The 71,499-nt window shown below is 43.9% G+C and overlaps 2 protein-coding genes and 2 pseudogenes across 3 annotated transcripts; 1 reads left to right on the top strand and 3 right to left on the bottom strand.

Moving 5' to 3' along the window:
- Positions 1 to 7,167: 7,167 nt before the first annotated feature.
- LOC127185919 (ornithine decarboxylase-like) lies at positions 7,168 to 8,799 on the bottom strand (annotated as a pseudogene).
- Positions 8,800 to 20,724: 11,925 nt separating this feature from the next.
- On the top strand, positions 20,725 to 24,368 carry C1galt1c1 (C1GALT1 specific chaperone 1). Its single transcript, XM_051142554.1, has 2 exons — positions 20,725 to 20,892; positions 23,379 to 24,368. The coding sequence occupies exon 2, from the start codon at positions 23,384 to 23,386 to the stop codon at positions 24,332 to 24,334; it is 951 nt and encodes a 316-aa protein (XP_050998511.1). The 5' UTR covers positions 20,725 to 20,892; positions 23,379 to 23,383; the 3' UTR covers positions 24,335 to 24,368.
- A 4,300-nt stretch (positions 24,369 to 28,668) lies between these two features.
- Positions 28,669 to 28,987, bottom strand: LOC127185418 (60S ribosomal protein L37-like; annotated as a pseudogene).
- Positions 28,988 to 34,859: 5,872 nt separating this feature from the next.
- Positions 34,860 to 47,301, bottom strand: Mcts1 (MCTS1 re-initiation and release factor). Of its 2 annotated transcripts, XM_051142558.1 has the most exons (7): positions 47,186 to 47,301; positions 46,512 to 46,557; positions 45,660 to 45,812; positions 45,059 to 45,156; positions 42,741 to 42,874; positions 36,829 to 36,896; positions 34,860 to 35,087 (listed from the first exon to the last, which is right to left on the bottom strand). In XM_051142558.1, exons 2-7 carry the CDS (start codon positions 46,523 to 46,525, stop codon positions 35,006 to 35,008), a joined length of 549 nt encoding a protein of 182 aa, XP_050998515.1. In that variant the 5' UTR covers positions 46,526 to 46,557; positions 47,186 to 47,301; the 3' UTR covers positions 34,860 to 35,005. The 2 variants fall into 2 exon arrangements, with proteins under 2 accessions (XP_050998515.1, XP_050998514.1); XM_051142557.1 differs by lacking the exons at positions 45,660 to 45,812; positions 46,512 to 46,557 and having other exon boundaries at positions 34,861 to 35,087.
- Between the last annotated feature and the right edge of the window lie 24,198 nt (positions 47,302 to 71,499).

The following is a 71,499-nucleotide window of genomic DNA, read 5'->3' as shown; positions in this document are numbered from 1 at the left end:
TTGCCTGCCATGCTCACTCATGTCCTCATCACCACTTTTGTACCCACTTAGCCTTTCTACTGGGGAGTCACGCTACTGCTTGAATTTCCCATCATCCCTTTTGCTACTTGTGACAGTTAATCGTCATTGTCAACTTAACTGGATCTGTAATCAGGCAAAACCTCTAAGCAGGTCTGGGAGGACAGTTCCAGGAGGGGTCAACTGTAAGCAGAAACACCTCCCTCAGAGTGGGCAGCACCTTCCTACAGTGGCCCAGATATAAAGAGGTCCCAGAAAACAAAACAATACAAAGCAAAACAAAACAAAACAGTGCAGCGGATTTGTCAACCTTCACTTCTCACTGGAGAGTTTGTCTGTCCCACAAATGCTACTGCCATCCCTTGATGCCATCGGAACCCAGCTTCTTCTGCCTTCTGCTGTGGACTGATGACCAAGTGCCTCCTCAAACTCTCAGTACCACACTGGGATGCTGAGGTACCCAGCCTCATGGACTAAGCATGCTATTTGGTTCTCCACCTTACCACCATTCAGATGGCCACTGATGGACTACCCAATCTATATCGTGTAAGCTAGACTGATAAATCCTCCTTTTAACACATATCCATTTTATTGGGTTTTTTTTTTTTGAGAACTCTAATACATCCCAGCTATGACCTTAAGTCTGTGTTTGCTCCTATTACCGTCCATACTGGCCTGAAGACAACCACACTGAACCTCTAAATGATATAACTCCTCTTGCTAGTACATTCCTCATGATGTGATGAACAGTATGTCCCCATAATCTTTCCATGCAACAAAATCCTCTACTGAGTACTGGACATCACATGGCTGCTGAAACGTGTCCACTTCCCTGTCCTTCTAGTTCACTGTCAGCCATAGCAGTTCAAGCAAACACATCTTTGCAGCTTCTGGGATCCATCTTACCAGTGTGCTTACACATCTCCCAGGTCCTTACTAGGGTGTTAGACTCTATAACTCAGGATAATGTTTATATTTTATACATTACATATGCTTATACTATTTATAATGTTTATTTTATTTTCAAGTTTTAATTCTATCCACCCTCCACCATTGGCTCCACAGTATTTAACTGCTTGCCCATGCCTAGTTCCCAGGTTTTAATGATACTTGTGGGCAAGAAGCTGCAGTTTTCTATTCTTGGTCTTAAAAGAATGGGTTTGGCTGGGCGGTGGTGGCACACATCTTTAATCCCAGCACTCAGGAGGCAGAGGCAGGTGGATCACTGTGAGTTCGAGGCCAGCCTGGTCTACAAAGTGAGGCCAAGGCAGCCAAGGCTACACAGAAAGACTCAGCCTCAAAAGAGCAAAACGAGAGAGAGAGAGGAGGGGGGAGGCAGTTTGATAGCTCTTTAGAAGGGGGCCAGGATCATCTCCACAAGCTCAGTATGAGCTCAGGATTTTCCAGGCCTTGAAGTCCATAACCTATGGTTCGTGGGACTATTCTTTCCCAAGATTCCTGACCTTGGAAGGCAGCCTGCCTCCTTACTCTCATGATTACATCTATGTATGCTCCTTGACTTGTTTGTTTGCTTGCTTTTTTCTTTTTTTTTTTTTTTCTTCCTTCCTTCCTTTCTTTTTTAGTTTAGTTTTGGGGTTCTTGTTGTTGTTGTTGTTCTGTTTTTTGTTGTTGTTGGGGTTTTTTGGTTTGGTTTGGTTTGGGGTTTTTTTTTTTCTTTCTTTCTTTCTTTTTGGTTTTTCAAGACAGGGTTTCTCTGTGTAGCCTTGGCCATCCTGGACTAGCTTTATAGACCAGGCAGGACTCATAGCAATCTGCCTGCCTCTGCCTCCCAAGTGCTGGGATTAAAGGTGTGCACCACCTTGCCCAGCTTGTTTTGTTTTGTTTTGTTTTGTTTTGTTTTGTTTTTCGAGACAGAGTTTCTCTGTTTAATATAGCCCTGGCTGTCCTGGGATTCTCTTTGTAGAACAGGTTGGCCTTGACCTGTCTCTGCCTCCCGAGTGCTAAGATTAAAGGTTGTGCCACCATGCCCGGCTGTTCCTTGACTTTCTTATAAATACAGCTGTTAGTCAGGTGTGGTGGTGCACGCCTTCAATCCCAGCACTCGGAAGGCAGAGGCAGGCGGATCACTGTGAGTTTAAGGCCAGCCTGGTCGACAAAGCAAGTCCAGGACAGCCAAGGATACACAGAGAGACCCTGTCTTGAAAAACTAAAATAAAAAAAGCCGGGTGTGGTGGTGTTCACCTTTAATCCCAGCACTTGGGAGGCAGAGGCAGGTGGATCTCTCTGAGTTAAAGGCCAGCCTGGTCTACAATGTGAGTCCAGGACAGCCAAGGCTACAACTCTGTCTCAAACAAACAAACAAAGAACAGTTATGGAACCCAGCACAAGCTGATACATCTGCAGTACAACTCCCACACCTATGGCTCAGAGGTCACTGTGGAAGAGGGAGTAAAAAGATTCTAAGAGCCAGAAGATCAGGGAGTTTGCTGTGAGATTTTATCCAAAGCCACACACTTTGTAGCTTTAAAGTCTCACCAGTATGAGCCAGACATGGTGGCACATGCCTGTAGTCCCAGCACTCGGGGAGGCAAAGGCAAGCGAAGCTCTGTGATTTCAAGGCCAGCTTGGTCTACAGTGTAAGTTCCAGGACAGCCAGGGCTACACAAAGAATCCCTGTCTCCACGAAAACCTCCCATAAACATGAGAAGAATGAAGATAACACCAAACGATATGCTAACATGGACAGGGGAACGGCCTCCACTCTACACAAATAACTATAGGCAACTAAGGAATGCTGAGAGTGGGGGAAAGTCTTATACTGGGAAGAACACACTAATTAGTTATCCAATATCAAATGGTCAGCCCTGAAAACATACATACAAGTAACATTATACAGACTGAGCAGGTTGTATTTATGCATTTATGAATGTGTCTATATGTGTATGCAACAATAATTAATGAAATGGAGCTATAAATTTGAGAGCAATCAAGGAAATGCATATTGGAGGGCTTGGAGAGAGAAAGGGATAGAGGAAAATAATATATTGTATTATAATCTCAAAATCCAAAAGAAATAATTTTTAAAACAAGGGCATTCTATATGGGCCAGGATAGCCTCAAATTGCCAGTCTTCCTGTTTTAGCCTCCTAGATGCTGGGATTACAGGCGATTGCCGCCACACTCAGATATAATCATCCTGTTTCCCAGAAGTCAAAGTATTTTATACGCTACCAAGAAGGTTATATGACTTTCATTCTCAATTTGAAATTGTCACCTCATGGGCTGGAGAGATGGCTCAGGGGTTAAGAGCACTGTCTGTTCTTTCAGAGGTCCTGAGTTCAATTCCCAGCAACCACATGGTGGCTCACAACCATCTATAATGTGATGGTGCCCTCTTCTGGCCTGCAGGTGTACATGCACATAGAGCACTCATATACATAAAATACATAAATAAAATCTTTTTTAAAAAAGAAATTGTCAGCCTACCACCTTCAAGTTTGTCTTACCTGTTTTCATAGGATCAGTCAAACAATAATACTCACCAGGGTTGGTAATGTGTCTCAGTGGCAGAGTGCTAGCTAGTACATGTGGGGAGGGCTGATGGTTCTATCCCAAACACTCCAGAAGAAAAATAAGGCCCAGGATTTCCCTAGCTCTCCCTCCAACCTGCCCAATCTTTCCCTTTGCCACGAGAAAGCTTATGCTATTACTACGCTTTGAACGCATCCTCCCAATATAGTGCAAGGTTATATAAGCTATGGATTGTATAAAAACCCTTCAGTTTTCCCCAGCATGGTTCCTGATGGTCTGGCTGGGACACAAGAAGTTGCCCATCCAAAAAGCAGGACATGTTGAATACCATCAGATGCCATGACCCAGAGAGTGCTGGGGCGAATGAGCTCTAAAGTACAGGTGACCATCTACTACTATCCTCCCCAAAAAAATTTTTTTTGTTTAAAAATAAGTGGCACCAGCCAGGCGTGGTGGCCCACACCTTTAATCCCATCACTTGGGAGGCAAGTGAGTTTGAGGCCAGCCTGGTCTACAGAGAGTTCCAGGACAGCCAGAGCTACAGAGAATCTCTGCCTCAGAAAAATAAAATTAATTAAAAAGTAAAAGAGAGGCTTGGGAGATGGTTCAGAGTTTAAGAGCACTGTCTGCCCACCACCATCTATAATGAGATCTGGTGCCCTCTTCTGGCCTTCAGGCAGTATACTGTATACAAAATAAAATAAATCTTTTTTTTTTTTTTTTTTTGGTTTTTCGAGACAGGATTTCTCTGTGTAACCTTGGCTGTCCTGGACTCACTTTATAGACCAGGCTGGCCTTGTACTCACAGTGATCCACCTGCCTCTGCCTCCCCAAGTGCTGGGATTAAAGGTGTGCGCCACCACACCAGGCTCTCTACATATTTTAAAGACTGGTTTATTTTGTAGGTTTTCTAAATTCACAGAATCAACTAGCCTGGGTACACAGGGCCTCACAGAAGCTGAAACACCAACCAGAGAGTATGCATGGGATGGACCTACGCCCTCTGCACCTATATAACAGTTGTATAGCTTGGTCCTCATATGGGACTCTTAATAGCAGGACTGGCTCCGGCTCTGTTGCCTGCCTTTGGGACCCTTTCCTCCTACTGGACCACTGCATCTAGCCTTAATAAAAGAGGAGGTGCCTGGTCTTACTGCAGCTTGATATGCTATGACTAGTAGATATCCATGGGTGGCCTGTCCTTTTCTGAAGAGAAATGAAGGAGGGAGAGAAGAGGGGAGGGTGACTTGGAGGAGAAGAGGGAGGAGAAACTGTGGTTGGGATGTAAAAATATTTTTTTAAGGTTGATTTATTTTACCTGTGTGCATATGCTCCTGGATCTGTACATCATGCAGTACCGAGATAGGCTAGAAGAGGGCACTACATCCCCTGGAACTGGAGTTAACAACAGTTGTCAACTGCTGAACACGAGTGCTGGAAATTGAACCGAGGTCTTCTGAAAAAGCAGCAAGTGATCTTAAGCTCTGAGGCATTTCTCCAGCTCTGTTCTCTGCATTTTGACAGACTGACACTGTTTTTACAGGGTCACTCTGTACATGCGTGGCCGGTCCCATTATGCAGAACAAGTCAGCCTTGAACTTGTGATGTTCCTGAATCAGCCCATCAAGTGCCAAGCTGGCACCACCATGCCTGGCTTTCCATTGATTTTTTTTTTCAGTACTATAGATCAAAGCATGGCCTATATACAAGCCAAACAAGCGCTCCACCAATTAAGCTGCATCCTGTGAGTTCGAGGCCAGCGTGGTCTACAAAGCAAGTCCCGGACAGCCAGGGCTACACAGAGAGACCCTGTCTTGAGGTGGGGTGGGGTGGGGTGGGGCAGTGGAGACATAGAAGAGAAATGGCTTTGTGAAAGCTTTTCATGATACTGCTTAGTTTGTCATGTTTCGGTGAGAATCACAAGGTACTTCTCCAAGAGGTGAGTAGACTGCGGTTGAAGATTGGCTGTGTGACCTAGGAGGAGCTATGCAAGGTCACTGGAGTACCAAGGAAAGAGTCACTCCCCTATCCTCACAGCTTAAATGTCTGATCCACCAGTGTTACATCGGTATCTAGTATACCCCTAGCACCCTCAACAGCATTTGCCACATTGTAGTTGCTCAGTAAATGTTTTATGAATGAATGAATGAATGGACACATATAATGCGATTGCCTGTGAAGCAAGAACTGTCTCCCGCTCCTCTCTTCACTCACTCCAAGTGAAAGCTGTGTCTTCTTTCCTGGTTCTTCCACTTCCGTGATTTACCCATCTCTATCACGACTAAAATCAGCTTCAACAGCCAGGCGGTGGTGGCGCACGCCTCCGCTCTTCTTTCCTTACCCTGTTCCAACCCACCATCCCTGTTGGTCCCCCTAGTACTACAGAACTCATTATTGCTCTCGCTAATGCCACTATCCAGACCCTTAAAAGTACTAACTCCTCCACTTACCCAGAATGCTAGATCAGGGATTTCTCCCCGGTCAGGGCTTGAACAAAAATAGTCAGGGACGCCCAACCCCTGTCCAGACCACCCCCAAACTAGATCGAACGGGATTGGGTTATCATACTTCTTTTTTATAAGGGCCGTTGCTCCCCCTGCACTCCAGGCTGATAAGATTACTTGGAAAAATGACTCCCCTGTCTGGATCGACCAATGGCCCCTCCCCACCAAAAAACTCACCGCGGCCATGCAGTTGGTGCAGGAACAGCTGTCCGCAGGCCATATTGAACCCTCTACGTCTCCTTGGAACACCCCCATTTTTTTCATCCAAAAAAGGGGGGTAAATGGCGTCTACTACAAGACCTTAGAGAAATAAATAAAACTATGGTTCCCATGGGAGCCCTTCAGCCAGGACTCCCCTCCCCTGTCGCCATTCCCAAGGGATTTTCAAAAATTGTTATTGAGCTTAAAGACTGGCTTCTTTTGCATCCCTTTACATTCCGGAGGATTGCAAGCGCTTTGCCTTTAGCCTACCCATTGTTAACTGTGTAGGACCCCTCCCCCTCGCTTCCAGTGGAAGGTACTTCCCCAAGGTATGGCCAATAGCCCTACTCTTTTGCCAAAAGTATGTGCCCAGCCATAGATCCTTTCGCCTTGAACATCCTGATCTCTACCTTATCCACTACATGGATGACATCCTTTTGGCGGGAACAGATGGTGAGGAGCTCCTGCGAGTTGCGTCCTCCCTAGTACCCAGACTCCAAGAGTTTGGGCTCCATATTGCGCTAGAAAAAGTTCAACTTCAGCCCCCTCATTTGTTTTTGGGGATACGAGTTACATTCTCATAAGATCCTCACTCAAAAAATGGAACTTAGAAGAGATTCTTTACACACCTTAAACTTAAACTTAATGGCAAATACTTTGTGAAGGCATTCTCGATTCAGGAGCAGATTCCACTGTTTTATCTCAGGCCTCCTGGCCTTCCTCCTGGCCGTGCCAGCCCTCCCTAACCCACCTCCAGGGCATAGGCGTATCCACCAACACCCTCCAAAGTTCCCAGATTCTGACATGGGAGCATCCTGATGGCAATACGGGCTGTATCCAGCCATTCATCGTCCCTGGCCTGCCTGTTAACCTTTGGGGACGAGATATATTAACCCAGATGGGGGTTTACCTTTTCAGCCCCTCTCCTACTGTGACACAACAAATGCTAGCATAATTAAGTTAAATGGTGCCCCCAAATCCCTTAATTCAAGCTAAACTTGCAGGTAAGAGCTACAAGAATGGCATCTACACATTGATACTAGCAGAAGCACAGGCTGCTGGGTGACGGTCCATCCCACTCTCTGGGCACAAGACATGGGCAGAGTACCAACATCCTGCTCCTCCACTTCCGGCGGGAAGCCATGGCTCTGGATCTGCTTCATGAGTTGCCACATTGGCCGTGACATTACGTAGTAGATGGTCGGCCTCTGGAACCCATTGAAAGTAGAAGCAGCAGCAACGGTGTATGCACCCATGTTCTCAAAGAGCATCCAGTCACCCACATGCATCTCAGGCAGGTTACAGCGCTCCACGATCCGGTCAAGACCATCACACGTTGGTCCCCAGATGCTGGATGAGTAATACTTCTCATCTGGCTTGGGTCTTTTCTACAGCAGGAGCTTCACATGTGCATGATCATAAAGAATGCAGTTAAATGATCCATATACTCCATCATTCACATAATACATGAAGGTTTGCTCACTTGACTCGTCTTCATCGTCAGAGCCAATCTGCTCCTTCCATACAGTTTTCTTGGCAATGATATTGACTGTAAGCGTGAAAGCTGAAGTGACATAGTATCTGCCTGGCTCGGCTATGATTTTCACTCCAGAGTCTGCTGGGAAGTACTTGTCCAGAGCTGGGTTGATTACACTGGTGATCTCTTCAAATTTAAGCTTCGTATCCTCAGATCCAGGAAAGCCACCACCAATATCAAGCAGATACATGCTGAAGCCAACTTCTGTTCCCATGTCAAAGACACAGCGGGCATCCGACACAGCCTGCACGAACTGCCCAGATGGAAGCTGACACCGACGACATTAATATTTAGCTCTTTCGCCCGTTCCAAGAGAAGCCTGCTAGTTTTGAGTGTGGCACCAAACTTAACACTGAGGCGACAAACTGCTTTGGAATCGTCAGTGGCAATCCGCAAAACCAACTTTGCCTTTGGATGCGCTCTGGCGACTTTCATCAACTCAATTTCACTGTCAAAAGTCATCATCTGGACTCCATTACTGGCAGCATACTTGATTTGAGACACTTGTTTACAAGGGTTTGCATAGATAATCTTCTCTGGAGGCACCCCAAGCCCCTGCACCAACTGTATTTCAGTCTTGCTTGCACAGTCAAATCCTGTCCCAATGGCGGCCAGGGTGTTCACTATGGCTCTGCTGTCATTACACTTGACTGCATAAAAGGGAGTGACACGAGGAAGAGCTTTTCGCCATCTTAGATGCTTCTTTAGAATATCTCCAAGGTCCGCAACATAAAAAGCATCCTTATCATCAGAGGAAGAAACTTCATTAATTTTCTTGTCCAGGATGTCCTTGGCAGTAAAGCCTTCATTGAGGATATGGCAGTCAGACTCTTCCTTAGTAAAGCTGTTCATGGTTGTTGATGTGCCTACAGAATCCTAGAGATGGAATTAAGTTATTGTCAGCTCCTCACGAGGCAAGTTATCCAGGAACTCTGAACAGGTTCTCACAGTCCGCTGGCGCCGCTGACCGGCCCCATGGAGACGCCGCCGCCAAACCCCGAGGAGCGCCCGGCCGCCCTCCGCCGCCCCGTCAGCCGCCTCGTCGAGCCCGCCGCAGACGCCTGCCCGAGGTGGCGCCGAGCTGCTGGCTGAGGCAGGCCGATTGTTGTGAGTTCAAGGCCAGCCTGGTCTACAAAGCGAGTCCAGGATAGTCAAGGCTACACAGAGAAACCCTGTCTCGAAAAACCAAAAACAAACAAACAAACAAAATCAGCTTCAACAAGAGACCTCGGAAGGTATTTCTCTGTGGTCTTTCTCTCTTCCTGGATGAATGCTCTTGATATCTGCCAGAACTGGTCTCTAAGAAAACTGGCCTGGCTTTTAGATTCTTGGGTCGCTGACCTTTCTGCTAGAGCTACGATATGGTTCTCAGCCCTAATTGCACGGTAAAATGGTCTTTAAAAAAAAAACAAAAAAAAAAACTCTTCCTCTAGACAACGTTCCCAGAATCTCTACATCTCTACTTTAGTTACTTTGTTGTGGGACCAGAATGTAGATAATGTTTTCCTAAGGCCCCAGGTGGTATTAATGTACATCTAGGGCTCGGAACCACAGCGCTGAGTCCAGCCTTGCAGGCCGCAACAAGTGCCTTTGATGCACCTACTCCTAAGACCTTAAACAGCTTTCACAGGGAACGAAATGTTTCCTTCCACAGAAGAGGCTAAAATGAAAGTATCCCTAAGAGAGGAATTAGAGCTGCCCAAAGACAGAAGTGTTTGATCACTCGGCCCCTTAGTCAGATGATCTGGCTTGTAGCACAGACTGCCATCTATCAGCTATGAGATATATATATATATGTTTTTTTTTTGAGACAGAGACAGCCTTGGCTGTCCTGGACTCGCTTTGTAGACCAGGCTGGCCTCGAACTCACAAAGATCCGCCTGCCTCTGCCTCCCGAGTGCTGGGATTCAAGGCATGCGGCACCACACCCGGCTTCAACCATGAGATCTCTTAGACAACAGATTTCTCTAGCAGGTGAAATCGCCTATTGGTATGTCTGCTACGAAGCAGATCCCCAATATATGTGCGTTGACTCTCAATGTGAACCTCTGGGCTTCATCTGAAAACTGAGGGCAGTACAGCTGCCTACCTACCTCTTAAGATAGCTGTGACACCAAAAATAGAGGCACTTTGGTGCTGAACAAATGGGAACTGTAAACATTGCTTTCCTTGCGTGGAAATGGTCAATGCAGGTCCCACGTTTGAAAACCTTTTCTAGGAACTTCTGTGCCTCCGGTCTTATAAAGAGTTCTGAGCCAGCCTGGTCTACAAAGCAAGTCCAGGACAGCCAAGGCTACACGGAGAAACCCTGTCTCAAAAAAAAATCCCCTTAAATAACTGCACTGGTCACTTGACCAGAGTTCTAGACTGCTCATGTTCCCCTCACTTGATGCATTTAAATCAGAGTTCACAGCTGAGGAATTCTGATCCAGCTTCCGCAGGTCACCCTCAGTCCACGGCTCCACAGTCTACTTCCGTTTTTGGTTTCCTAACATCTCCGTTTTCACTTGCAAATTATGCTTGGGCTGCACTGAGCAAAACCAAAAGAAACAGTCTCAATTCCACCTCACCACAGTAGCTCCTTTATTGTCCCTGTGTTACTTTTTTTTTTTAACTTCAACACTGGGGGGAAATGCAATTAAATGGCAACAGTAAAGACTAATAGCCACAAGATGGCAGAGTTTACCATTTCATTTCCTTCTTGAGTCTTGTCTTTTATTCACTTGCTCATTCAAGAAGTATCTTTGGCCAGCACTCAGGAGGCAGAGGCAGGCGGATCGCTGTGAGTTCGAGGCCAGCCTGGTCTACAAAGTGAGTCCAGGATGGCCAAAGCTACACAGAGAAACCCTGTGTCGAAAAACCAAAAAAAAAAAAGTATCTTTGGCAGGGCATTGTGGCACACGCCTTTAATCCCCGCACTCAGGAAGCAGAGGCAGGCGGATCATTGTGAGTTTGAGACCAGCCTGGTCTACAAAGTGAGTCCAGGACAGCCAAGGCTACACAGAGAAACCCTGTCTCAAAAAACAAAACAAAAAAACAAGTATCTTTGAGAGGCTGGAGAGATGGCTCGGAGCTTAAGAGCACTGGCTGCTCTCCCAGAGGTCCTGAGTTCAATTCCCAGCAACCACATGGTGGTTCACAACCATATGTAATGAGATCTGGTGCCCTATTCTGGTGTAAATGCAGACAAAACACTGTATACTTAATAAATAAATCTTTTAAAAAAAGAAGAAGAAGAAGAAGTATCTTTGAGTGAAGAATAGTGGTACATTCTTGCAGTCCTAGCACGCAGAACTCAAGAGACTGAGGCAGGATGACCCTGAGCTCAATGACAGCATGGGCTGCATATAGAGACCTTGTCTCAAAAACATATATACTCTTGGAGTGTCTGGGGCCCTCCCAGAAATCAAGAAAAATACAAAAAAAAAACCATGCATACGTGTGTTCTAGGTCTTGATGATCTGGCAGTGGCAGAGCAGGGGAGCGGGGAGGTCTGTGAAGAAGGAAAGGCAAAGCTGAGGATGCTCAACTGAAAAAAAAATTAAGCTGAGCGCCAGTGGCGCACTCCTTTAATCCCAGCACTCAAGAGAGGCAGGGGCAGGTGGACCTCTGTGAGTTCGAGGCCAGCCTGGTCTACAAAGTGAGTCCAGGACAGCCAAGGCTACACAGAGAGACCCTGTCTTGGGAAAAAAAAAAAACAAGTCAGTGTAGGAGATAACTGTAGAGAGGAGGTTGGTTCCAGAAACCTCCGTAGACATCAAAATTTATTCAGACTTCTAAGTGGCATTCCAAATAAACTATAAACTACACCAGACAACTTCCTGTGTATTTTAAATAATCTGTAGGCTATTTATACAACTTAATGCCAGGCCCTGGGAGACAGCCCTATCAGTAAAGTGCTTGTCAAGGGGACTTAAATTTTGCCAGGTGGGTGGTGGCTCATGCCTTTAATCCCAGCACTCTGGAGGCAGAGGCAGGTGGATCTCTTGTGAATTTGAGGCCAGCCTGGTCTACAAAGTGAGTCCGGGATGGCCAAGGCCAAGGCTACACAGAGAAACCCTGTTTCAAAAAACTAAAAAAAAAAAAAAAAGGACTTAAATTCAATTATTAGAAACTATGAGAAAATGCCAGGCATGGTGGCTTAGGCTAGGTAGTCTAGATTACTAATTGGTGAACTACAGGTCAAAGATACTCTCTCTCTCTCTCTCTCTCTCTCTCTCTCTCTCTCTCTCTCTCTCTCTCCCTCCCTCAAACACACACACACACACACACACAGCCCAAAGCTCTGGCTTTCACACACCAACACATATGCATGTACCTGCTCACACATGAACAACTACACACAAAAAAATTAACACAATTCAAAATCTATAAAAATAAAATGTAGAATTCATGGATATGGGAGTTTACTAAACTGGCAGGGTATGATTCACAGGCCAGGTGAGTGGCTATGTGAGTTTACAATTGGCCAGATGTAGAGAAAAGGTTAAGGACTGAGATGTAACTTAAAGATAAGATAGATGGAGGAGGAAAAAAAACCTCAGCCGGGTGTGGTGGTGCACACCCGTAATCCCAGTACTTGGGAGGTGGAAGCAAGCAAATCGCTGTGAGTTTGAGGCCAGCCTGGTCTACAAAGCGAGTCCAGCACAGCCAAGGCTACACAGAGAGACCCTGTCTCAAAAAACAAAAACAAAACAAACACAAACAAAACTAAGATAGACGGAGAAAGAATAAATTACAGCCAAAGTAAACAGTATAGACCATTCTATTGAACTGAAAACACGTAAGGAACGTGCCCAGGTCTAATATGCCTAATAGGTTATGGAGAAAGACTTACACACAAGTATGAAGGCTATCAGCTACAGAAACAAGAAAAGCAGCGGCATCATTCAGCAGATCTCTGTGAGTTCGAGCCCAACCTGGTCTACAAAGTGAGTCCAGGACAGTGAAGACTACACTGAGAAACCCTGTCTCAAAAACAAAACAAAAATCTGGTCATGCTGGCATATGCCTTTAATCCCAGCACTTGGGAGGCAGAGGCAGGCAGATCCCTGTGAGTTCGAGGCAGCCTGGTCTACAGAGCAAGTTCTAGGACAGCTAGAGCTATTACACAGAGAAAGCCTGTCTCAGAAAAAAAGAAGAAGGAGGAGGAGGAGGAAGAGGAGGAGGAGACGACGACGACCAGGAGCACTAATGCCTAGGGACAAGAAGAGAAATCCCAGTTCAAGTAGACTGAACGTGCCTTTCTTCCAAACTCAGGCCCTCAACATATTAGAGGACCCCTACTTATATTGGTGAGGACTATTCTCTTTATAGTCCACCTACTCTAATGCCCCCAGAAACCCGAGACTAGTGTTTTACCCATTAGCTGGACATTCATTATCTAGACATTTCTTAGCACAGAAAAAGTGATGCATGAAATTAACCATCATGCTTCCTTTGTGCTAAACCCTACACTGAAACCAACATAATGACACATGCATATTATCCCAGCACTCCGGAAGCCAAAGCAGAAGGACCAGGAGTTGGAGGTCAGCCTAGGCTATACAGGGATACCATGGCTACCTTGGGTTAAATACTGAGACATTATTATTATTATTATTATTATTATTATTATTATTATTATTATTATTATTATTATTATTATTATTATTATTATCATTATTATTGTTGTTGTTGTTGTTGTTGCTGTTATTAATGGTCAGCAAGATAAAGATGATGTACAGCTTTGTAAGTAAGACAGTCTAGCTGGACATGGTGGCGCATGCCTTTAATCCCAGCACTCGGGAGGCAGAGGCAGGCTGTTCGCTGTGAGTTCGAGGCCAGCCTGGTCTACAAAGCGAGTCCAGGTCAGCCAAGGCTACACAGAGACACTCTGTCGAGAAAAAAAAAAAACAGAAAAAAAAAGAAAAACAAAACAAAGAGACCAGCAGCCAAACATAAGGTGGAGCACAGGGAATCTCGCAGAAGACTGGGAGGAAGGATTGTAGGAGCCAGAGAGGTCAGGTACATCAGAAGAACACGGCTGGGCCCAGACAATCAATTAAGCAGGGCTCATAGGGGTTGACAGAGACAACCAAGGAGCCTGCATGGGACTGACCTAGGTAGTCTGCACATATATTACAGTTGTATAGCTTAGTCCTCATACAGGACTGCTAACAGTGGGAGCAGTGGCTGTCTCTGACTCTATTGCCTGCCTTTGGGATCCTTTCCTCATATTGGGTTGCCTCATCTAGTTTCAATAGTAGAGGATGCCCTATTACTTTTGCTAGTAATCAGGCAGCAATGTAGCCATCTCAGAGGTCCTGATGACCGTGAGAACACAGGCAACTTCAAAGCCACCCCAGAAACACGTCATCGCCAGCCGGCAGGATTTAAGTCCCCTAAACCACGTATCCACATTCTGCGCATGCGCTGGGTTGTCTTAGCCAGTGAATTTCTCCTATCCCTCCCCCTTCCCTCATGAGACAGTTTTTGGGTTTCTTATTTTGTTTTGTTTTGTTTCATTTTTTTTTTCAAGACAGGGTCTCTCTGTGTAGCCTTGGCTGCCCTGGACTCACTTTGTAGACCAGGCTGACCTCGAACTCACAGCGATCGGCCTGCCTCTCCTCCCGAGTGCTGGGACTAAGTGCCCCAACACACCCGACATGAGACAGTTTTTTTATAACCTCCCCCCCCCAATAAAACCTCTCACGTAGATCTGCCGCGTGGTGTGATTTCTGATGTCGCCATTCAGCTCCGCGACGTAAATCCTAATAACTTGCAACTTGCTATGTCATGGCTGGTTGATATCCACGGGATATCAACCTTTTCTGATGTGAAACAGGAAGAGGGAAGGAGGAAGACTGGTAAGAGATGACGGCGGGGGGGCGAGGTGAAGCTAAATTGCCATGTAAAGTTAATATAATGAAATAACAAAAAGATGCTTTGCTTAGCCAGGCGGTGGTAGTATATCTTTAATCTCAAACACTCTGGAGGCAGAGGCGGGCAGATCTCTTGAGTTTGAGACCAGCCTGGAGGTCTACAGAGCTAGTTCCAGGATAGACAAGACTGTTAAGAGAGTGAAACCTTGTCTCATCTTGAGGAAGGGGCGGGGGAGGGGGCTGGGGGGGGGGGGAGGGAGGTGCTTCACCTCCGAGTTCCATCCCTAGTACCAAAAAGAAGGAAGACGAAACTTGGTAACTAGACACAATTACAAATCATTCAAAAGGGACAAAGAGCCAGGAACTATTTCAGGTAAAGGGAACAGCAGGAAAAAAAAATGGCTCCAAGATAAGGAAGGAGGAGCCTGGCCTATCAGGAAACTGAAAGGCCACTGTAACTAGAGGTGACACTGATTTAAAGCCAGGTCTACACGCTTCACAGCGCCCTGGGGCACTATGCAAACTGGCACTTATTAATCAAAACACCTTTGTACTTACGCCATTATTTTTCAAGGTCCCTCCATTCTAGTCTAGCCGGAGTCTCAAAGGAAAACAAGAAACAACGACCCAGGATGCAGCCCAGCAGTAGTGCACTTACTTACCATCTACAAGGTCCTGGGCTTTAACGAACACCACAGGAAAGAGAGACAGAGTGAGAAAAAGCTAGAGCTTAAGTGGCGCAAATGAATGGGTGTCTCAGAATGATGGAATTATTGAGACTTTCAAGGCTGCAGTATCTAAAAACAATGGAAGTTTATTTTTATCTTTACTCTTCCCTGAAGTGCTGGGCAAGCAACTCAGGATCTCACGCTGATTGGACAACTGCTCTCATCTTAAGCTATACCCCCCCCCCCCAGATAAGTTTGCTGATTGTTTGTTTGTTTGTTTGTTGGTTTTTGAGACAAGGTTTCTCTGTGTAGCCTTGCCTATCCTGGACTCCCTTTGTATACTAAGCTGGCCTCGAACTCACAGAGATCCGTCTGCCTGGGCTTCCAGAGTACTGGGATTAAAGGTGTGTGTCACCATACTGGAGAGATGGCTCAGCTGTTAAAGGCTAGGCTCACAACCAAAACTATATGTTTACTGATTTTTACGGTCCAATGTTCCCTGAGAGAGACGCTTTGTTTACATTGCCTATAAACCCAGAATTTGGGAGGTAATGCAGAAACGCCAAATCTCTGAAGCTCATTGGCCGGCCAGCCTCATCTCCAAAAACAAAAGGTAGAGTTCAAGAAAAGACAACTCAACATTAGGGCTGAAGAGGTAGCCCAGTGGTTAAGCACACTGGCTGCTCTTGTAGAGGACCTGGGTTCAGTTCCCAGCACCCACATAGTAGCTTACAACTGTCAGTAACTTCAGTTATGGGGGATCCAATGACCTCTTCTGACCTCTAATGTCACTGCACACACCACACAGGGCACTCATACGTTCCCTTAGATACACACAACACAATAAATATATGTTTTTTTAATGACACCTAATATTGATCTCTGGCACACAGTTGCACACACAGCACAAACATTAACAAGTATATGTACCACAAATACACACACATGCATGTGCATGCACACACACACACACACATACACACATCACAATACACAAAAATCCCTGGATTTTCTTGTTGAATTACAGCTTTTTAAAATCTGACTTTGCCCCTTGGCTATTGTGATGGTTTGAATAGGAATGCCCTACCATAGGCTGATTTAGTTGAATGCTTGGTCATGAGGAGGAGTCAGTACTTGAGAGGAGTTAGCAAGTATGGCCTTGTTGGAGGAAGTACATTACTTGTGGCTAGCTTTGGTTTTCATAAACCAAGCCAGGCCCAGTGACTGATGATTCCTGTTCCCTGTAGACCCAGACAGAGCTCTCAGCTTCTCCTCCAGCACCAGGTCTGTGTGCATGCTGCTGTGCTTCCCACCATGACAATAATAGGCTAAACCTCTGAAACTGTAAGCCTGCCCCAATTCAATGTTTGCCTTTATAAGAGCTGCCATGATCATTGTGTCTCTTCTCAGCTATAAAACACAAAGACAGTTATGCACTACTTGGAGCAGGGTCTATGAATTACCTTTGTACCTGGGTTAGAATAGATATTTACAAATAATATAGATATCTAGAAACTGGATGTCTAAGCTAGGTGGAGCTCAAAAATAGATTTTTGTTTTCTTTTGTTTTGAGACAGGGTTTCTCTGTGTAGCCTTGGCTGTCCTGGACTCACTTTGTAGACCAGGCTGGCCTCGAACTCACAGCTGTCTGCCTGCCTCTACCTTCGGAGTGCTGGGATTAAAGGCATGCACCACCATGCCTGCCTCTAGCCTCCCTAGTTCTGGGATTAAAGGTGTGCGCCACCACACCTGGCTGGGAGGGCTTTTCTACATTAGGTTTCCTGAGGTGGGTAGACCACTTTCCAAGTGGGCCCCACCATCCAAGGCTGAATAAAAAAGAGGATGGTAGCTGAGCCAAGACTATACAAGAACTGTTTACAATGCCAATTATTATAGTCAGTCTAGAGGTTACGTAAAGTTCACAGGAGAATGTGGGGATATTATATGCAAATACTACAGCATTTTATAAAAATGACTGAAGGCTCCTCAGATCTGGATGTAGTAGAAAGTGGGAAATCAATAGATAGCTGAAAGATAATGGCATTAGGTAATTTGCCCATATTTTCCAATTGCTAGTATTTTCCCGGGGAGAAAGTACTTTTCTCCTGTGTTTGTACTCCAGTGAACTCCAGCCATGACCATATTTCATTTACAAGCCATTAAATGTGAATATGTAAGTTAGCTACATATTGAACGACTACAGCGTTGCCAAGCAAGATCTTCATAACAGCTGTAAGTCGCTTATGAGCAACAACTACAACCAACATTTATAGCTACCAGTGACTATAGCCAAACCCATACCCATACCCATGAAATGTCCTTATGGCCCATGTCAACCAGGTTGGAATTATTTACAGTTTAATACAGTCATCAAGTTAGAGATTTCATTGTGCATTCCTTCCTTTAGATTTTATAAAATAATAAAATAAGTTATTACTTTATAAAATATGTCCCACCTCACCATGTCCATAAGAAATCGTGCTTTTGAAATGTCAAAACAATTTTTTCTTTTTTAAATTTTATTTAATTTTTTTAAAAAGTTTTTCTTGGTTCTCTGTGTAGCTTTGGCTGTCCTGGACTTGCTTTGTAGACCAGGCTGTCCTCAAACTCACAGTGATCTACTTATCTTTGCCCCAGCTTGTCAAAACAAATTTTTGTTTGTTTTGTTTTTCGAGACAGGGTTTCTCTGTGTATAGACTTGCTTTGTAGACCAGGCTGGCCTCGAACTCAGAGATCTGCCTGCTCTGCCTCCCAAGCTTTTGTTTGTTTGGTTTTTGGGTTTGTTTTATTGTTTTGTTTTTCAAGACAGGGTTTCTCTGTGTAACAGAGCTCTTGGCTGTTCTGGACTCACTGTGTAGACCAGGCTGGCCTCGAACTCACAGAGATCGCCTGCCTCTTTCTCCCAAGTGCTGGGATTAAAGGAGTGTGCCACCACTGCCCGGAGAGGGCTGCAGCTTTTATAAGTCATCCATGACCTTTTCAGTGCCACAGCTGTTCTTCAGACATCTCCGCTCTTTGCAAGTAACCCCCATTAAAAACACACTGGCAGCCGGGCGTGGTGGTGCACACCTTTAATCGCAGCACTTGGGAGGCAGAGTCAGGTGGATTGATGTGAGTTCAAGGTCAGCCTGGTCTACAAAGCAAGTCCAGGATAGCCAAGGCTACACAGAGAAACCCTGTCCTGAAAAAAACAAAAAACAAAACCAAAAAAACCACAGTGGCTCACTGAGTTGGGCTTTGGGGTGTGTGTGTGTGTGTGTTGCATCTCAACACTAAAAGTAGCTCACACAACAGCAAGGCAACATATTTGTTTTGTTTTGTTTTTCGAGACAGGGTTTCTATGTGTAACAGTTCTTGGCTGTCCTGGACTCACTCTGTAGACCAGGCTGGCCTCGAACTCACAGAGATCTCCTGAGAGAGAGGGGGGGGGGGGGAACACACACCTCACACCTGATAAAAAACAACAAAAAAGGGTGCTCTGGCAGGCATGGGGCATTCCTGTAGTGCCAGCACTTAGAAGAGCTAAGATAGTGTAAAATAGTGTCGTAAATTCAAGGCAATCCTGGGCTATAAGGAGTTCCAGAAGTGGTTGTGACATCTTGCCAAAAGCTTTGGAGAGTTATTTTAAATTATAGCTACCAAATGCTTTAAAGTGCATCCAACTTAATGCTGCTAATAAATCCTGTGAATTGGATGAGCATTATAAAGCTCATCACAACTCCTCTACTGCCACTTTGAGCTCAGATATTCGCAACTACCTTTTTTTTTTTTTTCTTTTGGTTTTTTGAGACAAAGTTTCTCTTTTGTAGCTTTAGCTGGCCTGGACTCACTTTGTAGACCAGGCTGGCCTTGAACTCACTGGGATCCTCCTGTCTCTGCCTCCCTGAGTGCTGGATTACAGGAGTGTGCCGCCACGCTCGGCTCACAATTACCTTTTCTAACATAACAGTTGTTATGGAGGCTGCTTAATCCAACATAACTCAAATACCAGCTAAATGCAGTTGAAAACAACTTAACTGTAATCAAGCTGCTACTGATGGATCAGGGCCATAGAACAGATTTGAGAGCTGAACTGTGACCCTGAAGGGACACTGTACAGCATATTTACAGGAAGAAACCATCGAGCGAAGGGGAGAAGGGTGGGCTGTAGCCTTGTCCAATCATATTTTGACATAAGGGCTTGAACAAGGAAGTTTCCATCAATCAGGACAGGAGTAGGTTCCCAGGCCTGGGAACGTGAACTTGTTTAACGCTGACAGCAAGTTGGAGAAGTGTCCTTGAGATGTCTGGACTCAGAAAATTGTTTCTTTTTTCTTTCTTTCTTTTTAAATTTTTTAAAAATATTTATTACGTATACAGTGTTCTACTTGCATGTACACCTGCACACTAGAAGAGGGCACCAGAGCTCATTATAGATGGTTGTGAGGCACCATGTGGTTGCTGGGAATTGAACTCAGGACCTCTGGAAGAACAGACAGTGCTCTTAACCGCTGAGCCATCTCTCCAGCTCCCTTTTTAAAATTTTTATTCATTTATTTTGTTTGTTTGTTTGTTTGTTTGGGACAGGGTTTCTCTGTTACACAGACCCCTGGCTGTCCTAGATTCGTAGACCGGCTGGCCTCTAACTCAGTGACCTGCCTGTCTCCCAACTGCTGGGATTAAAGGCATGCGCCACCACACCCGGCTCACCTGCATTTCTAACATTCATTAACTCCATGAATAGTTGTCTATTGCATGACGCACTGTGTGCTGACAATACAGGGTGGAATAGAAAGAGGCAACATTTACTAAATGCTTACTTTACACTCTAGGGGGGTTATGTACACTAACTGATAACCTGGGAGACAGGTGATGTTTTCCAAATGTAACGAAGGAACCGAGGCAGAGTGAAAAAGAAGTCACTTCTCGCGGACTTGGCTAAACATTAGATCGATACTAGGCTACACGCGGCTTCAAATCCTGTCACCCTAGTAACCACAGCCAATTCTTTTTTTTTTTTTTTTTTTTTTTTTTTTTTTTTTTGAATAAGGCAGCACTCTCCCACAGTCAGTTCTTGCTCCCCAAAATGATGACTATTGCGATGACTAGCATTTTGGTTCCAGGCCAGGGAATACTGGGAGAAACACCCTCTTGTCGTCACAAGGGTACCAATACATCGGAGTAGGTTAGTGAAATGATCCAAAAATATACAGCAAGCACAGAGCAACTGGCTTTCCCACTCTGGAAGTTTCCACGCCCAGTAGGCAGAACAAGGAGGAGCGTGTGGGTGGGTCTAACACACGCACGCCCCTTGGGCCATCCTATTGGGTACAGTCCAGCGTTCCGGTTACGTCAGATCTGAACGGCGTGGGGCGGGCCCTTTCCGCATTATGTCAGATCTGAACGGCATGGGGCGGGTCTTTCCCGCGTCTGGCGGAGCCCGTTCCCACCCCCCCCCCCCCCCCCACCCCGTCAGCTTCCTGTGCCGTCCCATCGTTAAAGAAACCAACGAGAGGACACCGCCTGCGTCTAGAGCAGCCTCGCCGGGAGCGTAACTGAGTGGCCGGTGGACGTGAGAGGAAAGCCCACGTAAGGCTGTGCTTTCCTGCCTTCGAGCCATTCTAGATGCGGTGAGTGCCAAGACCTCGGGCCCCGGCTCCAGCGCAACCGGTAGCGGCTGCTCCTCTTCCTCCCCTGGGAAAGGCCTGGGCTCTAACTCATTCCCAGCATGCCTCATTCGGGATGCCTTGGCAGGTGTTGCTGGAGGAGCCAGTGGGAGTGGTGGAAAGCAGCTTTTTTAGAGGCGCTCCCTTGGCCCCTCAGTGGGATCTTGAAATACTCAAGTCCATCCTGGTATCCAGTCTCCATTTTGATCTCCATCCACTTTCTCCTTCTAAACCAAGACAATTGTGTGTCTCAAAAACAGTTTTCTGCTTTCTCTATGTGTGCAGTTTAAGTTCCCTTCCCTTCTGCTCTATACAAAATATCCTATCATGTGAATCGCTGGTGTTACTTTTTTTTTTCCTAACGGAGGAAAAATGTTAGGATAATTGGTGCAAATAATTTCGTGTAAAATTTGTAGACATTTTCAGTTTTAATAGTATTTTTGCCACTAGGAGGAATATCCCTGTCAGGAAGAATCTGACACAAACTCAAGCGAAGATTGTTGTGTATTGGCTAGAAATAATCATTGTATGACAAGAACTGCAATTATACTAATTAATATTAAGATGCACCCAACAATACTGTTTTGAGGCATAGCTTTTCTGTTGTTTCACCTTTCCTATGGCTACTGTTTATTGACCAAGTTCTCTGGATTACACAAGGAAACTACCATCCTGCCCCTCTCCACCCACTTCCCTAAACACTCTCAGAAGTTGTACCTGCTCATCCCAGAAGTCAAAGTTCAATTCTCCCCCCCCCCCGCCCCAAAAAAACCCCACAGGAACCAGAAGTGGTGCCACACAAGAGTAATACGGGCACATGGGCAAGTTAAGTAGGAGAATCACAAGTTCAAGACCAGCTAGAGCTACATAGTGAGACACCAAAGTCTCAAAAAAAAGGAGGGAAAGGAATAAAACTGTCAATGTAGTATCCTTGTAGCATTATCTTGAAATTTGGTGCAAGCATCCATGCTGCTTAATACATCCACATTTAGCATTTATGCTGCTTAGTACATCCACATTTCTCTTTCATAGGTCACTTCTACCACTGATAGCCTTTGTGACTCGTGGTCAGTTATTTAACCTTTATGATCCTTCATTTTCCTGTTTAAAAGAAATACATGTGTGGCATTAGAGGAGTTCACAGTTGAGTAGGAGGGCCAGGTAAGGACAGACTTCAGGTATCCTGCTCTGTCAGGCTCCTCTTTACTCTCCCGAAACCAGAAAACATGCTGAAGGCCATCAGACCCCAGTGATCTGTCTACAACCCCACAGTGCTGGGGTTACAGATGCTCCCAGCTGTTTTTGTTTGTTGGTTTTGTTTTGTTTTGTTTTGTTTGAGACAAGGTTTCTCTCCGTGTAGCCTTGGCTGGCCTGGACTCACTTTGTAGACCAAGCTGTCCTTGAACTCACAGAGATCCCCCTGCCTCTGCCTCCTGAGTGCTGGGATTAAAGGCATCCACCACCGCCGCCCAGCCTGTCTTTTTGGTTTTCAAGACAGGGTTTCCTCTGTGTAGCCTTGGCTGTTCTGGACTTACTTTGTAGACCAGGCTGGCCTCGAACTCACAGAGGTTCATCTGCCTCTATCTCCCCTTGAGTGCTGGGATTACAGGCGTGTACCACCACACCCAGCTTTTCTATATTGACTTCTTTATCCAAACAACTTTCCATTGTGGGCTTTTATTACATCAATAGGTGGCATACTGTATTGTAAGACATTTAGTCTTAGGGACAGAAATTAATAACATATGATATTAACCACATGAAATGTGATGTAGATTGCTTAAAATACATCAGGACATTAACCACCAGTTAAATAAAGCACTAGATTGAAATGAGGAATTTGAGACTGGTGGTGTGAGTAGCTGTGGCGGCTATGGCGGCTGTGGCCTAGCAGCGACCCAGCAGTGGGATGCCTTTAATCCCAGCACTCTGGAGGCAGAGGCAAGTGGATGTCCATGAGTTTGAGGCTATAGAGTGGTCCATAGAGTGAGTCCAGGAAGCTAAGGCTACACAGAGAAGCACTGTCTTGAAAACCCAAAAAGAAAGAAAGAGAGAGAAATTTGAGTTTAAATTGAGTATGTGTTCAACTTAAAGTCTGGATCTAAGAACTCTTTTATAATGGCCAGAGGTACTTAATAACAGTGCAAATTTGCCATATAAAATTTTTAGAGAATGATGGGAAAACAATATTTATAACATTACTTTGTGGGCTAATGCTTTTTTTTTAGTTTTTCAAGACAGGGTTTCCCTGTGTAGCCTTGGCTGTCCTGGACTCTTTGTAGACTAGACTGGTCTCGAACTCACAGCGATCCACCCAAGTGCTGGGATTAAACGCCACCACACCCAGCTGAACCTTTTGTTTTTAAACACTAAGAGCAACTGTAAGTATATAAGAAAGTAACCAAGTGAAATTATTAGACTATGTATCTGAAAAGTCTTTTTCTTTGCAGGAAAAATGCTATCAGAAAGCAGTTCGTTTTTGAAGGGTGTGATGCTTGGAAGCATCTTCTGTGCCTTGATCACTATGCTGGGCCACATTAGGATTGGAAACAGAGTGCACCAGCATGAGCATCACCATCTGCAAGCTCCTAACAAAGACGATATCTCAAAAATCTCAGAGGCTGAACGCATGGAGCTCAGTAAGAGTTTCCGGGTATACTGTATAGTTCTCGTAAAGCCCAAAGATGTGAGTCTTTGGGCTGCAGTGAAGGAGACTTGGACCAAACACTGTGACAAATCAGAATTCTTCAGTTCTGAAAATGTTAAAGTGTTTGAGTCCATTAATATGGACACGAATGACATGTGGTTGATGATGAGGAAAGCTTACAAATATGCCTATGATAAATACAAGGACCAGTACAACTGGTTCTTCCTTGCACGCCCCACTACTTTTGCTGTTATTGAAAACCTCAAATATTTTCTGTTAAAAAAGGATCCGTCACAACCTTTCTATCTTGGACACGCTATAAAATCTGGAGACCTTGAGTATGTGAGTGTGGATGGAGGAATTGTCTTAAGCATAGAGTCAATGAGAAGACTCAACGGCCTTCTCGGTGTTCCTGAGAAGTGTCCTGAACAAGGGGGAATGATTTGGAAGCTATCTGAAGATAAGCAGCTAGCAGTCTGCCTGAAATATGCTGGAGTATATGCAGAAAATGCAGAAGACGCCTATGGAAAAGATGTGTTTAATACCAAATCTGTTGGGCTTTTCATTAAAGAGGCAATGGCTAGCCACCCAAACCAGGTAGTAGAAGGGTGCTGTTCTGATATGGCTGTGACTTTCAATGGACTGACTCCTAATCAGATGCATGTGATGATGTATGGGGTGTACCGGCTTAGGGCATTTGGACATGTTTTCAATGATGCACTGGTTTTCTTACCTCCAAATGGTTCTGAGAATGACTGACAAAAAGCAAAAGTATGCATTTGGTAACCATGTTAAGGCTATCATGGTTGCTAATTGATAATACATCTAACACAGTAGTGTGTTTCTTTTTCTTATCTGGTCACACTGGTATAATCATGCATTGAAGTCTTACTTGTACATTGTCAAGTGGGATGGTATTTTTTCCCTTAAATTGTTTGTGAGAAATTCTAATGTGTTAAAAATAAAATTTAAGAATAGAAATTTTGCAAATACTATATTTATAAGTATTATATTTATGTGATAAAGACTAAATTATAGACATGAAAATCTTTGGTTATTGGTTTAAATTTTTATGTATCTTTTTAGCCTTCTGATATATGCAAATGAGATCGCTAGTGAGGTTGTGATTAAAATGGTACTTTTAGCCCTGTGTTCCTTTTACTTTTCTGTGGGAACAGAGATGCTTGACAAAGACAGCAGCAGGTACTCACTGTGTAGTCCAAGCTGCCCTAGAGCTGGCAGTTCTCCTTAGCCTCCTGAGTGCTAGAGTTAATGCTGTGTGCCACTATGCTCAATTGTTTCCTCTACTTGTCATGCACTCTGTACTCTAAGGCACACCAGTACCAATGGATTTACTCTACAGAACATACAGGAAGTATCCATTACTACCATTAAGACTTGAATTCTGAGATTTTTTTTCCCCCAGATCCGTGACTCTATCACAACAGGTTTGGTTTGGTTTCAGTTTTTGGTGGATATATATATGTATGTATTTGATTTTTCAAGACAGGGTTTCTCTGTGGAGCCTTGGCTGCTTGGCTATCCTGGACTCACTCTGTGGACCAGGCTGGCCTCAAACTCACAGAGTGCTGCCTCTGCCTCCCGAGTGCTGGGATTAAAGGCGTGCACCACCACGTCTAGCTGGCAAGATTGTTTTTTAAATTTAGTTATCAGTAGTTGTTTTTCTGAAATAGGCCAGTAATAGAGAGAAGGATATTTACTGCTAGTTTTTAAAATACACATATAGGGCTGGGGAGGTGGCCCAGCTGTTAAAGGCTAGGCTCACAACCAAAAATACAACCTCCAAACCATCTCTCCAGCCAACTTGGGGTGCTTTAATGTTTTTAATCACATTTCGTTTGTGTGCGTGGATGTGCAAGTTCTTGCCACAGCATCTGTGTGGAGGTCAGAGGAAACAACCCTGTTTACTCTCCTTCCACCATATGAGTTCCTGGGATCCTGCTGGGGTCTACAGGCTTGGCAGCAAGCACCTTTACCTGCTGAGCCATCACCTCTCCAGCATTGTTTGGATTCTTTGCTCTTGTTTATTTTATTTGTGTGTTTGTGTGTGTATGTGTATATATATATTCTGTGTGTTAGCCTTGGCTGTCCTGGACTTGCTTTGTAGTGTCCTGGAACTCACAGAGATCTGCCTGCATCTGCCTCCCAAGTGCTGGGATTAAAGGCGTGGGCCACCACCACCTAGTGGAAACTGATTTTCATTTGGCTCTAGGCCACCTTGTATGAGTTCAATCCTAGGACCATCCTCTTCAAAATGAAATCATTGTATTTGAAGAAAAACATTGATTAGACATCTCAACTTTCCCACTTATATAAATGAACCCAAACTACTCAGTAACTTTAATCATTAATATTTTCTCCTAGCTATCTTCAAAGCAATTGTTAGGCTTGCCCATGCATATTGTACACTTCTCTAGTTGCCATGCTTTTTTTTTAAAGACATCATTTCTCTGTGTAGTCCTAGCCATCCTGGTCTCTTTGCAGGCCAGCCTGGCCTCAGATTTACAAAGTTCTGCATGCCTCTGCCTCCCAAGTGCTGAGATTAAAGGCATGTGCCATCACACCTGGCAAAGTTGTTTTTTTTCCAAAACGGGGGTTCTCTGTCCTGAACTCACTTTGTAGACCAGACTGGCCTGGAACTCACAGAGATCCACCTGCCTCTGCCTACAGAGTGCAATACGCCACTACCACCTGGCTTGTTGCTATGCTTTTTTAAAGGCAGTCAGTGAAGCCAGGTGTGGTGGCGCAAATCCCAGCAGGAGGATCTCTGTGAGTTCGAGGCCAACCTGGTCTACAAAGAAAGTTCAGGGCAGCCAAGGCTACACAGAGAAACCATGTCTCAAAAAAAACTAAAAAAAAAATTAATTTAAATAAAATATAATAATAATAAAATAAAGGCAGTCGGTAAATAGCTGGGGCTGGCCTCCGTGGGAGTGTTGGAATGACTCCCACATAACTAGCTATCCCCTTGTATCTTGTTTAAAGCATCCAGCAAAAGTCTCTAGATGTCATAACCTCTAAATGGCCAGGAATCGCCAGATTTCAAGGTGATCAAAGAGTAGGAATAGCTCAACTCTCAGAACTGAGGTCAATTTCAAAGGATTCTAGTACATCCTGCTATTGAAGAGGAAAAGAACAGCCCTTCAGCAGTGTAAACAATTGTGTATCCATGAGCCTCATGCAAACCCCAGCCACAGTTATCCCACTTCTCTCTCATGACTCACCAAGATGATTCAAGTGTGGACCAAGACGAGAGTTTTATGGAATGTCATGCGGAAGGTTTTTTGTTTTTTGTTTTTTTGGTTTTTTGTTTTTACTTTATTAACTTTTATTTTACGTGCATTGTTGTTTTGCTTGCATGTATGTTTATATGAGAATGTCAGATTTTGGAGTTATAGACAGTTGTGAGCTGCCATGTGGGTGCTGGGATTTGAACCTGGGTCCTCTGGAAGAGTGGTTAAGAGTGCCCTTAACCACTGAGCCATCTCTCCAGCCCCGTGGGGAAGTTTTTTTTTGCAGAACACATATAGGGTTTGCAGTTAAGGGAACCCAGGTTCAGATTCCACTCCTGCCATTTACTAGCCACGTATGTTCAGATAAGTTAAATAACCTGCGAGCATTAGTGTTTCATCTGTAAAAATCAAACGTACAAGCTTTCCCCTCCCCCGCCAGCCCCTGAATCCAAAAGATTAACAAAAATATGTAAGAAGAGCGTGTGCATTGTGGGCACCTGGGGAATGCTATGTCCCCTTTCCTCTTCCCTATTTGGACAGTTTAGTACTCAAGTTGATTACGTATCAATCCTTCGCATTAACTATCTTTATGGTAAAATATTAAACTACCAATTTGAATAAGAACTGGTATTGCATATTCAAACTAACAAGGGAGCTAATAGTTGTAAGATAGTAATCTGTATAATTAATCTGTATAAAATAGCTAGCTGTTCCTGAAAGTTTTTAAACAAGTATTTTTAGCAGGAAGCCATGAATTCCTTTTAAAACATAAGCTTAGATTATGTTTCCCTTTCACAGTAAATTAGATACTACTGAAGACTAAATTGCTTAAATTGATGTGGCTCTTATTTCTCCCACTCTAATCAAGAGGTTTCTGTGCACACTGGAGAAAAGTGCTGCATAAATGAGACTCCTTCATCTTTGTAAATGCTTCCGAGTGGCTGGTGCTTGGGAGAGAATGGTTTGGCAACATGCAAAGGGTAATAAAGCCATGTGCCTCTCCTCAGACCTCATTCAGGAGCAAGAAAGAATTACTTTGTGAATTTCTTTCTGTAAAATTTAAAAAATAAGCCAGGCGTGGTGGCACACTCCTTTAATCCCAGCACTCGGGAGGCAGAGGCAGGCGGATCGCTGTGAGTTCGAGGCCAGCCTGGTCTACAAAGTGAGTCCAGGATGGCCAAGGCTACACAGAGAAACCCTGTCTCAAAAAACCAAAAAAAAATTTTTTTTTAAATAACTTTAGCCAGGCAGTGGTGGCACACGCCTTTAATCCCCGCACTGGGGAGGCAGAGGCAGGCAGATCTCTGTGACTTTGAGGTCAGCCTGGTCTACAAATCGAGTCCAGGACAGGCAAGGCTACACAAAGAAACCCTGTTTTGAAAAAACAAAACAAAACCAAACCAAAATGAAAAGCTTTAATCTTGTAAAATACAAGTATAAGTACTCAAGCTTCTAATATATTTTATCTTGTACTGTTAAAAAAACAAAGCAATATCTGAAAAATGCATTGTAGTCATGTTTAAAAGCTATTTAGTAGATGCCATTATCATGCTAATTAAAATCTGTATTCTAGCATATTTAATTAAAAAACAGTAGTCTTTTTTTTGTTTTGTTTTGGTTTTTTGAGACAGGGTCTGTCTGTGTAGCCTAGGCTGTCCTGGACTCGCTTTGTAGACCAGGCTAGCCTCAAACTCACAGAGATCCACCTGCCTCTGCCTCCCTAGTGCTGGGATTAAAGGTGTGCACCATCACCGCCCGATTAAAAAACAATAGTCTTACAGATGAATTTTCTTTTTTTCTTTTTCTTTCTTTTTTTTTTTTTTAACCAGAGCATTTATTTTAGACTGATTGAAATCTTCCAGATGAACTGGCTGCTGCAACAGCTGCCCTCTTGGGTTTAGGTGTTGTTCCTTCACAGAATCCATGTCTGAATCACCGGTAGACAATTTTTAGGTGTCTCGTCCGCCTGGTCCCAGTTGTATTTCGCCTCTTAGCCTTGGCACTCCAGTTATACTTTCTCTTGCGCTTGGCAGGGTAGCCACCACATTTGCCTGCCACAGGTCGACTTCTGAAGGTGGTAGGCCTTAGAACCACAGCGTCGGCACAACGTGTGTGTCTCATTGTGACACTTTCCAAAGGATGACGTCCCTTTCGTCATCTTGCTTCTGCCACTGAGGCCAAAGAGACCGGAAGAGCAAGATGAATTTTCTTAAGTCTAAATGCTTACACAAACTTCAAACTTACAAAAATCTTCAGACAATGGGATGCAGCTTAGTTGAAACAGTTCCTGCCTACTGCAGGAAGGCCTGAGTTTGAGCCCCAGTGCTGCTTTAGAACTGAGCCTAGTGATGCACACCTAGAGTGCCAGCACTTAGGATGTGGAGAAATTCAAGGCCACCCGCCCTACACAGGGTAAGTTCCATGCTAGCCTGGCCTCTAAGAGGCTCCATGGAAAGGGAAAGCCAAAGGGAGATGAAGGGAAATGGAGGAAAGAAAGGGAAAAACACAGTCTCAGGTTAACGTCAAGAAAGCTGTCCCAAAGGTTTAGGACAGAAAATATTCCTCACCGTGAGCAATTAAGGGCAGATGTATACGTCAAATTGTCTTTTTTTTTCTTTCAAAATTAAATTTTAATAGAAGAGCAGTTTTGTGCACGCCTTTAATCCCAGCACTCGGGAGGCAGAGGCAGGCGGATCTCTGTGAGTTCGAGGCCAGCCTGGTCTACAAAGTGAGTCCAGGATGGCCAAGGCTACACAGAGAAACCCTGTCTTGAAAAACAAAAAACAAAATAGAAGAGCAGTTTCAACACTTTTTTTTAATGTTTACATTTACATATTTAGTACATGCATGTCACCACCTGCATGTGGTGGCCAGAGGACAACTAGAGTCATTTTCCTCCCTCCAAGTGGGTCCTAGGACCTGAAATCAGGTTGTCAGCCTTGGCAGCAAGTGCCCTTACCTGCCGAGCTATTGGGCCAAGCCCCTGAAGCACCAACTGAACAGGTAAAAACCGTTAGACACAGGAAATGTTTCACATCATGAGAAACATTAGAATGTCAATATACAAACAGAAGCTTTAAGCCCTAAAGAATAAGCAAGCAAAACTAAACAAACACTTTTTTTTAAACATGTCAGGTTGGGTAGAGTGCCTCCAGGATGTTACCCTTAACTGCAGGCAAGATGCTCATGAAGTCAAGGCTAGCCCACACTATATAGCAGCCCTGATCACTGCCCCACCGATGCCTAGGGTCTAGGGATGAATCTGTAACAAAACGTTGCCTAGTATGGGTGAGGCCCTGGATGAGAGCTTTAGGTTTGATTCTCAACACCATGAAAAAGTTTTCTAGGGCTGGAGAGATGACTCCGAGGTTAAGGACACCGACTGCTCCTCCAGAGGTCCTGAGTTCAATTCCCAGCAACCACATGGTGACTCACAACCATCTAGACTGTGATCTGGTGCCCTTGTCCGACCTGCAGATGTACATGCAGGCAGAGCAGTGTATACATAATACATAAATAAGTCTTTTAAAAAAAAAGAAAAAATTTTCTAAATTAAGGGCTCAAGGACTATTAATGTACACTGCCCAACAAACATGCAGTTTCCTTCCTTCCTTCCTTCCTTCCTTCCTTCCTTCTTTCTTTCTTTTCCTGGCCTCGAACTCACAGTGATACCTGCCTCTGCCTCCCAAGTGCTGGGATTACTGTTGTGCACTACCACCGCCCGGCGAGACATTCTCCATATTAAGGAACCTAAATAAAAATAAAATGTTTACCACATGTTTTGGGGCATACCTTCATCTCATATTTCCATTAATACATAATTACTGTGTTTATGTTACCATGACAAACAAAAAGAATGAAATACCTTGCCGGGCATGGTGGCGCTCACCTTTCATCCCAGCACTCAGGAGGCAAAGGCAGGCAGATCTCTGTGAGTTCGAGGCCAGCCTGGTCTACAAAGTGAGTCCAGGACAGCCAAGGCTACACAGAGAAACCCTGTCTTGAAAAACAAAAAGAAAAACAAAATAGAATGAAATACCTCTGCTAAAGCACCATACCTAGAAATCCTCAGTTATGATGTATACAGATGGAGAACTCATCTGCATAGAATTATTCGACTAATATCATATGGTCTCTATTTGGGGTCCCTAAATCCCTCAATTTGGAAATGTTTGTGACTACTCTTGGGATAAATCCAGCTGGTTTTGTTTGAAGTTAGTAGTGTTTTTTGTTGTTGTTTGTTTGTTTATTTAAGAGAGATAAAAGAAAACCTAAGCGGGACCTAAGTCCTAGCTTCTTGGGAGGCTTATGCTTCAGGATCACAAGTTCAAGGACTGTTGGGTTACAGAATGAGTTCAAGGCCAGCTTAGGTAACTTAGTGAGCCCCTGTCTTAAAAAGACTAGGGCTATAACCCAGTGTGAGAGCACTTGCTTAGCCTATACAAAGTCTCGGGTTCAACCTCCAGTACCAGGGGTGGGGTGGGGCAGCTGCTACCAGAGCATCAAAGCATGAGTCAACTAAAGAGGACTGATTGCTCAAGCTTTAAGCCACAGAACTGTGGGACAACCATCAAGCTTGGAATGGTGAACTGTTTCAACTCCAAAGCATATGGAATTAAAAAATATTTTTAATCTATTATGTGTTTAGGTATTTCGCATGCATGTATATCTATGCACCATGTATATCCCTGGTACCCATGGAGGCTCTTCTGGATCCCCTGGAGAGTTACAGACAGTTGTGAGCCACCACGTAGTTCCTGGGAACCTAGCCCTAGCCCTCTGCAATAGTAGCCTGTGCTCTTTTTCTATTTCTTTTATTTTTAGTTTTTCGAGACACAGTTTCTCTGTGTAACCTTGGCTGTCCTAGACTCGCTTTGTAGACCAGGCTGGCCTCGAAGATCCACCTGCCTCTGCTTCCCAAGTGCTGGGATTAAAGACGTGTGCCACCATGCCCAGCTGTAGTCTATGCTCTTAACCAGTGAGCTATCTCTTTATTCCCACATTTGGATTTTCTTTAAAACAACAACTAAAATTGGAAAAGTATTATAACTAATACTAAATTTATAAATCGGTCTTGGGGCAATCACCATTGCCCATTTTTTTTCTTCAAGAAAATTTCTATACCCACTACACTACAAAGGGTTCTTGTTCTCCTTTGTGCCTTTTTTTTTTTTTTTAAAGATTTATTTATTATGTATACAGTGTTCTGACCGCATGCCAGAAGAGGGCACCAGATCTCATACATGTCTGTGAGCCACCATGTGGTTGCTGGGAATTGAACTCAGAACCTTTGGAAGAACAGTATTCTTAACCTCTGAGCCATCTCCCTACCCACTCACCCACCCTTTTTTTTTTTTTTTTTTTTTTTTTTTTTTTTTGGTTTTTCGAGACAGAATTTCTCTGTGTAGCCTTGGCTGTCACAAGCCCTCCACTGCCCCTTTGAGCTCAGATAGTCTCAACTACTTTTTCTTTTGTATTTTTTGAGACAAAGTTTCTCTTTGCAGCCTTGGCTACATAGTCCTGGACTCCCTTGTAGACTAGGCTGGCCTTGAATTTAAGGAGCTGTCGGTATCAAAATGGGTGCTTCTGCCTCAAAATTGAAGACACGTGAATTTGAAATCAGTAAGTCAGCACAAATGAAGACTTGGTTTTTTTGAGACAGGATCTCACTATGCAACCCTGACTGGCCAGATCAGGCTGGCCTCAAACTTAGAACTTCCTGCCTGAGTGCTGGGATAAAAGGCATGAACCACCAGACCCAGCAAGCTTTTTTTTTTTTCTTAGAAAGCTCCCTTGAAAGATGATTTCTAAACTGTTGAGAATATTTATACTTTTGTTGTTGTTGTTTTTCTAGACAGGGTCTGTTAGCCTTGTCTGTCCTAGACTGCTTTGTAGAACAGGCTTGGTTCAAATTCACAGTGACCCACATGCCTCTGCCTCCCGCGAGTGCTGGGATTAAAGGCGTGCTCCACCACGCCCAGCTTATATTTAAATCTTTAAGCGGGAAATCTCCAAGTCTTACAAGGTCCACCAGTAAGGGATGGTTTGCCAATCTGAGGGTCAGATCTTCCTTCCTGATTCACCTATATTATGTCCTGGGAGGCCCAGCTAAACCAGCCAGCAGCTGAATTCTCTCTCTCTCTCTCTCCCTCCACCCTCCATCTTCTAAATGTAACAGGAAGAGAGATAGCTCAGACACTAGCATAACAAGGTCACTGGGAAGAAAGGCCTTTATCACTAAAACTCACAGGCATTCTATTAACTCCAAAACAGATGACTGTTCTATCAGTGGCCATGACCCTCAGGTTGGGAGATAGAGACATTTTGAAGGAAATAAAGTAGAACACAAATCTAAAAGTTTTAAGTATCTCATGGCATGATTTGACTTAAGAAACCATAAATGAACCTTAATTTGAAGAAACCCATTTTTACAGGAATATACATATACTGTATACTCCTGTATAAAAAGGGCAGTGATACAATGAAAAAAAATAGAATGTGTGAACTTCATAAAACAGAACTACTCGGGCTGGAGAGATGGCTCAGCAGCTAAGAGCAGTGTCTGCTCTCCAAAGGTCCTGAGTTCAATTCCAGCAACCACATGGTGGCTCACAACCATCTATAATGAGATCTGGTGCCTTCTTCTGGTCTGTAGGCATATATGCAGGCAGAACATTATATATATAATAAATATTTTTTAAAAACTGAACCACCAACAAAAAGACAGAACTACTCTCCAAAAAACAAAAATGACAACTACATTTATTTATTTATATATTTATCTTTTATATTTACTTTTTTTTTCTGAGACAGGGTTTCTCTGTGTAGCCTTGGCTGTCCTGGACTATGTAGACCATGCTGGCCTCGAACTTGCAGCGACCCACCTGCCTCTGCCTCCTGAGTTCTGGGATTACAGGGGTGTGCCATATCCAGCAGAACATTTCTTTTTTCTTTCTTTCTTTTTTGTTTTTTGTTGTTGTTGTTGTTTCAAGACAGGGTTTCTCTGTGTAGCCTTGGCCATCCTGGACTCACTTTGTAGACCAGGCTGGCCTCGAACTCACAGCGATCCGCCTGCCTCTGCCTCCCGAGTGCTGGGATTAAAGGCGTGCACCACCACGCCCGGCCAGCAGAACATTTCTTAAATGATTTTTTTAAAAATATAAAAGGGGCCAGGTGGTGGTGGCGCATGCCTTTAATCCCAGCACTTGGGAGGCAGAAGCAGGTGAATTGCTTTGAGTTCAAGGCCAGCCAGGTTTACACAGGAGTTCCAGGACAGCCAGAGCTGTTACACAGAGAAGCCCTGTCTCGAAAAACAAAACAAAACCAAACAAAAAAACCACACACACAAATAAAAGTGTTTGTTTCTCTTAGCTTATTTCTTAACCTGGATATCACACAAATAATTGAGACTCTATATTTCTTTAAAAATAAGCTTCACAGGGCAGTCCGTGGTGGTGCACACCTTTAATCCCAGCACATGGGGAGGCAGAGGCAGGTGGATCACAGTGAGTTCGAGGCCAGCCTGGTCTACAAAGTCAGTAAAGGACAGCCAAGGCTAACAGAAACACCCTGTCTCAAAAAACAAACAAACAAACAAACAAACAAAAAGCTTCACAACAACAATCTTGACCATATTCTGTTCTTAACCCTCTTTGCTACCCTGTCTTACTCCCAGCAAACATCTCAACATTAGTTGCACCTTTGTAGCTTTCCTCGGCTCCAGTTCCTTCCTCCTGATCTTCGGACCACTAGCTGTGGCTCAGTCCTCTGGCTGAATCCTAACTCCTCCTCCCCTGGCTGGCAGGAAGTCCACCCCCTTCTCTCCCCTACTCAACAACTGGCTATAAGCAGCTTTATTGACATTATCAGGGGAACAATAGGGGAGCAGAGTATATACAACATTTAGATAGGAAATCAGAATTTAAACTATACAATAACCTTATGCCTACATTCGTAACAGGAACCTACCAGATGCCTTTTACTGTCCAAGTTTGCTACCCAATTTTAATCTGTATTTAAGAAAAGTTAAAATAATTTTTGGAGCTAACAGACTTTTAGCATTTGCAGACTTTATTCAGCATAACCGTAGGGGCATTGTCTTCATGCTGCCACACCCAGACACAAACACAGATATGTCACAATATCCATATTTGGCCCAGCACATTCCTTTTGAGGCTCATTTGTATGTCTTCATATGCCACAGCCCATCATTTAAGTAATGGATATTTTCAATGCCAATTCCTTTGTTGACTTTCTCACTGTAGAAAGAAAAAAACAGGTAAGCAGGTTTAGTGAATTTTTTTAAAGATTTAATTATTATTTATACAGTATTCTGCCCACACGCGTGCCTGCCGACCACAAGAAGGCACCAGATCTCATTATAGATGGTTGTGAGCCACCATGTGGTTGCTGGGAATTGAACTCGGGACCTTCGGAAGAGCAGCCAGTGCTCTTAACCTCTGAGCCATCTCTCCAGCCCAGGTTTAGTGAATTTTATGTTCATTCACGATAAACACATCCAAAGTGTCTTGCTGCTTCATAATCATTGAGTGACGTAGGAAATTTATTGCTGTTATTGTTGAAATTAAACTACAGTACTCTGCAGCAGTTTGTAGGGTTTAGTGGTTTGCTTGGTCTGATTTTTCTTTTAGTTGGCTATTTGTTTTTGTGGTACTACAGAATCAAACCCAGGGCCTCATGCATGCTACACAAACACTCCACCACTAAGTCATGAATATGAAATTCATATTTAAAGGGATTCTAAAGCTGGGTGTGGTAGCACACACCTGTAATCCCAACACTGTAGACAGATCAGGAATTCAGGGTCATCCTTAGCCGCATAGTGAGTTTAAGGTGAACCTGGGATACAAGAGACTCTGTCTCAAAAACCCAAAAATTAGCCAGGTGGTGATGGCAAATCCCTGTAATGCCAGCACTCGGGAAGCAGAGGCAGGTGGATCTCTGTGAGTTTGAAGCTAGCCTGGCCTGCAGAATGAGTTCCAGGACAGCCAGGGCTGCACAGAGAAACCTTGTCCCAAAAAGCAAAAACAAAAATATCCCCAAGGTAAATATAAATACTGAGTTTAGCATTCTAGCAAGCAAATAGAACAATACCAGCAGAATAGGCAAATATCAACATACTAAATCCCAAAGCAAAATTAATAGAATTTTGGTTATATATTTTGGAAACCTGCTACATTTCTTCTATCATCACATCAGACTGTGAAACAGTATAGAGCGCTGAACTCTATCATTATTTGTTTTTATGACAATCTCACTTTGTAGTTCCAGGGAGCCTCAAACTCACCATCCCCCTGCCTCTACCCGCAAGTGCTAGGATTATAGTCATGCGCTATTACATCCAGCTTATATGGGTATATTGTATTTTTGGTTGTGAGCCTAGCCTTTAACAGCTGGGCCATCTCCCCAGCCCTATATGTGTATTTTAAAAAACTAGCAGCAAATGTCCTTCTCTGTGTTACTGGACTATTTCAGAAAAACAACTACTGATAACTTAAATAAAAAAATCTTGCCAGCTGGATGTGGTGGCACATGCCTTTAATCCCAGCACTTGGGAAGCAAAGGCAGGTGGATCTCTGTGAGTTTGAGGCCAGCCTGGTCTACAGAGTGAGTTCAGGACAGCCAGGGCTCTTGTTACACAGAGAAGCCCTGTCCGAAAAACCAAAAACTAAAAAACAAAAACAAAAACCTAGCAGTAAAATCCACACCCCCTATCACCAATTTAAATCTCGATACTAAAAAGAAAATCTTAAAGCATCACATACATGGGTATAAAACACCTCACATGCATGCTTCATTTCAAGATGCTTCCAAATGTAGCCCTGAAGACAAAAATGGGTTGTGATGGCTTCCTAAGTGTTAGGGCAAATAAGAACCGAGCTACTTGGCTTAGATATTTTTAAGCAAACTTCACCTGTAAGCAATGCTTCCTGAGCTACCACTTCTATTTCAGCTAAGAGGACCTAAAGTGAAACTTACATATCTTCTGCAGACATCTTCATTACACCAACACATAAAGCATGCTGTTTTCCTTCTGCCATGATTGCCTGAAAACAAGCTAAGAAAACTATTTCTCAATTTGGGGAAGGGAAGTGTGGGAAACAATGATCATTTTGCCAGTTGAGCCCATCTCTTGCCCTCTCCTAGACCACTGACTCCTTAGGTGCAGAAACCTATGAGTCTGTGAGCACAATATAAATATTAAAAAAAAAATCCTAAATATATCAATCACTTTCGTTTCAAGCCAAATATCAGTACTGTCTCTTCGTATGTATCAAACCAGGAAGTCAGGCAAAAAGAAAAGTTATTTTGAAGTAATACTAAAACCTTTGAAATATATAGCAATTGTTTAGTTATTTTTACCACCAGCTAGTGGCTTTATTTAAATAATATGTAAGATAATAATTATATTCCCAACTGGGCAAGGTACAAGCTGATAATCATCACTCAGAAAGTTAGGGAAGGAAAACCATAAATTTCAGGAGAGCCTGGGCTATGTAACTAGTTTAAGGCCAGCTCTATGTTATGTACCAAGACATTGTCTCAAAAAATACTGTATTTCCATTCTATTTTGAAGAGCCCCTCATACCAGTTTCAACCTTTATAAAATGAAACAATGAACTTCATTTGAAGCTTCTATGTTTCATGCTGCAGTGTTTGTTTTTAAGTTAAAATATATACAGAACCTCTCCAAAAGTTATCACAATTCCTATAAATCTATTATTTTGAATGAGTGAAACTGCATCTCCAAACTAGGAAAATCTTCCAGCCAAGGAATACTGCAGAACTAAAAACACAGCACTGCTTAAATCTATAAACATAAAAGGTAACCTTGTCCTCAGAGTACTCTTCTCCACCGGCTTCCCGGTGATCCTTTCAGTGTAGCACAAATATTTGAGCACCTATATGTGACTAGTATCTATGTTAATACAATGTGTGTCTAACATATACAACTTATTCTATCCTTTAGCTATAAGTGCCACAAAAAGAGAAAGCCTTCGTTTGAGCACAAGGTACAAAACATAATTTTTTTGGTAGTGTCACACTATGTAGCCCAGGCTGATCTAGTACTATAAAGACCTTGATGGTAGTCCCAGCACTCGGGAGGCAGAGGCAGGCGGATCGCTGTGAGTTCGAGGCCAGCCTGGTCTACAAAGTGAATCCAGGATGGCCAAGGCTACACAGAGAAACCCTGTCTCAAAAAAAAAAAAAAAAAAAAAAAAAAAAAAAAAAAAAGACCTTGATGGTCTTAAATTCAGAAAGACCCTTCTGCATGCTGGGACTAAAAGCATGTACCCACCACTACAGCCTGGTATTTTTATTGTTGACTACATAACCCAGCTGGCCTCAAACTAATGAGTCTTCCTGCCTCAGCCTTCCAAGTGCTGGGATTACAGGCATAAGCCACCACATCCAGTTAAGACATACCTTTAAATGCATCCCAATGGTGTTTTTAACCCATGCTGATTTCCTTGTCCCCACCCAATCACTGTTTCTTTTCTCAGCCTGAGGCAAATGGCCACTCTGTCCATGACAAAGCAGAAGATGGACTCCTGTCTGAATGGACAAAGGCTATTTTCTAGATAATTAGATGAAACATTGCTTCAGAACCGCTTAGCCCTATTCATGGTATAAATATATCCTTTAAATTGTATGGAACAGGAGTGCAATGGTACACCTCTGTAATATCAGCACCTGGGAGGCTGGGGCAGGACTGGGAATTCAAAACCAGTGTAGATCTTAAAAGGGAGAAGGGGGTAGACACAGCGGCACACACCTTTAATGCGGCAGTTGGGAAGTAGAGGAAGAAAGATCAAGAGTTCCAGGCCAACCTGGGCTACATGAGACTCTGTCTCAAAAACAAACAAGTAAAAAACTGGTTTCCTCCCTAGCAACCCTTTAAACAAAGCAGACAGTAGGAATCATCAACTCTGATCATGGCTTACAAGACCAGCACGGCCAAATGTGGTGCTGCATACCTTTACTTCCAGTGCTTAGGAGGCAAAGGCAAGAAGGTCTCTGAATTTGAAGCCAGCCTGGTCTACACAGCAACTTCTATCCCAGCCCAAGCTACCTAGTGAAACCGTCTCAAAAAGAAGAAAAGGCCCAACAATACCAAGCTGTGCTATACATGAAGACTGCTCATTAATTTGAAACTGTCACTAGTTCTTCTATTTCTGGTTTGTTTGTTTTTGAGGCAAAGTCTCCTGTAGTGGCCTTGAACTCATGGCACATATCCTATCTCAGCTTCCCAGGTGGTGAGGCACACCACTACTTACAGCCCCTGGTGCCTTTCTCTAAACGAGTTGAATGGGTTATACTGTTTTTTGCTCCTGTGTGTATTTCTTTTGTTTGTTTGGGTTTGTTTTTGTTTTGTTTTGAGAGACAGCGTTTCTCTGTGTAACAGTTCTGGCTGTCCTGGAACTCGCTTTGTAGACCCGGCTGGCCTTGAACTCACAGAGATCCACCTGCCTCTGCCTCCCAAGTGCTGAGATTAAAGGCGTGTGCCGCCGCCACCCGGCACTGTAGGTATTTCTTAAGTAAGCCTCACTTGCTCCTTATTGTTTGAAGCTACATCGCAGCGTCTCTAAACACATTTATTTGGTCTATTGCAGTCATTATTAGTATCTGCCACCTTTTCTACTGAGACTTGTAATCACACAAACTAAGATAATCAAGCTAGGGGACATTTAGTCCTTCTAATATCCTGAACTCTAAATATAATGAGTTCTATTTAAATAAACCACTGTTAGCAGGGAGTGGTGGTGCATACTTTAATCCCAACACTTGGGAGGTAGAGGCAGATGGATCCCTGTGAAGTAAGCCTGGTTCCCATATGACTGGCAGGACAACCAGGACTATGTAAGAGACTCTATCTCAAAACAAAACAAGTCCTAAGCAGGCATGGCGGCTCATGCCTGGGACCTAATATTTGAGAGCTGAGACAGGCAGACGCCCAAAAGTTCAAGAGCAGACTCTTCTCAAACACTACTACTTGAACGTTTTCAGGTTGGATATACTGAAACTCTTAGAGCATTTCCCAGTTCTGCGTGTGTGTGTGTGTGTGTGTGTGTGTGTGTGTGTGTGTGTGTGTGTGTGTGTGTCTGGGAGTCAGGAGCGGTGCTGCTCACCTGTAACCCCACAACTACAGAAGCTGAACCAGGGGGATCACCATGAGCTCAAGGCTAGCTCGAGCTGCACACCAAGACTATCTTCAACAGTAAAAATAGGAAACAATTTCTCTTGGAGAAAATATGCTCTCCGGTCCAAACCACCACCAAAGAGAGATGTGTTTTTGGCTGGGTATAGTAATGCATGCTTGCAAGCGCAGCACTGGGAGGCTGAGACAGGAGGATGCAAGGCTATCCTCCTGGGCTACCTAGTGAGTTCCAGGCTAATCCACACTACATAGCATAAGATACAACCACACACAAATACTAAATATTTTTGTTTTGCTTTTTTGAGACAGAGTTTGTCTATGTAGGCCTGGGGCTGTCCTGGAACTCTCAGAGATCTGCCTGCCTAGGCCTCTGCCTCCCAAGTGCTGGAACTAACAGCGTGCACCACCACCACCCAGATAGCAAAAGTGAAATTTTAAAACGTTGAGGACTGCTGGTATTTCTCTTCATACAGAGTTGTTGCGTTAGATATACCTGCTGTCTCAATTCAGTTCCCTCTTAAATGCCTTTACTCCACCGTATCTGGAGAGTCAAACTAAACGTTAAAGTGACGAGTTCATGAGCAAGAGAAGGTCCACTCATAGAGCGTTTAGCCTATTCACAATCAACCGTCAGACTGCTTCCTGAGTCTGATAATAGGTCGGAAACAGGCTGCAAGGACACGGGAACTTCTTCACAACTTTTCAACTAGCTCCTATGAATGAATCTATGTAAAAGAAAGCATAATTTATCATCAAAAAATAAAAGGGGGTGCTGGAGAAATGGCTCAGAGGTTAAGAGAGCTGGCTGTTCTTCCAAAGGTTCCGAGTTCAATTCCCAGCAACCACATGGTGGCTCTTGACCATCTATATTGAAAACTGGTGCCCTCTTCTGATGTGCAGGTAGAACACTGTAAACATAATAAGTAAATAAATCTAAAAAAAAAGAAGAAATGAAAAGAGAGGGCAAGATGGTTTGGAAAGTTGAAGGAAGAAGTGCTTAGATACAATCCTGATGACCTGAATTCTATTCCAAAAACCTAGAGTAGAAAGGACTGACTCCTGAAAGTTGCCCTTTTATCTACACAGACACACACAGACACACACACATACACACACATAAGCTTACTTACGTAAAAAATTTAAAGAAATAAAATAGCCAGGCATGGTGGTACACGCCTTTAATCCCAGAGCAGACAGAAGGCTGTGAGTTCGAGGCCAGCCTGGTCTACAAGTGAGTCCAGGACAGCCAGGGCTACACAGGGAAACCCTGTCTCAGAAAAAAAAAGTTGAAGGAAATAAAAAAAAAATCAGGCATGATAGTATATGCCAGGGGTCCCATGACCCATGAATCAGGAGTTCAAGACTACTGTTGGCTATATAGTAAATTTGAGGCCAGGTTAAGATAAATAAGACTATGAAAGAAGCTGGGTGATGGTGGCGCACGCCTTTAATCCCAGCAGAGAGGCAGAGGCAGGCAGATCTCTGTGAGTTCAAGGCCACCCTGGTCTACAGAGTAAGTTCCAGGATAGCCAGGGATGAGCAGAGAAACCCTGTCTCAAAAAAAGACTGTGAAAGAAAGAGAAGGAAGACAGGATGGAAGGAAGGAAGAAAAGAAAAGAGGGGGCACTGGGAATAGTGGTACACACCTTTAATTCCAGTACTCAAAAGCCAAAGGCAGGATTATAGTGAAGACAAGGATAGCATGGGGCTACACAGTAAAATCTAAACCAGGCAGAGAGAGAGAGAAAGAGAGAGAGAGAGATCTCCAATCTCAAAAAGACAGCAAGTTATTGTGGCACATACCTTTAAACCCAGCCTTCAGGAGGCAGAGGCAGGCAGATCTTTGTGAGTTTGAGGCCAGCCTGCTCTACATCTGGCTCTAGGCCAGCCAAGGCCACATAGTGAGACTCTGTCTCAAAATAAAAAAATCAAAGAATGTGAATATGATTACAATGCATTGTGTACTTGTGTACAATTGTAAAAAAATCATTTGGGAAAAAGATTTAAAAGGGGGAGCCAGGCATGGTGATACATGCCTGTAATTACAGAACTCGGAAGGAGGGTTCGTTCTAAAGCATCAGCGTCATTGGCTATAAGCTTAAGCCCACCCTGGGCTACATGAGACACTTTCTTAAAAAAAAAAGAAAAAAAAAAAGGAAAGAAAGAAAGAAAAAAGTTTGCTTGGTTCCAAACTTATCTTTCACTTCTTTTCATGCCAAGAAAAAAAATATGTCTCCTTTACTCCAGCACAGTGGGACTCACCTATAATCTCCACCTTCAGGAAGCAGAGGTAGGAGAATTGCCATTAATCTAAGACCAATTTAGAATGCATGGTATGTTCTAAGCCAGGCTGGACACAGACTGAGTTCAAGGCCAGCCAAGGCTACAAAATAAGACCATGTCACAAACAAGCAAACAAACAAATAAAATAAAAAGCAGAAAAAAAAAATTAAAAGTTGGTTGATTTGGTTTCTCATTTTTCACTTTGGCCAAAAGTTAAAGCTCCCTTCAACAGGGTATGGCAGCACATGACTATAACCCCAGCACTCGGGAGACTGAGGCATCAGAATCGTAAGCTCAAGGCTAGCCTTGGCTACAAAGTGAGACTCCTGTCTCTGAAAAAAATAACACAAATTCAAAGCATATATAATATTCTCTTGGATGATAAATCTCTCAGTAATATTAAGAATACAATGAACAGTTTTCAGCAGTTACACCCAGGGAAGGATACAACAATAGTATCTACGGCAGCAGGGTAGAGCTTAGCTCCAGGAGATGTTAAGCCAGGACACATGATATTTGCTCCACTGAGTACAAATTTGATGGCTCCTTTATCAACCTGCTGATGTGGCAAGATAAAAGGATCTACGAAGAGAAGAGATAAATTATATAAATTAATATGATCTAAGACTCAAGATAAAAGCAAAGAACATAAACAACTATTTTCCAAAATGACAGTACTCTGATGGTTACAGAAGAAAAGCCAAACCACTCTTCTGTACAAGAAAATTGAAGGCAGGCGTGGTAGCCAGGCCTTTAATTCCAGCACTTGGGAGGCAGAGGCAGGTGGATCACTGTGAGTTCTAGGCCAGCCTGCTCTACAAAGCGAGCCCAGGACAGCCAAGGCTACACAGAGAAACTCTGTCTCAAAAAACCAAAAAAAAGCAAACAAAGAGTTGTTCACTAATCTTAAATTCATATAATTTATCAATGCAAAATTTTAATAGAGAAAACTAAGCAGAGAGCCCAATTTTATTTTTTCTTATAAAGATTATTTATTTATTTATACTGTTTTTCACATGATGTATGCCTGAACACGAGAAAACGGCACCAGATCTCATTATAGATGGGTGTGAGCCACCATGCGATTGCTGGGAATTGAGCTCATGACCTCTGGAAGAGCAGCCAATGCTCTTAACCTCTGAGCCATCTCTCCAGTCCAAAAGCCCAATTTTATTTTATTTTATTTTATTTTTGGTTTTTCAAGACAAGGTCTCTGTGTAACAGACCTGGCTGTCCTGTCCTCACTTTGTAGACCAGGCTAGCCTGGAACTCACAGTGATCCGCCTGCCTTTGCCTACCTGAGTGCCGGGGTTAAGGGTGCGCACCGCCACCATGCCTGCCCCTTTTTTTCTTCATTTAAAATTGGGCTCTCGCTGGGAGCGGTGGTGCACACCTTTAATCCTAGCACTCGGGAGGCAGAGGCAGGAGGATCTCTGAGAGTTTGAGGTCAGTCTGGTCTACAAAGCAAGTCCAGCACATCCAAGGCTACACAGAGAAACCCTGTCTCAAGAAAAAAAAAACCTATTCCCATTGCATCAGGATTTATTTTCTATCAGGTCCTAATCTGAAAAAAATTCAATGCTTAATAGAATAATTATAACTAGTTTTATAAATATTAAAATAGCTGGGCATGGTGGCATACACCTTTAATCCCAGCACTAGGGAGGCAGAGGCAGGTGGATGGCTGTGAGTTTTCGGCCAGCCTGGTCGACAAAGTGAGTCCAGGACAGCCAAGGCTACACAGAGAAATCCTGTCTCAGAAACAAAAACAAACAAACAAAAATTTAAATATTTCACCTGGGGTTGGGCATGGTGGTGCATGCCTTTAATCCCAGCACTAAGGAGGCAGAGGCAGGCGGATTTGTGTGAGTTCAAGGCCAGCCTTGTCTACAAAGTAACTTCCAGGATAGCTGTTAACACAAAGAACCCTTATCTAAAAAAAAAAAAAGAAATATAAAATATAAAAAAAATATATAAAAAAAGAAATATAAAAAAAACTCACCTGCTTAAAAATTTGCCTCACAGTTTTGCTACTCCTGACCTCTACCAGGCAATTACCTCCTTGTGATGAGATGAAGCTGATTTTTACAAGGAGATAAATTCATTCAATCACTACTACCCATCATAGATAGAGCCTATAAACCGGGCACGGTGGCACACACACACCTTTAATCCCAGCACTGGAGAAGCAGAGGCAGGTGGATCACTGTGAGTTCCAGGCCAGCCCAGGGACATCCAGGGCTACACAGAGAAACGCTGTCTTGAAAAAACAAGAAAGAGAGCTGGAGCGATGGCTCAGTGGTTAAGAGCACTGCCTGCACTTCCAAAGGACCTGGGTTCAACTCCCAGTACTCACATGGCAGCTCACAACTGTCTGTAACTCTAAGATCTGACATCCTAACACCAATGCACATAAATTAAAATTAAATTAAATTAAATTAAATTTAAAAAAAAGAAAGAAAAAAGAAACTTGTGTCAATCTCTCGTTTCAGCTTCTCAAGCTCTGTGACTGCATCTGCAAGCCATCATGCCAGGTTTTCACTGAAGAGAGGAAGTAATGAACGCTTCTTTGTAGGGGAGGGTTTTCCCTAATACACAAGAGAATCTGCATTTTTCAGACTTACCACAAGATGAGGATCCACTTTTCTATTCCTTACTACTTGGTACTAATAAATAAACTATCATAAGTCACTTCCCATGACTACAGTTTTCAAACCCTTTTGTATATTTTTATTTTCCAAAATGTCTGTTTCTAACAAGACTTACATTTATGAAGTAATCTTAAGGTTGGATAAAAAGGTCCTTCTCTTTGTCTAAAAAACAGTAACTCTCCATTTACTGTAAGGATTTCTATGTGTTCATGGCTGTAAGACAAATGTCACAAAGAACCGAGTTAGATATTGTCTTTCAAAAATGAATTTAGTCAAACATCCTATAAAAATTATAACATGAAATATACACATACAAAAACACATTAAGCTTATTTTTCCAGTAAAGATCCCGACCAAAAAATACCTGCCCAGTAGAGGAAGAGAGGAAATATGACCTGCTACAGCCAATTTCATTCTACATCATATCATTGTAATTCCACTGTCAAGTAGAGAAATAATCTCTCAAGAGCTAACTGAAATAAATCCAATTGTAAATTAAAAACAAGTCTTTGATAAAACACTACACAAAGCCATATTTTCACATATGTAGATAAGATTTGAAACTAAAAATATTGAGACGTTTTAGAATTAATTCTATCTATTCTCATCATTAGTCTATCAACAGCTAATGTGGATAATTGCATTTGGAATGAGCACAGTCTAGCCTTTGATATTCATCTATTCTAATCTTTACATGGAGAAAAACAAGGACTTACCAACGGACAATTTTCACAGGATCCTTCTTAGGCATGATTTGATTAAGCCATGGTTCAATACCTGGAAATTGCTCTAGCAATTGATTTTTAATACCCTTAATAACCGAGGTTTTCAACTGGATGCAGTTGGACACATTTTCTTTCTCATCAAATCTGGCAAATGATTTTTTTCAAGGGAAGAAAAAAGGGCATTGCTAAGCAGAAAAGTCAGAAAAATCTAAAAGTAAGGTTCTAGTTAATCATTTATTCCCAAGCAGCACTTATGCTTAAAATAACTATGATATAAATTGCTTTTAAAATACCAATTCCTTTTGTCTTATACAAAACAAAACAAAACAAAAACCGTGTTTTAAGACAGTATTAGAATACAGTCATGCATGCTGCAGTTAATGGAGCCAGAGCAACTGTTATGCTAGAATTCATTATCAGTTACACAAATGCCTTTTACTGAAAATTCTTACTCAAAGGAAAAAATACAGAATCCCATCTATAATAATACTCTGGAGATATATACATATATATGAAACCTCACCTACTAAAATACAAAAGACCAACCCAAGCCCAACAAAGGAATGAGCCCCGGCAGGCCACATAGTGTGCTGAGATTTTTTTTGTTTTGTTTTGTTTTTTGAGACAAGATTTCTCTGTGTAGCCTTGACTGTCCTGGACTCACTTTGTAGACCAGGCTGGCCTCGAACTCACAGCGATCCGCCTGCCTCTGCCTCCCGAGTGCTGGGATTAAAGGCGTGCGACACCACGCCCGGCTTAGATTTTTTTTTTTTTAAAGAAATAGTAGGGATCATTTTAAGATCCGTATCCAGAGCTGCCCAATTTTTCACGCACAAAACCCACCTTCCTTTGCCCATGTTCCCCCTTTGCCTTTTACCGTCTATCAAATCTGGAAGAAAAAAAAAAAAAAACACTGGAAGGGTTTCCAAGGAATTTTGTCTTCTTTACACTGACTAGCACATTGGGCTAGCACGTGGTTTCCAAGACAAGGTTAATCTGACAGCTAGGCAATAAGCTTGACAGGCCGGCCGCTTGCTTCCTGTCACCCAGACTCCTTCACTGCCATGACCCAGGAAGTCAAGCCTTCCCTTTTTCAGTTCATAACTAATAAACACATGGCAGAGTGTGCAGGGCTCTCCTCTCCTAAGAAGTATGTGCCCCTAAATCACAGTGCAAGGATGGGAGTCTTAGACTCCTAGGAATGGAGAGGGCAGAACAGGGCTAAGGAGAAAGAAAATGAAATCAGGAGAGCCAAAACCTGGTTGACGATTAAGGATGGAAAGCTTAAAGAAGTGTTCCAAGTCCGGAATAAGAGCATAGTACTATATTTACACACACATACACACACAGAGAGAGGGGGGGGCAGGAGGGAGAGAGAAAAACAAAACAAAAACCACTTAGGGAGTCAGGATGGCAGGGGCGGGGAGAGGACCATTGCTCTCGCCCTCTTCCTCACCGCCCCCCCCAGCCCCCACAGCCTTTCTGAGCAGCCGATGGAAGCTACTGCGTGTCCTTACTTCTTGAACATGATCCAAGGTGAAGGGGGCGACGAAAGGGAAGAAGGGTCCGGAATAGGAAGTAAATTGAATTAGCAAAGGTCTGGCACGAGGAAGCCCGGCACAAGGAAGCCCGGCACAAGGAAGTCCAGCACTAAAAGCAGTAGCTGCTGTCGTTATCCGGAAAGCGAAAACACTATCCGCTTTACGGCCCTTGGTGAAATCTGACTACTTCCGCTGCTCTTAACTCCACGTTGACGCTTTTGTTGGCTCCTTTTGAGAAATAGCGTACACTCCATTGGGGGTAGCCGAAAGGGCGGGACTTAAGAAGGAAGACGCGTCCAAGCAATTCTTTCTGGTTGCTGGAAGAGAATGGAGGAGGGAGGGAATCAATCAAAGCAGCAATTGTGGCAGTTGCGTCACTTACGGGTTCCTCAAAGGTTCAAGATTCTTCCATCGTGGTTGCCACCTACTGTTGTACCAAATAGTTTGTAATGAGAATAGTTTTTGCTTCCTATCTGAGGCAGCCAAGTGAATTGGTGCTTATGAAGCAGCATGGGCATAGGCGAGCCTCATAGCTTCTTGTTAAAGTAATGGCAAAATTGTCAAGTTCAGCAGACAAATTACAAGACCTAGTAAAATTTGAATTTCAAATAAAGCGAACCTTTTTAGTGCAAGTATACTTCATCTACGTTTTGAACTTGTTTATGCTAACATATCTTTATCTGAACTTAATTGAACAATCAATTTGTCTTCTGGTAACCCTAATCATTGGACACTGAAGTGCTCTCATCGAATTATTAAATAAGTTGCTCTCCCTGATGCCCTCTGATACTTAAAATCTTAACTATAAATCAAGAGTGGAACAGGGCACAAGCCTTTAATACCAGCGTAGAGGTGGAAATGGGGGGGCTCTGAGTTCAAGGCCAGCCTGGTCTACAGAACTAGTTGCAGAACAGCCAAGGTTACACAGAGAAACCATGTTTCAAAAAACAAACAAAAAGTCTAATTTCCTGCCAGGCATAATAACTCATACCCACAATGAGAGCATTTGAAGAGTTGGAAAGGGCTTAAGACCCTATCTCAAAAAGAAAAGAAAACAAAAATGTAAAAATAAGGTAATTTCCTGCAAGAATAAAAAGACCACTGGGCCAGTAATAGTAGTCATAATTTAAATGAAAGAATAAAGAAATACATTTTGCTTGTGTGGTTTTATTTTATTTTTTGTGTTTCGAGGCAGGGTTTCTCTGTGTAGCCTTGGCTGTCCTGGACATGCTTTGTTTTTTTGGTTTTGGTTTTGGTTTTTGGTTTTTTGCGACAGGGTTTCTCTGTGTAACAGCCTTGGCTGTTCTAGACTCACTTTATAGACCAAGCTGGCCTTGAACTCAGAGATAGCTGAGTGCTGGGATTAAAGGTGTGCGCCACCACACCCGGCTTCCATAGCATTCTTATTTGTTTTGGACTCGTGGTTTGCAGACTTTTTGTATGTGACTGGTGGTGGTATGCTAGGCAGGCACTCCAGCACTGACCTGCATTGTCACTCCTCTTTTTCTATTTTTACAATTTTGAGCTAGAGCTTCCCTAAATTGCCCAGGCTAGCCTTGTACTAGTGAGCTTTCTCTCTCTCAACTTCCTGAGTATCTGGGATTGTAGGCCTATGCTATCAGACAGGGAGTGGTAGCTGTTGCTTGAGTGCTTATCGTGTTTATTGTCCTTTTGTGTTGTTGGAGTAAACAGATCCTTACTCCTTAGGGTGACCTGGAACACGACAGTCCTCCTGCTCAGCATCCCAAGTAACCAGGCATCAACCACCACACAAATTAGTGACACACACAGGACATACCTAGTATGTGTCGTGAATACACAACACACACACACACACACACTCACACTGTATCATTAGTTACCAAAATGGACTTGAAAGTTTTGTTTCTTTGTTCTGTCCTTGCCCCCTCTGACTGCAATGAATAGGCGGTTTCTGTGCATCATCCCAGAAAATAAAAATAACAAATCAGTTGGGCATGGTGGCACACACCTTTAATCCCAGCACTTGGGAGGCAGAGGCAGGTGGATCACTGTGAGTTCAAGGCCAGCCTGGTCTACAAAGTGAGTCCAGGACAGCAAAGATAACACAGAGAAACCCTGTCCCGAAAAACAAAAACAAAACAAAGAAATTAGAGCTAATCCCAGCACTTGGGGAAGCAGAGAGAAAGGGGGAAGGGGGGGGAATCTCTGTGAATTTGAACCCAGACTGGTACAAATGGGAGTCTAGCACAGTCAAGGCTACAAACAGAAACCTTGTCTTGAAAAACAAACAGGCCTGAAGAGATGGCTCAGAGGTTAAGAGCACTGATTGCTCTTCCAGGGGTCCTGAGTTCAATTCCCAACAACCACATGGTGGCTCACTACCATCTACAATGTGATCTGATGCCCTCTTCTGGCCTGCAGGTGCACATGCAGACAGAACACTGTGTACATAATAATAAACAAATAAACAAATAAGTCCTTTTTTAAAAAAGAAAAACAAACAAAAAATAACAAAACAGTGTTATATACATTATAATAATGAAATGGATTCTACTTCTCCAAGGTTATGTTTTAGAGTTTGTTCCTGAGAAAGAACTTACCTTTAGTATACATATTATTATGGGTATCTCCATGTGCATACCAAATGCGTGTGTGGGCAGAGAGCAGCTTGCAGGAGTCAGATCTCCCCTTCTACCATTGAGACCTAGGACTCAAACTCATATGGTCAGGCTTAGCATAAACATCTTTACCTGTTACACCTTCCTGCTGGCACAGGACTCACCTTTAAATAAATCATACTATAACAAAACAATGCCACTGAGGATGTCTTTCAAAATTCTTCTCTTCAAAAAATAAAATTTGAGAGCTGGAGAGATGTCTCAGAGGTTAAGAGCACTGATTCTTCTTCCAAAAGTCCTGAGTTCAATTCCCAGCAAGCACACGGTGGCTCACAATCCTCTACAATGAGATCTGGTGCCATCTTCTGGCCGGAAGGCACACATTTGGGCAGAATACTGTATAATAAATATTTTAAAATAAAAATAAAAAAATAAAATAAATAAAAATCGAGCTGGGTGGCAATTGCTCTTGCCTTTAATCCCAGTACCCAGGAGGCAGAAATAGGTAGATCTCTGAGTTTGAGGCCAGCCTGGTATATACAGAGTGACTTCCGAACAGCCAAGGCTATACAGAGAAACCCTGTTTTACTTGGGCAGTGGTGGCACATGCCTTTAATCCCAGCACTTGGGAGGCAGAGGCAGGTGGATCACTGTGAGTTTGAGGCCAGTCTGGTCTACAGAGAAAGTCCAAGACAGTCAAGGATACACAGAGAAACCCTGTCTTGAAAAACAAACAAACAAACAAACAAACAAACAAAACCAAAAAATTAAACAAAAAAAAAAACAAAGACAAACCACAAAAAAGAAGAAGAAAGAAAGAAAGAAAGGAAAAGAAACCCTGTCATGGAAAAAAGTTGAAGTCATGATGACTCACCCCTATAAGTTCAACACTTGAGAGGTAGAGGGAAGAGGGTCAGGTCTAAGGTCAGCCTAAGCTTCATGAGACTGTCTCAAAAATTCAAGAAGCTGGGTGTGGTGGCGCATGCCTTTGATCCCAGCACTCAGGAGGCAGAGGCAGGCAGGTGGATCTCTGTGAGTTCGAGGCCAGCCTGGTCTACAAAGTGAGTCCAGGACAGGCAAGGCTACACAAAGAGAAACCTTGTCTTGAAAAACCAAAACAACAACAACAAAACAAAACAAAACAAAAAGAAAAATTTTAAATGACCTTCCAAGACATATTGAGTGGTGTAGGCCTGTAATCTCAGCACTCCAGGGAATGAAGTCTTTTAAGTTTAAGGCCAGTCTAGGCAGTAAAGTGATGATATCTTAACAACACAAACAAAAACTAACCCTGAAAATTAAGGTTCATTTATTCATGTCAGAAACAGTTCTAAAGTATTTAATGACATTTTTGTTGTTTTCCTTCCTTTTTTGTCCCCATTTTTGGAGACAGTGTTTCTCTGTGTAGCTCTGGCTGTCCTAGACTGGCTTTGTAGACCAGGCTGGCCTCGAACTCACAGTGATCCACCTGCCTTCTGTGAGTGCTGGGATTAAAGGTATGTGCTACCATGCCCGGCTTTGTTGTTTTTTTCAAGACAGGGTTTCTCTGTGTAGCTTTGGCTGAGCTGGACTAGCTTTGTGGACCAGCCTGGCCTCACAGAGATCGTCCTGCCTCTGTGCCTCGAGTGCTAGGATTACAAACATGGGTCACCATGCCCAGCATAATTAATGTTTTTTTAAAATTTTTTAAATTAATTTATTCTTGCTACATCTCAATGTTTATCCCATCCCTTGTATCCTCCCATTCTTCCCTCCCTCCCATTTTCTCCTTATTCCCCTCCCCTATGACTGTTCCTGGGGGGATTACCTCCCCCTGTATATGCTCATAGGGTATCAGGTCTCTTCTTGGCAACCTGCTGTCCTTCCTCTGAGTGCTACCAGGTCTCCCCATCCAGGGGACATGGTCAAATATGAGGCACCAGAGTACGTGAGAAAGTTGTATCCCACTCTCCACTCAACTGTGGAGAATGTGCTGACCATTGGCTAGATCTGGGTAGGGGTTTAAAGTTTACCACCTGTATTGTCCTTGGCTGGTGCCTTAATTTGAGCGGGAAACCTGGGCCCAAATCTACCTATCATAATGTTCTACTTGTAGGTTTCTAGGACCCTCTGGATCCTTCTACTTTGCTATTCTTCCATGCTTCTCTCATTTAGAGTACCAAAAGGATGTCCTCCCCTCTGTCCCAGTTTCCTGGTAAGTGAAGACTTTCGTGGGACACGCCCCTTGGGTTAGTATGCAGATATAAGTGAGTATATACCATTTGATTCTTTCTGCTTCTGGGTTAACTCACTCATTATGATCATTTCTAGCTCAATCCATTTATCCACAAATTTTGGGAATTCCCTGTTTTCAATAGCTGAGTAGTATTCCATAGTGTATATGTACCACAGTTTCTTTATCCATTCTTCTCCTGAGGGACACTTAGGCTGTTTCCATGTTCTGGCTATTATGAATAAGGCTGCTAGGAACATGGTTGAGCAAATTTTCTTGTTGTGTGCTGGAGCATCTTCTGGGTATATTCCAAGGAGTGGAATAGCTGGGTCTTGAGGAAGCCCTATTCCCATTTTTCTGAGATAGCACCAGATAGATTTCCAAAGTGGCTGTACTAGTTTGCATTCCCACCAGCAATGAAGGAGTGTTCCTCTCTCCCCACATCCTCGCCAGCATGTGGTGTCACTTGATTTTTTTATCTTAGCCATTCTGATGGGTGTAAGATGGAATCTCAGAGTTGTTTTGATTTGCATTTCCCTGATGACTAAGGAGGTTGAGCATTTCTTTCAGTGTTTCTCAGCCATTTGATATTCCTCTGTTGAGAATTCTCTGTTTAGTTCCAAGCCCCATTTCTCAATTGGGTTATTTGGTTTGGTGGTGTTTAATTTCTTGAGTTCTTTATATATTTTGGATATTAGACCTTTGTCAGATGTAGGGTTGGTGAAGATCTTTTCCCAGTCTGTAGGCTGTTGCTTTGTTCTCTTGACAGTGTCTCCTGCCTTACAGAAGCTTCTCAGCCTCATGAGGTCCCATTTATTAATGGTTGACATTAAGGCCTGGGCCGTTGGTGTTCTGTTCAGGAAGTTGTCTCCTGTGCCAATACGTTCCAGGCTCTTCCCCACTTTTTCCTCTAAGTGACTTAGTGTCTCTGGTTTTATGTTGAGGTCTTTAATCCACTTGGATTTGAGTTTTGTGCAAGGTGACAAATATGGGTCCAGTTGCATTTTTTTACACATAGACCTCCAGTTAGACCAGCACCATTTGTTGAAGATGCTATCCTTTTTCCATTGAATGGATTTGGCTTCTTTGTCAAAAATCAAGTGACCATATGTGTGTGGATTCATATCTGGGTCTTCGATTCGATTTCACTGATCAACCAGCCTGTTGCTGTGCCAGTACCATGCTGTTTTAAGTACTATTGCTTTATAGTACAGTTTGAGATCAGTTATGGAGATTCCTCCGGAGCACCTTTTATTGTACAAGATTGTTTTAGCTATTCTGGGTTTTTTGTTTTTCCATATGAAGTTCAGAATTGAACTTTCAATGTCTTTGAAAAATCTGTAGGTATTTTGATAGGGATTGCATTGAATCTGTAGATTGCTTTTGGCAGGATGGCCATTTTTACTATGTTAATTCTCCCGATCCATGAGCAAGGAAGATCATTCCATCTTCTCAGGTCATCTTCAATCTCTTTCTTCAGAGTTTTGTAATTTTTTTCATACAAGTCCTTCACTTGCTTAGTTAGGGTAACTCCTAGATATTTTATATTGCTTGTGGCTAATGTGAAGGGTGTGGGTTTCCTAATTTCTTCCTCTGCAAGCTTGTCATTTGTGTATAGGAAGGCTACAGACTTTTTTGAGTTAATTTTGTATCCAGCTAATTTGCTGAAGGTGTTTATCAGCTGTAGGAGTTCTCTGGTGGAATTTTGAGGGTCACTTATGTACACTATCATATCATCTGCAAATAGGGATACTTTGACTTCCTCCTTTCCCATTTGGATACCCTTGATCTCCTTTTGTTGTCTTATTGCTCTGGCTAGAACTTTGAGTACTATATTGAAGAAATATGGGGAGAGTGGGCAGCCTTGCCTTGTTCCCGATTTTAGAGGAATTTCCTTGAGTATCTCACCATTTACTTTGATTTTGGCTATTGGCTTGCTGTATATAGCCTTTATTATGTTGAGGAAAGTGCCTTGTATCCCCCATCTCTCTAAAACTTTAAACATGAATGGGTGTTGGATTTTATCAAATGCTTTCTCTGCATCTAAAGAGATGATCATATGGTTTTTATTTTCAGTTTGTTTATATGGTGGATTACATTGATGGATTTCCGTATATTAAACCATCCCTGCATGCCTGGAATGAAGCCTACTTGGTCATGATGAATGATATCTGGGATGTGTTCTTGTATTCATTTTGCTAGTATTTTATTTAGTAGTTTTGCAGCGATGTTCATAAGAGAAATTGGTCTGAAATTCTCTTTCTTTGTTGAATCTTTATGAGGTTTAGGTATCAATGAGACGATGGCCTCATAGAATGAATTTGGTAATTTTCCATCCATTTCTATCTTTTGGAATAGCTTGAAGAGTATCGGTATTAGCTTACCCTTGAAGGTCTGGTACAATTCTGCACTGAAACCATCTGGCCCTGGGCTTTTTTTTGGTTGGGAGACTATCGATGATTGCTTCTATTTCTGTAGGGGAAATGGGACTATTTAGCTTGTTTATCTGTTCTTCACTCAACTTTGGCAAGAGAACTTGATCAAGGAAATCGTCCATTTCCCTTAGATTTTCAAATTTTGTGGTGTATATGCCTTCAAAGTAGGATCTTGTGATTCTTTGAATTTCTTCAGTGTCTGTTGTTATGTCTCCCTTTTCATTTCTGATTTTGTTGATTTCAATACTGTCTCTCTGCCTTTTAGTTAGTTTGGCTAACGGTCTGTCTGTGTGTTTATCATTGAATCCATTTTCATTTTCAGATCTTGAACTGACTTTTTGATTTCTTTCATCTGATTGTTTGTATATTCCTGAGTTTCTTCCATTGCCTCTTTATAGGTCTTCAGAGCTTGAACCATTTTATTTATTTCTGTCATATGGCTGTTTGCATTTTTCTGCCATTTTTCCAGTTCCACTCTATGTGCTTCTTTAATGTCTCTCACCTGTTTGTCTCCGTCTTCCTGCATTTGATTACAAATTTTATTTGTTTCCTCCATTACAATCCTCATTACTAAGGATTTGAGGTCATTTTCTTGTATTTCCGTTGTATTTGAGTTCTCTGGGTTGTTTTCTTTGGGATAGCTGGAAACTGGAGACGCCATGTTGTTTTGGGGTTTCTTTGCATATGCTTTTTCGCTGTCCTTTAGACATCTTGCCGTCTTTGTTTTTGTTGGGTAGCTTCCAGAGTTGGATGGAGGGAGTCTGATGATAGATTCACTTGTTTTCTCAAGATTTCCCTAGGCTGGCTTCACTGGTGTGGATGTTAGGAGGTTAGCACTGTTGTTTTGGACTCTCACCGCCAGTGATCTTTAGCTCCCGTGTGCTGTGGGTCCTGCAATCGTTCTGGGTCTCTGAATGAGCGTTGGGTCAGGCCAAGGTATCCACAGCCTTCTGTGTCCCCTGCCAAGTCAGTCCAGGAACACTGGGCCCGAACCACTGGCTGAACTCAGCTAGATTCTCAGGGCCTGAACCGTCTGCCGAGCTCAGCTAGGGATTCTGGGCCCCAAAATGCACACAGGGTCCAGCCAGAATTTTTGGGCTGGGACTACGCACCAAGCTCAGCTAGGGGTTTTTGGCCCAAAGTGCGTGCTGTGGTCAGTTATTGACTCAGGGCCCAAACTGTCCCCCAATCTCAGCCAGGAATTCTGGATTCAAACTGCACACTGTGTCGAACCAGAGTCTTAGAATCGGTGGAACTGAGCGCTCCGCCCAGCCTGTGTCACAGCAGGAGAACTGCGGCTGCACTGAGCCAGCGCTGGTGGTGGAACTGAGTGCCCTGTCCAGCCTGCGTCACAGCAGGAGAACTGCGGCTGTGCTGAGCCTGCGCCAATGGTGGAACCAAGTGCTCCGCCCAGACTGTGTCACCGCAGGGGAGCTGTGGCTGAGCTGAGGTGGTGCCTAGGGTGGAACTGAGCTCTCCACCAAGCCTGTGCCATAGCAAGGGAGCTGTGGCCGAGCTGAGTTAGTGCCTCGAGCAGAATTGCTTGCTGGGCTGGGCCAGAACCCGGGACTCTGGGGCCGAACTGTCCGCCGAGTCCAGTCTGGGTCCCAAGGCACCACTCGACCCAAATCCTGCCCCGAGTCCCCTCTCCCGCAGCAACTCCCACCGGCCACCACACCAATCGCCTCCACCGGAAGGCTATGAGCTGCAAACCTCAGCCACCGCCGCTGGTGCCGCTAGTGCCGCTGCTGCTGCTGCTGCCTCTGCCGCTGCCGCTCCGATCCGAGAAAATCCGGGCTCCTCCCGTGTGCAGGGGCACGCAGGTCCTCTGCACCCTGGTCCCTCCGAACCGTGGAGCACTCCTGCTGCCGTGGTGTGGGGACCTCGGTGTTCCTGGCTCACAAATCTGTGCAATTCCCTGAATTGTGCACTGGAGCCTCCAAACACGGTCCACACTGCTCGCTGCCATCTTGGATCTCCCCATATTTAATGTTTTTGACACACACGATCTCTGTCCTATAATTTATAGACAAATATTCTCTGTATCATATTTTACAGGGGTCCCAATGTCCACATAGGACAGGACATAATTCCCAAGCTAATCATGTATTTTATTAAAAGCTTTAATAAGCATTAAACATGTCAGGTTTGTGTTTGTCCACTTAGGATTTTGAAAGTGTTTTATTAGGGTCATCGTGATCCAAGGCTCTAAAGGGCAACCCAGGGAACTACTTCTTAGGTGGCAAGCATAGCCCCCAAACCCTTCACAGAGTCTACCGAAGAAAGGTTCCCTTAGGAGACAGGGTACGGGTTTGAACACTGGAGAAGGGGCTTTCACTGCAAGAAAGAATTGGGCCAGTGCCAGACCCCTCGCTGGGCCTCCCAGCTCGGAATCTATAGCCTGTGAAGTCTCCTCTCTGACTCATGTTTCCCACAAACTGCCTCTCAGCCTTCTTCTTTTTGAGACAGCTGGGACCGGGTGCTTTCTATCTGCTACTAGATCAAAACACACCTAAGAATCACAACGGTCCCCCCTCCCCCAGTGTCCTCCCCACCTACATGCGCGCACACACACACACACACACACACACACACACACACACACACACACACACCAATTCTGAAAAGCCTAAGTTAGAAAGTGCATTGTTAACATCTTGTCCGGCTCTTCCTCTGCCAAGCAGTGCAAGTAGGATCGGTGAGATAAGCAACTCCCACCTCCAGTCTCAAACACAGCTCCCTTTGGAGACTTGAGAGCTCCTATCTGTCAGAAGTCTATCAGGACTCCGCAAGCAGCCAGGCTGGGGATGAGCCAAACTCACTGTGCCTCATTCCCACCCCTGGTCTCACCTATCACTGCCAAATATGAAGGCACCCACTTTGACTTGTGGAGACTGTGAGCAAGTTGCTCCCCTGTCCCCCTTTTTTCTTGGAGAATTTCATACAATGAATTTTGATCATATGCCCTCCCAACTCCTCTCCCAAACTCCTCCCAGATTCATAATTCCCTCCCTGCCACCCACCCCCACCAATTTCCTGTCTACTCTTTTTTTTTTAATAGCTAACTAACTCTAATTTGTACTGCTTGTACTCTTGTGGGCGTGGGACCATCCACTGGAGCATGGTTGATGTATCAGGGGTCACGCCCTTAAAGAAACCTGACTCTCCCCTAGAAGCTATCAACTGTCCGTGGGGCTCAGTTACCGGTGAGTCAATTGCAGGCACTGTGAGTTCCTTTGTCAGGTCCAGAAGACATGGCTTTGCTCCAGGCCTCCCCAACCTCTGGTTCTTACAATCTTTCTGTCCCTTCTTCCATTATGTTCACTGAGCCTTCTAAAAAAAGGGGGGGTCTAGTATAGATGTCACATTTGTGGCTGAGCATGTCACTGACCAGTACGCTCTATTAAAGCAGCTCTGAGTTTCTGTGTTATCCATGGTTCAATGCACAAAGAAACATAATAGGTGAGATCTAAGAGCTACATTATTCTATGGGTTAAAAAATGAATTTTAGGGCCAGGTGTGGTGGCACATGCCTTTAATCCCAGCACTCAGAGAGGCAGAGGCAGGCAGATGATCGCTGTGAGTTCAAAGGCAATCTGGTCTACAAAATGAGTCCAGGACCTTGTCTATGTTTTTTAAAAATGAATTTAGAGGGCTGAAAAGATGGCTCAGTGGTTAAGAACACTGTCTGAGGGCTGGAGAGATGACTCAGTGGTTAAGAGCACTTACTACTCTTCCAGAAGTCCTGAGTTCAATTCCCAGCACCCACATGGCAGCTCACAACTGTCTATAACCAGTTCCGGAGGATGCAACACCCTCTCACAGACATACATGCAGGCAAAACATCAATGCAAATAAATAAATTATTAAAAGAAAAAGAACACTGTCTGCTCTTCCAGAGATCCTGAGTTCAATTCCCAGCAACCACATGATGATTCACAACCATCTATAATAAGATCTGATGCCTTTTTCTGGTGTGCAGGTGTACATGCAGATAGAACACTCACATACATAAAAATCAAATAATAAATAAATGAACATGAATTTAGAGAGCAGTTTAATATTATGTCCATTTAGCAGGTTCACCCCTGGGGCCTGTGCATTCCCCAAATGTTGTGGCATGCTGAGGGTGGTTATCTAGGGGTACAGCTAAGTTTGGCCTGTGGGATTAACAAAAAATTGTATACCTTTGAAAGAAGTGAAGGGACAGTTGCAATCTCCTAAGGGAAGAGAGTGGGATGGCCTTCAAAGCAAGAAGCAGCTTTATTATGTAAACAGCATTCTTCCTTCTTGCCAGAAGAGGGCATCCTAATGGTGAGCCACCATGTGGTTGCTGGGAATTGAACTCATGACCTTTGGAAGAGTAGTCAGTGCTCTTCACCTCTGAGCCATTCCTCCAGCCTGAAGCAGCCCTTCTTAAAGAGGCCAGTCCCTGTTTTCAAGTAGGCCCCAATTACCCTGACCCTCCTTCACATCTACAGGTTCTTAGCCAGATTTACAGTACCAACCATGTACTTTCTCCAGTGGAGTGGGCCTTACGTCCAATCAGAAAGCAGTTGCTTATCCCTGTGTCTGAGTTAGGGTTTATAGTGCATTGATGGAACACCATAACCAAAAGGGCAAGCTGGGAAGGAAAGGATTTGTTTAGCTAATTCTTCTATTATAGTTTATCAATGAAGGAAGCCAGGGCAGGAACCTGGAGGGAAGAGCTCATACAGAGGTCGTAGAGGATTGCTGCTTACTGGCTTGCTTTTTTTTGTTTGTTTGTTTTCTTTTGTTTTGTTTTGACACAGGGTTTCTCTGTGTACCCCTGACTGCCCTGGACTCACTCTGTAGACCAGGCTGGCTTTGAACTCACAGCGATCGACCTGCCTCTGCCTCCCAGAGTGCTGGGATTGAAGGCGTGTGCCACCACGCCCGGCTCAGCCTGCTTTCTTATAGGACCCAGAACCAGCAGCCCAGTGGTGATCCTACCAATAGTGGGATGTCTCCCACATCAATCACCAATTAAGAAAATGCAGCCGGGAGCCGGGCGTGGTGGCGCACGCCTTTAATCCCAGCACTTGGGAGGCAGAGGCAGGCGGATTGCTGTGAGTTCGAGGCCAGCCTGGTCTACAAAGTGAGTCCAGGATGGCCAAGGCTACACAGAGAGACCCTGTCTCGAAAAACCAAAAAAAAAAAAAAAAACCCAAACACACACACACACACACACACACACACACACACACAAACACACAAGAAAATGCTTGACAAGCTCACAGTCCGATTTCATAGAGACATTTTCTCAGTTGAAGTTCTCTCCTCTCAGATGACTCTAGCTTGTGTCATGGTGACATAAAGCTAGCCAGCACATCAGATAAGGTAAAAACTCTCCATATCAGGCTGTCGGTCTCTGTGTTTGTCCCCATCTGCTGCAGGAGGAAGCTTCTCTGAGGATGACTGAATAAGGCACTGATCTATGACTATAGCAGAATGTCGTTATGAGTCATTTTGTCACCAAAGGGTTTTTTTTTTTTCCTTTTTTTTAGACCAGAAGTACTTGCTTCTACCCTGGGTCCCTTGCTATCTAGTTCTTGGCCACCCAAGCATGTAAGCTATGTGTTTCATCTCATGGGCCTTAGGTCAAATCAGTGATTGGTTAGTTACTCCTACAAGTTCTGTGACATCATTGCTCTAGCATATCTTGCAGGCTGGACAGATTGGAGGTCAAAGGTTTTGTGGCTGGGTTGATGTTTAAGTTTCTCTTTTGGTAGGCTGCAGAGTGCCTTCCCATACCAAAGACACTAGTACGTGGAGGTGAAGGTTCTGTGTAGGCGCCAGCGCAATTTTGCAATTTCCATGGTCAATGAGTACTATGTGTGATTTCCTCAACAATGAGACACTGCTGTCAGTTTTGGAAAGCAACCCATTGTCTTAGCCACAGCCTCAGTTGTTTGGGGATATCCATAGGAATACCCTCCTCCCCCTTAGCCAAGAATTTAGTTGAATGCAACCCAGTCCCAGTACTGGAAGCTTCCTTTGGTGAAAAAGAGATGGCCAGTTGAGACTCTGTCTCCTTCATTCTTAGGAGACTTCATTAGGACTGTCTTCATATATTTTAGAAAGTTTCCAATGCACTAGGTTTCCTTACCTTCCCTCAAATGCCCAGCATTACCTTTCCTCAATCCTACCTCCCCTTCCTCTGTCCTCCCCACCCGATCCTCCCATTCCTGTTCCCCCTCCAAGCCCCCAATCAACCCATAAAATACATTCTATTTCCCCCTCTCAGGGAGATCCATATGTCCCTAATAGTCCCTTTTTCCATATCGAACCATATCTGAGTTGTAGGTTGGTTACAATTTACTTAACGGCTAATGTCTTAGTTAGGGTTTGTATTGCTGCAGTGGAGCAAGCACCATGATTAGAAAGCAACCAGGAGAGGAGAAGATTTATTTGCCTTACACTTCCACGTTGTATTCTATCATTTAAGGAAGCCATAATTGGAACTCGAATGAGGTAGGAAGCTGAAGGCAGGAGCTAATGCAGAGGCCTTGGAGTAGTGCTGATTGCTAATATGCTTCTAGTGGCTTGATTAGCCAGTCCAGGGAATAGCACCACCCATAGTAGGCTGAACCCTTCACATCAATAACTTATTAAGGAAAATGCCCAACAGCTGGATCTTACAGAAACATTTTCTCAGTTGAGGTTCCCTCCTTTCAGATGCCTCTGGCTTGTGTCAAGTTGACATAAAACTAGCCAGAAAACAACAACAACAAAAATGCAAAACAAACAACCAGGCATGGTGGCACATGCCTTTAGTCCCAGCACTCAGGAGGCAGAGGCAGGTGGATCACCATGAGTTTGAGGCCAGCCTCGTCTACAAAGTGGGTCCAGGACAGCCAAGGCTTTACGGAGAAACCCTTCCTCAAAAAAGCAAAAACAAGTTATGTGGTGGTGGCACATGCCTTTAATCCCAGCACTCGGGAGTCAGAGGCAGGCGGATCGCTGTAAGTTCGAGGCCAGCCTGGTCTACAAAGTTAGTCCAGGACAGCCAAGGCTACACAGAGAAACCTTGTCTCAAAAAAACAAAAAACCAAACCAAAACAAAACAAAAACAAGAGACTAGAGAGATGACTCAGTGGTTAAGAGTACTGCCTGCTCTTCCAAAGGACCTGGGTTCAATTCCCAGCAACCATATAGCAGCTCACAACTGTCTGTGATTCCAGTTTCAGAGGATCTGAAACTCACACAGATATATGCAGATAAAATACCAATGCATACAAACAAAACAAAACTAGCCAGGACACTTCAAAACACTCATGCCAGCTGGGTGTAGTGTCACAAACCTTTAATCCCAGCACTCCGTAGGCAGAGGTAGGTGGATTGCTGTGAGTTCAAGGCCAGCCAGGTCTACCAAGCAAGTTCAGGACAGCCAAGGCTACACAGAGAACCCCTGTCTCGAAAAACAAAAACAAAAACCAAAAAACATTCATGCCACATATGGACCTATCTTGCCACCACCATCATTAGTGCAGTTAACAAGGTTTACAACTGAGTAAAATGGTTGATGACTACCCGCCAAGCCTACATCATGCCTTCAAGTACTATAAAAGCTGATTGATAGGAAGTTTCCTGGTCAGTACCAACACGTTTTTTTGTTTTTGGAGACAGGGTCTCTCTGTGTAGCCTTGGCTGTCCTGGACTCACTTTGTAGACCAAGCTGGCCTTGAACTCACAGTGAGCCCTCCAGAGTGCTGGGATTAAAGGTGTGTGCCACCACGCCCAGCCAGGTGGTGCTCTTAACCACTGGGCCATCTCTCCTGCCACCACGCCCAGCCAGGTGATGCTCTTAACCACTGGGCCATCTCTCCAGCCCCGTGTTCTCCATGTCTTATGAGCAATGTTTGTGTTCTCTTCAGTAATAGGATCTTCCCATCAAGTTCTGGTGAGCAATGAAGAGCAGTAGCAATAGCCTGTATTGTTTGGGGGAATCCCTTATGATGGGGAGGTACCCCACACCTGACACTGGCCTTTTTATTTGGCAACCTATGGCTTCTGGGAAGAGCATAATGCCCTGTGTATGGTAACTCCAAATAAGCTTCTTGGGGGGCAAGTTACTTGTGGAAATGGACAGGCTACTTCAACTCTGTCTTGTCATCTGTAAAGTGGAGTCTCTGTTTTCTGAAGACACTAGGAGGACTGTGAAGTGTGGATCTGCAGGAGATAAGGAAGTTTGGTTCAACATGACTCAGTAGCTAGTGTTGGATTTTTATTTTTTCTTCAAGACAGGCTTTCTCTGTGCAGCCCTGGCTGTTCTGGACTCACGCTGTAGGCCGAGCTGCCCTTTCTCCAACTCACGGAGATCTGCCTACCTGTGTCTCCCAAATGCTGGGATTAAAGGTGTGCGACACCACCACCCTGTTATTTTAGGCTTATTTAAGCCCAGCACAATTTGGAAAACGTTTTCTGGTGATAATTAACTCAATCCTATGTGCCCAACCAAGCTTAAAATGTGACTCCATGGAAACTCTTATTAAAAGCACAAGGGGCATATTCCGTAAAGATTGGTTCTATAGACTGAGGAGTCAGGCTCAAGATAAACAAGCTCCTCTATGATAAGTGTCGGGGGAGGACTGCACAGTAGCTTGCCTGAGAAAAACAAGCTCAAGATAAAGGGCTGGGGGCATCTGGTGTGGCCTGGCCACTCAGATAGCACAAAGGTCACCAGGCTAGTAACCACTTCTGTCCCAGGCTTCTGGTCAGAAAACAGGTTATACAGCAGCTCTTTGTCTTTGAAGAGACAACCCTGCATGCTTAACATTCCTGGTTTCCCTAGTGCTTGTCTATGAGCACAAGGACTTACATGGGTCCTACAGAGGTCTGAAGAAGAAGATTCTCTTGTTTGTTTGTTTGTTTGTTTGTTTGTTTTTCGAGACAAGGTTTCTCTGTGATAGCTTTGGCTGTCCTAGACTCACTTTGTAGACCAGGCTGGCCTCGAACTCACAGTGATCCACCTGCCTCTGCCTCCCAAGTGCTGGGATTAAAGGCGTGCGCCACCACGCCCGGCAGAAGATTCTTATAAAGTTCTGTGAAACTAGTTAAGTTTTTGTTCCTCCTCTTCCTTGTTCCTTCTTCCCCGTTACTACATTGCTCTGTACTTCTCTTTCCTGTACTTGATGTGCCCCGACTAGCTTCACTTCCAGGTGCTTCTGCTAGACTGTAAAGGTAATTCGGGTAGTAGAGCATTGGGCTAGGATGCATGACTTCCTGGGTTCAATGTCCAGTACCACACTATTTTTAAAAGTGCATCCCAGGCGCCAGGGTTGGTGGCCCACACCTTTAATCCCAGCACTCCGGAGGCAGAGCCAGGCGGATTGCTGTGAGTTTGAGGCCAGCCTGGTCTACAAAGCAAGTCTAGGACAGCTAAGGCTACACAGGGAAACTCTGTCTCGAAAAACAAACAAACATAAAAGTGCATCCCAGATACACTCCTATAATATATAAGCACTTGAGTGGTGGAGGCTGGAGGATTACAGGATTGATGCCAACAAAACGATGTCACTGTTGTCCTAAGTACAAAACACATACATACATTTACACTCACTCAGGAAAATCCCAGCAAACCCTTATAAGTGAAAAAACAAAAACACTTCTTTAATCCCAGCACTGGGGAAGCAGAGGCAGGCAGATCACTGTGAATTCAAGGCCAGCCTGGTCTACAAAGCGAATCTAGGACAGCCAGTGCTACACAGAGAAACCCCATCTGAAAACAAAAACAAAGAGAAAAACAAAGGTGGTGGCTAGCACACACTTTTAATCCCAGCACTGGCAAGGCAGAGGCAGGTGGATGGCTGTGAGTTCGAGGCCAGCCTGGTCTAAAAAGTGAGTCCAAGACAGCCAACGAAAAAACCCTGGCTCGAAAAACTAAAACCAGCCAAACAAAAATTGCCCAGTTGCTCCTGATGGACTGCTCCACCACTAACAAACCCTTCCGCGTTCTTTTATTTTGTTTTGTTGCTTTTGGGTTTTTGAGACAGGTTTTCTCTGTATAACAGCTCTGACTGTCCTTGATTCACTGTGTAGACCAGGCTGGCCTCAAACTCAGAGTTCTGCCTGCCTCTGTCTCCCAAGTGCTGCGATTAAAGGCGTGTGCTACCATGGCCAGGCCATTCTTGGGGTTTTCTTCCCCCCCCCACCCCCCCACCCCCCCAGAGCTGAGGACCGAACCCAGGGCCTTGCGCTTGCTAGGCAAGCACTCATTCTTGGCTTTTCAATGAGTCCCCTTATATCCTTTTCCAACTAAAATGATTTCTAGCAACAACACCACTTATGGTAATCAGTCAGGAAGTGGGGATCAGGAAGTATGGTAAGCATGCTTCTTCTTGCAAGCATCGGTGCTTTCCAGACAATTCACCTCCACCCTTAGGTGAACCCTGCAACCTTCTTCCTGATTCTTGTGACTTTCACGATCATTGGGTACCCCTTGATTCTGCCCTCCTTGTTGCCCTAAACAGATTCAGCAAAAGACACTGGACCATGCTGCCCAGCCTTCCTCTCCTTTGTAGGCTTGTGAAGCACTGCAAGAGAAAAACTCTCCCCGCAGCTGACTAAGGTGGGGAGACCTCTGTCTTAGTTAGCGCTACTATTGTTGCAATGAAACAGCACAATCAAAAGCAACTATTGTTGCAATGAAACACCACAATCAAAAGCAACTTAGGGAGGAAGGGGTTCACTGGTCTTTTACACTTCTACTCAAACAGGGCAGAACCCTGGGGGCAGGAGCTGATGCAGAGGCCATGGAGGGTGCTGCTTACTGGCTTGCTTCCTGTGCCTTGCTCAGCCTGCTTTCTCATAGAACCCAGGACCACCAGCCCAGAGATGGCGCCATCCACATTGATTACTAATTAATGCTCTACAGCTGGAATTTTTAAATTTTTGTTTTGTTTTGCTTTGTTTTTCAAGACATGGTTTCTCTGTAGCTGTGTCTGTCCTGGACTCGCTTTGTAGTCCAGGGTGGCCTCGAACTCACAGTGATTCACTCAGTGCCTCTGCCTCCCGAGTGCTGGGATTAAAGGTGTGTGCCACCACATCTGGCTACAGAGGCATTTTTCTCAGTTGAGGTTCCCTCCTTTCATGTAAGTCTAGCTTGTGTCAACTTGATGTAAAACTAGCCAACACAAACTCTAATGTGCCTGTGTGTTCCTGGACGGTTCCTATCATGGCTAAGCCTGATGACCCGAGTGAATTTGATCCCCAGGCCTCACATGGTAGAAGACTCCTACAGGTTGTCCTCTGACCGCCCCTCCCCCCACCACATACATCATGGCAGTGTGTGCCCAGGTACATACACTCCTACATACCCATATACCCACAATTCTCTCCTTCTCCCTAATGGTACTTGCCCTTCACATCTCCTTACTTTTTAAAGCTCCAGCTGCTCAACTGCCCCAAATAACTCATCCCCGGAAAACAAGATGGAAATCTCTAGATGGAAATTCACCGGCTATTATAAAACTAAAACTGGGGCTGGAGAGATGGCTCAGTGGTTAAGAGCATCGTCTGCTCTTCCAAAGGTCCTGAGTTCAATTCCCAGCAACCACATGGTGGCTCACAACCATCTATAATGTGATCTGGTGCCCTCTTCTGGTGTGCAGGTAAACAAGCAGACAACACTGTATACATAATAATAAAATAAATCTTTAAAAAACAAACAAACAAACTAGAACTATACGGAGGATACTCACAGCCACTGGATCCTACCTCTGAAATGAATGGACTGACTATCCGCATCCCAGACACCAGTCAAGGATGGGTCTCCTTCAGAGCTTTAGTCAACTCACTAGTACCTTTCTTGTATTTTTTCTTCTTTTCAGGAGATAGGGTCTGTGTAACCCTGGCTGACCTCAAACTCACAGAAATCCTCCTGCCTCTACTTTCCAAGTACTGAGGTTACATGCAAGAGCCGCTAGGCATGAGCTACCACCACACCGCCTCTTTTTTTTTTTTTTTTTTTTTTTTTTTGCTTTTTCAAGACAGGGTTTCTCTGTGTAGCCTTGGCTGTCCTGGACTCGCTTTGTAGACCAGGGTGGCCTGGAACTCACAGTGATTCGCCTGCCTCTGCTTCCCCAGTGCTGGGATTAAAGGCTTTCACCACCACACCTGGCTTTCTTTTTGTATTATTTTCTACATTTAAAAAGTATTCATTTGTAGCCAGGTGTGGTGGCACACACCTTTAATCCCAGCACCCTGGAGACAGAGGCAGGCGGATCTTTGTGGATTTGAGGCCAGCCTGGTCTGCAAAGCAGGTGCAGTACAGCTAGGGCTACCCAGAGAAACCCTGTCTGGAAAAACAAAAACAGGGCTGGGCGTGATGGCGCATGCCTTTAATCCCAGCACTTGGGAGGCAGAGGCAGGCGGATCCCTGTGAGTTCAAGGCCAGCCTGGTCTACAAAGGGAGTCCAGGACAGCCAAGGCTATACAGAGAAGCCCTGTCTCAAAAAACAAAAAAGAAGCCGGGCGTGGTGGCGCACGCCTTTAATCCCAGCACTCGGGAGGCAGAGGCAGGTGGATCGCTGTGAGTTCGAGGCCAGCCTGGTCTACAAAGTGAGTCCAGGATGGCCAAGGCTACACAGAGAAACCCTGTCTCGAAAAACCAAAAAAAAAAAACAAAAAACAAAAAACAAAAAAACAAACAAAAAACAAAAAAGAAAAACAAAAACAAAAAATTGTATTCATGTGTGGGTGTGTGAGTGTGTGAGAATGTACGTATGTGGCCACACACCGCCATGGTATATGAGTGGGGGTCAGAAGACAACTTATAGGAGTCACTTTTCCCCCTTTAAATACAGATTTATTGCAAACCAACACTGAGGAAGGAGTCACTTTTTCCACCATGTGAGGCCCTGGGATCAAACTCACTCGAGTCATCAGGCTAGGCCAACAGACACCTCTATATACTGAGCCATCTCGCTGTCTCTTCTGGTTGTTTGTTTGCTTTTTAAGTCTCTTTACTAGATGTTTTCCCCTTTGCATTTTTTCAGAGAAAACTGTGGCTATTTGCACGTTACAAAAAAAAGATGCAACACAGAGGTATAATAATGATACTAGCTAAATTCTCAGGCTGAAGACGTGGTTTAGTAATGGAGCACTTACTAAAAATGCACAAAGCCCTGCGTTATACGCCCACACTCCAAAACAAAAGAAAACAACAGCTAGTGCTTTGGGAGTAACTGTCCTAAGTGAGGCAAGCACTCATGTATTAGCTCACTTAATCCTAAGAGTAGATATTCATTAGCATCTCACTTCCTGGGGCAAGGAACAGAAGAAATGAAGGCTAAGGAACTTGGCTCTGTTTTCCCGAATTTCCAGAACTTGGAATTATAATATATAATTAGAGAGAGGGTCACAAAGGGGGAGGGGCAGAGGAGAGAAAAGGAGGGAACCCAGGGCAGAGGGAAAGGAGGGGTGGGGTGAGAGAGGAGACAGGATGCTCCAGATGGCCAGTGGCTCTTTTCTCCAGAGCACCTGGCGCAGGTGGTGACAAAGGACAACACCAGGACCCTTAAAATCCCTGAGGGCAGGCCAGTTGAATTGCCTGCACAGCATCTCTAACACCTGGCTTTGACGCCAAGTAGCTATAACTTGATCCTATTCAAATTGTCTCATTTAAACCATACTCCACATTCTTCCGTGCTCTGACTTGTAAAACATAGCGGTAATCCTCCAATTAGTAGGCTGAAACAGGAGGATTGCAAATTCTAGGCCAACCTGACTTATATTGAGACCTTGTCTTAAAAAGAAAGAGAAACAAACAGAAACACACAAATGAGATCATGCCATACATGTTATTTGCTTTTCTAATTTTTTTTCTTTTTTTTGCTTTTTCGAGACAGGGTTTCTCTGTGTAGCCTTGGCCATCCTGGACTCACTTTGTAGACCAGGCTGGCCTCGAACTCACAGCGATCCGCCTGCCTCTGCCTCCCGAGTCCTGGGATTAAAGGAGTGCGCCAACACACCTGGCTCGCTTTTCTAATTTTTTTTTTTTTGAGATATTAGATCATTTTCACCTCATATTTACTCCCTCCAAACTCTCCCATATACCCTGTATTTTGCTTTAAATATATAATACACCAACTTCTCAGCCTGTATAACATTACTTGCATGTATCTGTTTTCAGGGCTGACTATTTGGTATTTGATGACTAGTTGGTGTGTTCTTCCCTGGGGAGGACCATTTTGTTTCTCCTGTTTTCAGTATGCCTTAATTGCCTGTTTCCACAGCCATGTTGGTAAGACTTCATGGGAGTAGCTTCTCCAAATTCTAGTAGACATGATCTCACAGCAAACTCAAATTTTCTGTTGCTTTGGCTCTTACACTATTCTTTTTCTTTTCTTTTGTTTTCTTTTTATGTTTTTGTTTTTTGAGACAGGGTCTCTCTGTGTAGCCTTGGCTGTCCTGGACTCGCTTTGTAGACCAGGCTGAACTCGAACTCACAGCAATCTGCCTCTTCCTCCCTGAGTGCTGGGATTAAAGGCGTGTGCCACCACCGCCAGGCTCTGCTCTTACAGTCTTTCCTTTCCCTCTTTCCCCAGTGACCCCTGAGCATTAGGTACAGAACTTGTGTGCTGTAGATGTACCAGTTAGGACTGGATTCCACAACTCAGAAAAAAAGTGAAGTAATGTGCTTTTCAGGTAAATGAAGAAACTAGAAGAGATCATTGAGTGAGGGAACCCAGACCTAGAAAAGCAAATATCACTTGTTTTCTCTCATCTCAGGTTCCTGGCTCCTCATCTTCAGATGCGAGGATACAGTCTGTATTCATTTAAACAAATCTTCAGGAAACAGGAAAGTAAAGGAAACAGGAAAGTAAAAGCTGACCATGGAGCCTGGTCTACAAAGCAAGTTCAGGACAGCCAAGGTACACAAGAAACCTTGTCTGGGAAAAAAAAAAAAAAAGGAAGAAGGTGGGCGCACGCCTTTAATGCTAGCACTTGGGGAGGCAGAGGCAGGCGATTGCTGTGAGTTTGAGGCCACCCTGGTCTACAAAGCAAGTCCAGGACAGCCAGAGCTACACAGAGAAACCCGGTCTTGAAAAACCAAAAACTAAAAACCAAAAACCAAAAACAAAAACAAAAACAAAAAAACATGGGCTGGAGGGATGGCTCAGTGGTTAAGAGCACTGACTGTGCTTCCAGAGGTCCTGAGTTCAATTCCCAGCAACCACATGATGGCTCACAACCATCTATAATGTGATCTGATGCATACTGTATACATAATAAATAAATCTTTTTGAAAAAACACCAAAGGAAAAAAAAAAAAGAAATCGGAAGAGGGGATATTTGGGGCAAGAAAGGGAGCCAGCAGGAGGAAAGAGAAACTGGTGAGGGTGATGTGATGTGGGGTGACCATGGGTGCATGTTATCCATACACATAAGAAAACTAGTCATTTTGTACACTGAATAAAAAAAAGAATAAGGGCCAGGCATGGTGGTGCACACTTTTAATCCCAGCACTTAGGAGGCAAAGGCAGGAGGATCACTCTGAGTTCAAGACTAGTCTGGTCTACACCGCGAGTCCAGGACAGCCAAGGCTAAACAAAGAAACCTTGTCTCGAAAAACCAAAACCAAACAAACAAAAGAACAGCTGTCTCCATTTAAGTTAGTTACCATAAGAAGTCCCAGGCTTCACATTATGATAGGCAGATTTGGGCCCAGGGGTCCTGCTCAAACTAAGGCACCAGCCAAGGACAATACAGGTGGTAAACTTTAAACCCCTACCCAGAGCTAGCCAATGGACAGAACATTCTCCACAGTTGAGTGGAGAGTGGGGTCTGACTTTCGCACGAACTCTGGTGCCTCATATTTGACCATGTCCCCTGGAGGGGGAGACCTGGTGGCACTCAGAGGAAGGACAGCAGGCTACCAAGAAGAGACTTGATACCCTATGAGCATATACAGGGGGAGGTAATCCCCCTCAGGAACAGTCATAGGGGAGGGGAATAAGGGGAAAATGGGAGGGAGGGAGGAATGGGAGGACACAAAGGATGGGATAACCATTGAGATGTAACAAGAATAATAAAAAATTAAAAAAAAAAAGAAGTCCCAGGCTCCAAAGCTACCCAAGGTCTAACCCACATTTCCATTTGGATCTCTCCATCCTCCACTCTGTCCACATCTCCTATGTTTCCCTAACTGCTGAAATCTTTTCACTATATCTTCTGGAATTCATATCTATCATGAACAAAACCTGTATTCTCAGTTTGCTTTCCCTGTGCTCCCTTCATGTTATTCTTTATATTTTATTTATTGTTTTGGTTTTTCGAGACAGGGTTTCTCTGTGTAGCCTTGGCTATCCTGGACTCACTTTGTAGACCAGGCTGGCCTCAAACTCACAGAGATTCGCTTGCCTCTGCATCTCAAGTACTGGGATTAAAGGCATGTGTCACCACAGCCCTGCTTTCCCTTCATTTTATTCTTTTTTGTTTTGTTTTGTTTTGTTTTTGTTTTTCGAAACAGGGTTTCTCTGTGTAGCCTTGACTGTCCTGGACTCACTTTGTAGTCCAGGCTGGCCTCGAACTCACAGCGATCCACCTGCCTCTGCCTCCTGAGTGCTAGGATTAAAGGTGTGCTCCACTACACTTGGCCCCCTTCATTTTATTCTTTTTTTTTTTTTTTTTTTTTGGTTTTTTGAGACAGCGTTTCTCTGTGTAGCCTTGGCCATCCTGGACTCACTTTGTAGACCAGGCTGGCCTCGAACTCGCAGCGATCCACCTGTCTGTGCCTCCCGAGTGCTGGGATTAAAGGCGTGCACCACCACGCCCCGCCCATTTTATTCTTAAAAATACCTGTATACTTCCTAAAGTCAGTGCTTTCTCAGCAGCTGCCAAATGACTGTTGGTTTTCTCTCTCACAGGAGGTGGGGCTAAGGAAATTGTCTTTGTCTTCCTGAAACTTACACACTCCCCAGTATTATCACATATATTAATAGGATTTGGATATGGGACATTTAGAAGATATTAAGGATTGGATAAGCTTTAGAAAAGCAGAAAGAAAGCCGGCCATGG

Source organism: Acomys russatus, chromosome X, assembly GCF_903995435.1.
Source record: "Acomys russatus chromosome X, mAcoRus1.1, whole genome shotgun sequence".
Taxonomy (NCBI): Eukaryota; Metazoa; Chordata; class Mammalia; order Rodentia; family Muridae; genus Acomys; species Acomys russatus.
This window is presented reverse-complemented; position numbering and strand designations above follow the sequence as displayed.

Bases quoted from the DNA above. Each gene is read 5' to 3' on its own strand.
- C1galt1c1 (XM_051142554.1), top strand. From the start codon at position 23,384: ATGCTATCAGAAAGCAGTTCGTTTTTGAAGGGTGTGATGCTTGGAAGC.
- Mcts1 (XM_051142558.1), bottom strand. The intron at 45,157-45,659 runs GTAAGTCCTTGT...TTTGTCTTACAG, and splicing joins CCTGTGAAAATTGTCCGTTG to CCATGAACACATAGAAATCC. The intron at 35,088-36,828 runs GTAAGTTTCACT...TTCTTTCTACAG, and splicing joins AAGATGTCTGCAGAAGATAT to TGAGAAAGTCAACAAAGGAA.